This window comes from Pogona vitticeps, chromosome 4 (genome assembly GCF_051106095.1).
Source record: "Pogona vitticeps strain Pit_001003342236 chromosome 4, PviZW2.1, whole genome shotgun sequence".
Classification (NCBI taxonomy): Eukaryota; Metazoa; Chordata; class Lepidosauria; order Squamata; family Agamidae; genus Pogona; species Pogona vitticeps.
Genome location: NC_135786.1, coordinates 59,000,551 through 59,072,639, shown reverse-complemented (window position 1 = coordinate 59,072,639; position 72,089 = coordinate 59,000,551). Strand labels below are relative to the sequence as shown.

Sequence of the window (72,089 nt, the reverse complement as noted above, 5' to 3'; positions counted from 1 at the left end):
TCTGAAATATTAGATTATGCCTTTGCTGTGTTTGAAGCTGATACACCCACTTTTGGCTCTTTTAGACTTGGAAGCTGATGCCCAGTCAAGGAGATAATACAGAAAAAGCACTTAGTTCTGTTGCAACATGTTAGCTTTTGGCAGTGCTAAGGAGCTTCCCGGAGGCTGAATCCTTCTATCTTAATGCTGTGTGACATTTTAAGGTTACCATCATGGGCAGAGACCTGACTGCATTGGAGAATCACATCCTTCCTACATAGATTCAAACCAGCTTGCGACTGGGTGAATGCGATAGGAAGGAATCAAAAAATCTTATTCTCACCACGGTTTTGCAGCCACCAGATATTCCTGTAACTAGGCAAAAAGTGTGGTGCAAAATAGCAGTACAGCTCTGGTGTGAGATATGATGGCTGGTAGTGGATATATATGAGCCCAATCTGAGATACTGTATATCAACATCTTGGTTTCCTCCAATGATTTCTGGGGCAGACCTTTTCCACTGGTTTTTTTCCTGTTTTTTTTCCTTTCCTCTCAAGTGTCTACATTCTGTGTTGACCAAGCACACTTTTTCCTGAGCGTGCTATTGTTTGGGGTACTCTGTGTTAGGTTTTCCACTCAAACAGTACACTTCTGCAAACATCAGTGTTCCTCTGGGGGACTATATTGGCAAGGACATCTGGTGCAAAAAGGGAAACAGAGGGAATAACGCCAGGCAGAAAAACTGAAATCTGTTGAGAGAAACAAACAAACAAAAAAGCCCTCTTTGGCCTGGATCCAAACAGGATTCTCAGACTTTCCCACAAACATATTTTTGTATTCCAGTATGGAACATCAGAGATTATGTAACACTCTTTGATTATTTGCTTTCTTCCAGCAAACTCCTTGTGTTCTTCCACCGGAGAAAACATTTATATATTTAAATGAGTTCTGTAAATTACTGGTTGTTGTGGGTTTTTCGGGCTTCTTGGCCGTGTTCTGAAGGTGTTTTTTTCCTAACGTTTTGCCAGTCTCTGTGGCTGGCATCTTCAGAGGACAGCAAACTGTGCTCTGGTGCTCTGTAAATTACGTTTATAGAAGTGTTTTTTATATGTACATATACTGTATAACAAAACAGCAACAGTGGATGCCACAGTTTGTACAATCTGAGTTCTTTTCACCAACACCAAAGCAGGAGTTGCTGGAAGAATGAAAATGTCTTGTTGAAGCCAAATAAGAATGAAGGTCCAGATACATTTATTGATTGAGGTAGGACATCCATAGCATCAATGAGTCAGCTCTAAGCATATAGCCTATAAAGCCCTAAAATACAAATACAAATTCAAACAACTAAGATCACTACATGTGTCAGAAAATTTATTCACCATATATATAAAAAAATCTATTAATAGCAGGCAGATAGGACTTGCAGTTTGATCTCTCTTGCAAAGCTGAAGTGAGACGTTATTGAGAAACTGCTGCAGCAATGTGGAAATTAACCACAGAAAATTAATCACTACAACAGATGTCAAAAAGAGGAATTTAGCCAGAAAGTAACTCAAACCAAAGAATGTACTTTCTAAAATGTTTCACAATTTAGGTAAATTCCAAATTATGATTAATAATGTGTAAATAAAATGATATAATTGATACATGTTCTGACCATGGTATTAAAATCTGTGCTATTGCTTTTGCCCAGATTGGACTTCAGGGGTAAAATACTGTCCCATTGAATACATTTCTGCCTGATTTAGAGAACAGCCATGTCAGAGGATTATTATGATTTATTATTGTAAATATTTTTTTCTGGACACATGTATTCACCCTTTCAGAAATATCAAGCAGGAACAAAATGTAGTAGGTAATTCCTCATGCTTTCTTATGAAAAAGAACAATTTATAACAGTTGTTCCATTATCTCCTCACAAACCTTCTGTGGTTTTTGGCCAGCCTTCTTTGCTTTCCACTGGCTATTTAGGTTAATAACATTAACATTAGTTAATTTCCACTCCAAGAAACCATTAAAGAGGCAAGATAATGAGAGGGAATACAGGTAGCAAATATGAAAAGATAGTGTGAAAAAGTAACTTTTTGAAATATCTAGATCTTCTAGCCAGCATTGCCACTACTACCCTGGCTAGGGAATTCTCAGAGCTGTGGCAAGAAAAAAGCAACTTTTCCCATCTGTTTTTAGTATATTGTTTAATTCAAAGCCTTGAGCCTGAACACATGAATATTTCCATTTCCATCTTCCCTGTGTTATTATTATTACGGTATTAATTTGCAAATTCTTTGCCTCCTGAATATGAAGACATTTCTGACTTTTGGTAAATTCTTATCAAAACTAATATGATATAAAATCCTCACAGTCCCTAGTATTGTTCTAAAGAAATCCCCATCTCTTTTGTAATGGACCACTCACAAAATGGGTGGGAGGGGGAAGGGCTAAATAGCTAAGCCAGTTTTCACTTTCTTTATATGGTGCCAGTGTTCACCCTTTAATCTCCATAAATATTGTGGTAGATTAGCCCCATATATCCATTTTCTTTGCCAATTAAAATGGCAGAGAATGTCATCTGTGAGGTGTGGGGAGTCATATGTTGGCCTCAAGAGAATGAGAACAGCATGCATAAAGCCAATTGGCAGGGTTAATATTGTCAATTGTGATAGCTCAAGACATTTAAGTAGGAATAAGGATTCTTTAATGGAAGAAAGAGGACACAGGAGAGCTTAAGGATTCTTTTAATGGAAGACAGATAACACAGGACATCTGTGATTAGCCTTCCCAGTAACTTTGTTTAAAAGCAGATGAACTGTAACTAGAACCTAAAGAAATTAAACTAAGCCTATTGAACTTTGAGCATATCATCCATTCAGCAAGGTGTGTTGTTTTTGTTCGCAGAGGGACATAGAAGGAGCCCCCCCCCCGAAGAGGGGAACAGCATTGTCAGTTCACTGGGTTTCCCCTGGGCAATAGCATGCAGTCAGCCAATCCTTCATTTCCAGAAATGCTGTCCTTTATGTTGATAGTCCTTTTTTAAAAAAAGGTGTTATTTTCTAGACACACCACCACTAAAATAAAGCTGATGTTTGGTGACGCAATCCTAGAAGAATTTCCAGAAGAGGCTCTTAAAGAAAGAATATGTGTGTTTGGTAAGAGTCCTTTCATGTCATTTTATGAAAAAAGCATAGTCCTACAATAAAAACAACAAATAATGAATAAAGCACAATATAAAGCAAAAGGCCAGTATGTTAGCAGAAAAATCTGGTGAAGATAGCATAATACTGATCCAAGTTACTTTCTACTCTGGTTTTAGTTTCTAGAGGAACTGGGTAAATAAAAATGTTGATGACATTGATCCTAATTCAATGCTGAGGTTCTCCTCTGTTTTCTTGCTTCTTCCTTCCTTAACTGATCTTGGAAAGTGACAGGGACTGGAAAACTTCTAGAATTAAGGGCATCTTTTAATTTTGCCAAAGCGGGGGGGGGGGGAAGGGGAGTTATGATCTTCCATATCATACAGTCATCAGTCAGACTGTTTTTCTAAAAGTGATAATTTCTTATATTGTTGTTTTTTGTTTGCTTTTTAGGAGAGAACATTTCCTGCACCTATCAGCAGCAACATCTCCACCATACCGTCCTTAATTATTGAGAATGTCTAGAGAAGAATTATACAGGCCACAAAGTGATAAATGTTTGTAGGATCATTTGTTTTTTTATCTGACTGTGCTGTTTTACTGCTGTCTGTGCTGAGCGAAGCCATTCCTAACACTAAGCTGTGGAAGTAAGGACCAATACCACGACAAGATCATATGCTGTGGTGGGTGACGACGTTTCCTACTTTACAATGGATACTATTGGTTTTAAAAAAGGCAGTCAAATCCAAGCCCAATTTAGAGATAAAGGAATGATCAGGGGTCTCAAATTTACCCATCAGTTTCAGACCCTGGGCAGCAGACTGAGCAGCTGTACAGGGGACTGAGAGATACATACAATTATCTTTTGTTTGTCTTACAACTGCCTGAATATGTCAGCTAGTGTGTCTCCTAGCTTTTCCTATCTTTCTGGCATGGTTGTATTCATTCCCACTAGGTGAAATGCACTGTATTTCAATCCAAATTTTGCTAGTCCTTTCTAAATCAGCACTTTACGTAGACTAGTATATGTAAACTGTTTTTGATTTTGTGTCCTTTTGATGGAAGGGGAATGCGTTCTCTCTTTTTGGGAAAAGGTCAGGGGCTACCGTACTCTCTTCAGAAAACAGATTATGTTCACACGCTGTGGCAGTGTTTCCAAAAATGGGTCAACTGTGGCACAAAAAGCATGAGTTGATTGGTCTGGATCCTGGTTTGTGTCCATGCTGAAGAAAATCATCACTTCAGTCAATCCCAGACATACATTTAATTAACATCTTCAGCATGCCAAAGTCCAAAGTTCTGACTTCTGTCCTCTGAAGATGCCGGCCACAGAGACTGGTGAAACGTTAGGAAGAAAAACTTTAAAAACACAGCCAAACAGCCCAGAAAAAACACAACAACCATTGGATCCTGGTTGTGAAAGCCTTCGAGAACCCATTGGCTGAATTGGCACTAATAATGGGACAGGCAAAGGACTTCTCTATGGTGCCATTTGCTCTATGTAATGGTGTACCACACCTATTTCAATTAATATGTTTGATCATATTGTTCATAGAAGCAGAAGCTGGCCCAAATTGACTCTATAATGAACAATGATAACTCCATGATCACTGTGCTAAAAATGTTTGCATCCTTTCTTCATGATGCATTTGTACAGGACGTCCATGTTATTTTGTCTGTAAGCAAGAGAGGTGGTAAGTGAAATAGGAATTCTTTTCCTGAAGCCTACCCTTCAGTACGCCTTACATTTTCCTGTCAATTGGAACTTGGTGTGAGGAATATTGGAACTTGGAGTGTGAGTCATTCTGATTTTGTTTTCATAAAGATGTTGCTATGGATTTTGATATAGATGTTGTCAGTTTTTGAAATAAAGAGCTAAAATTAGAAAAATTACGCTGTGTGCCTATAAATGAATTCTGAGCAATTATCTTGGAATGTGGAGTTTCATTTTAACAGAAGATCAATTGATCGTTAATTAATGAAGGGTTCAGGCCCTCCAACCTTGGAGTGAGATAATTTTGATCTTATTCCATGATACTTGGTTAGAGAGATCTACCCTGTTTCCCCCAAAATAAGACCTAACCTGAAGATAAACCCTAGTATGATTTTTCAGGATGCTTGTAATATAAGACCTACCCCAAAAATAAGCCCATTAAGTGAACCCCTACCCTCCACCATTGTGCAGCAACCAGAAGATGACATGACTGTAAAATAAAACATCCCCTGAAAATAAGCCCTAACACGTTTTTGGGAGCAAAAATTAATATAAGATCCTGTCTTATTTTCAGGGAAACACAATACGTATTAATAACCAATTTTCTCCTTCTGCTGACAGGTAAAATATTATCTTTCTCCTCAGTCTTTTCTATTTTACGTCTACTACTGTCTTTGTTGAATTGATACAATATTTTCCACAGAGAAATCCTATATTCAAGATCTGCTGGCTGATAAGGTACAGTCGTGCCCCGCTTAACGATTGCCCCACATTACAATGAATCCGCTTTACAACAATGTTTTTGTCTAAATGGGGGAATTTCGCTTAGCGATTATTGGTTCCCTGCTTCGGGAACCAATTTTCACTTTACGACAATCAAAAACAGCTGATCGTCGGGTTTTCAAAATGGCCGCTGGGTGCTTAAAATGGCTCCCCATTGTGCTTAGGGACGGATTCCTCGCTATACAGGCACTGAAACTGGCCACTGTATGGAGGATCTTTGCTGGACGGTGAGTTTTTAGCCCACTGGAACGCACTGAATGGTTTTCAATGTGTTTCAATGGGCTTTTAAATTTCGCTTTATGATGTTTTCGCTTAACAGCGATTTTCCTGGAACGAATTATCATCGTTAAGTGAGACACCACTGTATAGTAAAAGCCTTACCATGTTGGTGGAATATAAGGTATTCTGATGCTAGGACTATAAGGAGAAATATTTTCTTGTACAAACTTCCTTAGTTTTTTAATTTATTTTAATAACTGAAGCCATTATGTAAGTTCAAGCTTACCTTCCTTCCTGCAGGCTTCCAACAAATGTTGTCAAGAACAGACTTTAAAAATACAAGATAGGAGGAGCACCACAGGATCATGCAAAACAGCTAAAACGTAAAAATCAAAATTCTCTCTATGTCCTCAATGACTTTGTCATACTCACTGCTGCCATCACTACCACTTTCCTGAGAGGGAAATGTGACTATACAGTGGTGCCTCACTTAATGGCGATAATCTGTTCCATGAAAATCGCCGTTAAGCGAAAACATCGTAAAGCGAAAATAAAAAGCCCATTGAAACGCATTGAAAACCTTTCAATGCGTTCCAATTGGCTTAAAACTCACCGTCCAGCGAAGATCCTCCATACGGCGGCCATTTTCACTGCCTGTATAGTGAGGAATCCATCCCTAAACACAGCGGGGAGCCATTTTATTTACCCGACAGCCATTTTGAAACCACCAATCAGCTGTTTAAAAAACATTGTTTTGTGAAGAATCAGTTCCCGAAGCAGGGAACTGATCATCGCAAAGCAAAATTCCCCCATTTAGACCATTGTTTTGCGATCGTAATTGCGATCGCAAAAAGATCGTCGTAATGTGGATTCGTCGTAATGCAGGGCAATCGTAAAACGAGGCACCACTGTACATGGGTTGGGTGGCTCCATGAGTGTAGCTTTTCTTACAGGGTCATCTGGTGGTACTTTCATTGAGAACGTCACAAATGAGGAATAGTGCAAGGCTGATATATTATGTCACCACTAACAGAATTCACTTCACAGTAGAAGGTATTTCAAGCAGGATGCATTTCATGAAACAGGCAACCATGGCTACCAATTTAGCTTTCCCATAATGTACGGCCTTGAGAGTTCTTTCAGTGCGTGCAGTTAAAAAAAAAAGCATCTGCTGCAAAAACATACCTGTTCATGTTGGTGGAGTCCATTCTTTTCTGTCAGTGCATAATTTTTATGTTTATGTTTATTTTTCACACAGTGCTGTAGATTTGGTTGTTTAGTCGTTAAGTTGTGTCTGACTCTTCATGACCCCATGGACCAGAGCACGCCAGGCCCTCCTATCCTCCATTGCCTCCCAAAGTTTGGTCAAATTCATGTTGGTAGCTTCGATGACACTGTCCAACCATCTCATCCTCTGTCGTCCCCCTTTTCCTCTTGCCTTCACACTTTCCCAACATCAGGGTCTTTTTCAGGGAGTCTTCTCTTCTCATGAGACAGCCAAAGTATTGGAGCCTCAGCTTCAGGATCTGCCCTTCCAGTGAGCACTCAGGGTTGATTTCCTTCAAAAGGAATATATTTGATTTCCTTGCAGTCCAGGGGACTCTCAAGAGTCTCCTCCAGCACCACAATTCAAAAGCATCAATTCTTTGGTGGTCAGCCTTCTTTATGGTCCAGCTCTCACTTCCATACATCGCTACTGGAAAAACCATAGCTTTGACTATGCGGACCTTTGTCGGCAAGGTGATATCTCTGCTTTTAAAGATGCTGTCTACGTTTGTCATTGCTTTTCTTCCAAGCAGCAGGTGACTTTTTATTTTGGGGCTGCTGTCACCATATGCAGTGATCATGGAGCCCAAGAAAGCAAAATCTGTCTGTGCCTCCATATCTTCCCCTTCTATTTGCCAGGAGGTGATGGGGCCAGTGGCCATGATCTTAGTTTTTTTAATGTTGAGCTTGAGATCATTTTTGTGCTCTCCTCTTTCACCCTCATTACAAGGTTCCTTAATTCCTCCTCACTTTCTGCCATCAGAGTGGTCTCATCTGCATATCTGAGTTTGTTGATATTTCTTCTGGCAATTTTAATTCCAGCTTGGGATTTATCCAATCCAGCCTTTCGTATGATGTATTCTGCATATAATTTAAATAAGCAGGGAGAGAATATACAGCCTTGTCGTATTCCTTTCCCAATTTTGAACCGATCAGTTGTTCCATATCCAGTTCTAACTGTTGCTCCCTGACCCATGTATCGATTTCTCAGGAGATAGATAAGGGGGTCAGGCATTGCCATTTCTTCAAGGACTTGCCATAGTTTGCTGTGGTCCACACATTCAAAGGCTTTTGCATAGTCAATGAAGCAGAGGTAGATGTTTTTCTGAAACTCTCTGACTTTCTCCATAAGCCAGCACATGTTAGAAATTTGGTCTCTAGTTCCTCTGCCCCTTCAAACTCCAGCTTGTATTTCTGTGAGTTCTCGGTTCACATACTGCTGAAGCCTGCCTTGTAGGATTTTGAGCATAACCTTGCTAGTGTGTGAAATGAGTGCAATTGTACGGTAGTTGGAGCATTCTTTGGCACTGCCCTTCTTTGGGATTGGAATGTAGTCTGATCTTTTCCAATCATCTAGCCACTGCTGAGTTTTCCAAATTTGCTGGCATATTAAGTGTAGCACCTTAACAGCATCATCTTTTAAGGTTTTAAATAGTTCAATTGGAATGATATCACCTCCACTGGCCTTGTTGTTAGCCATGCTTTCTAAGCCGTGCTGTAGATAGATCAAAGTAATTTCCGGGACACTGCATTTCAGGAAAACAGAGAAGGCAGTAAAACATAGCAGTAGTGGATTTTTTTTGCAGTGGCCGTGGTGGGCATTGTTACTAGCACTGCATCCCCTTCAGTCGTGGGCCCTGGCAGCTATTTGGGAATGTCAGGTGCTTATGCCAGGCCTGAATATCAGTTCTGTCCTATGATAGGGCTGCCTTGCCTGTTTGTGAAGTGTATTGCTTGAAGCTGGTTTGTTGGCCAATGAAATTATATAGTATCATGTATGAATTAAAATATTAGCAAGCTGCCAGATTCATTAAACAGCAAAGGCAAATCAGTTACTGTATCATGTTGATGATCTTAAACATGTCTGAAACAAACTATCCATATTGTTTATTCCATCAGCATAGAACACTTTTTATGATGTGGCCCTGATTAAAATCCAATTAAAACCCACATTTCAGATCTACAAATAATAATGTGATCTTCAGAATTAATTGACTAATGCTTTCAATCCCAAATATTATAAAACGCTTCAGCAGAATTATTAAGTAGAGGAAATGATTTATTAATCAGAAAGGGTTTTAGCTAACATACTAACCCCCTTCGACTAACTTAGAATTTATTGTGCTTTAATATATGAATATTGTCGAAGCAATTAGATTTTTGGTGCCCATTTTTAATTTTGTTACTTCTACTTCATTGAAGTTTACATTTTTCTTTTGTAGTTAAATCTTTTATAACCAGTCTTCTATGGTGATTGCTTGTAATGCTTATTTCAATTTTGATGAAGCTCTTTTATGTATAGGGTAACATATCTTTGCTTCTATAATCCAAGAATCCACAACCTTTTCAGCCTCAAGGCCCTTGTGCTATTCCATTTTGGAGAATACTCACACATATTCAAGCAAAACATCCATCAGCAATGTGGAACAAGTTGCACCTCCACATGCACACATCTCACTAATCCTGTTTCTTTGCTGGGAGACAGCAGACAGCTTTTTTCTATCTCCTCCCCCAGAGATCCTGATATAGATAACTGCTATGAGCCAACTGGGAAATAATTACCTGTATGAAATCAGAATAAAAAAGGAGAAAGGGTTGGAGGTGCTCTCAAAGGCTTTGAGGGTGCAGGTTGTGTGCTATAATTTGTTTTCCTGGATACAGCAAATGTTATTGTATATCCTCATCTATAGAGTATTTTATTTGCCTAGTACAGTAGTGGCTGGGTGCCAAAAAGACAGGTTCCCCTAACTAGTGTGACAAGAATGTTGTTCATAATGCATTCTCATCTAGGGCTGGGATGTGTTTTCAAGGGGTTTGTTTTAGTCCAGGTGTAATGGGTGCTTCCCATTTTCATTCTTAGCACATGAATGAACACAGATATCCATGGATCTGCTATAGACATAGAAGAATATTTGATGGAAAAATTAGTTTTTTGGGCAAAAGGCCTTAGACTTTCTGAGCCAGCCCAGCCCTGGAAATGTTTCTAGGGAAGAGAAAGGGTATCAAATGCAGGAAGCAAGCTCTTGGAGGAATGCAGTACAGAGAAACAGGGCTATCAATATCATGCTGCATTTCTGAAGCTAAGCAATCAGCATCAGGCCTTCCATGTGGACAGTGATTCTGAATCGCTGGAGTAGAGAATACAGAGGTAGCCATGGAGGGTTAGGTGGTTAGAAGGATTCCTATCACTCCCCAGAAAACAGACATGTGGTCATGATAGGCAGCTCCCTATTGAGAAGGAAGAGACAGCAATCAGTGGACCTGAACTAGATTTGTTGTTGATTAGATTTCTTCCTTGTACAGTACAAGGATCCACAATGCAAGAGAGAGATTTTGCCAAGGCTCATCAAGTCCTCCGACCACAAACACTTCCTTCTGATCCAGAACAAAATATACTGTTAGACACAGCCTTCAGTGTATTGTGAGTGATTAAAAGGTTTATTTCTTTAAAATATTTAAACCCACCTTTCTTCTTGAAAAGGACCCAAGGCAGCTTACTACATTGAAAGACAATATTTAAAGTTGAAAACAATGATTTTACAACGGTGGTTAACATAATTAAAATATAACATTTACAGCTAAGAACAATGAGTATAAAGAAGCATCTTACATCATTAAAAGGCAGTGTTAAAGCTAAGAACAAGAAGTATACAAATATATGTATTTTAAAAAACAACCAAATGCCACTCTGAGAAATGGAAAACACAAGTAGTACTAAAAATTCAGTCAAAGCAGTAAGGCATAACAATCTATCTAAAAACCATACACAGGTAGCTAGTTAGGCTTGCCTGAAGCTAAAGGTCTTTCCCTGCTTGCGGAAGGACAGCAAAGATGGGCCCTGCCTGGCCTCCTGTGGGAGGGAGTTACAAAGTCTGAGAGCAGCAATAGAGAAGGCCCTCTCCTGAGTCCCCATCAGACACACCTATGAAGGTGGTGGGACTTAGAGAAAGACCTCTCCTGATGATCTTAACACCCAAGACTGCTCATACTGGGAAATACAGCCTTTGAGACAGCTTGGACTCAGACTGTATAAGTTAAAACCAGCACTTGTGCCCAGAAACTGATTGGCAGTCAGGTGGACCTGCTGTAACAGGGTAATTCAGTACAGTGGTGCCTTGACTTATGAACTTAATCCATTCCGGAATGGTGTTCGTAAGTCAAAACAGCATTTCCCATAGGAATGCATTGAAACCCGATTAATTCATTCTGGCTGTTTTTTGTTCTTATGTCAAGGCACAGTTTGTAAGTCAAAGCATTAGTTCCCATAGGAACTAATGCAAAATTGGTTAATCCGTCCTCTACCACTAGGGGGAGAATTTTTTTAAAACCTAAGATGACTTAGGTTTAAAAAATGGCAGGAAAGGAGGGAGACAGAGAGCGAGAAGACAACGGGGGAGGGAGAGAGTTTGGACTCTAAAACACATGCTAAACCCACACATTTTACACCAATACATTTTAAACCAAGCCAGCACAGACCCTTGCAAAAACTTTTCTGATTTGCAAGGGAAGCATGTAGGAACCATTGCAAAAGCACAGAAAACAAATAGAGCAGATCAGAAATGCAAAGAGAACAAAGCAAGAAAGCAAGGGAAGCATGCAGGAACCATTGCAAAAGCACGGAAAACAAGTGGAGCAGAACAGAAATGCAGAGAACGAAGTAAAAAAGCAAGGGAAGCATGCAAGCCACATCAAAATGGGAACCCCCCAAAAGCAAACAAACCCCCAAGACCCATCAGAAATGGGGAAAACACTCCAAAAAGCAACCAACCCCCCCACTGTAAATGGGGGGGAAACAAACAAACAACCCCCCCAAGATCCATCACAGCACAGAAACATAACCTCCCCAGCCAAAAACCACGCTGCAAAAATACCCAGAACAGTTTTTTAAAAGTATAAAGCGGCATCGATCACACACTGTCTAACTGCCCGGGCGAAAGAGCTACAAAGAAGAAGCCTTATCGCCACCTACAGTTAGCTATTTGAATTTCCCTCCCTTTTCCCCTGCCTTTTTTTATTCATAAGTCAAAGCTCCGTTCACAAGTCAAAGCAAAATTATGTGAATGTTTGTAACTAAAAATGTTCGTAGGTCAAGGCATTCGTAAGTCAAGGCACCACTGTAATTCAGAGGACAGGGGAAAAACAAGACTGGGGACTAGGGCATCAATAATGTACAGGAAGCTGGGAAAAGTGTATAGGAATCTGTCTAAGAATGTGGGGAATCCAGTAACATAACAGTTGGAGTAAATGTGCAATAGTTCTGTACATCTCTATACCAATATATAGAACACAGGAAGCAAACAAGACGAATGTGCACTCTTATCAACGAACGCAACTGTGATTTAATAGGCATTACTGAAAGCTGGTGTGATGAGATTCTGATTAGAACACAATAACTGAGAAATAGAACATATTCGAAATAAATCAATGGGAGGGAAAAGGAGTTGCATAATATGTAACGATGTGTGCACCTGTCAATATGACCTTAATACACTGGAAAACTGGCCAAACCAAACAGAATGGGTTTCAATAGTGAAAAATGTAAAATCGTATATTCAGGTATGAAAAATCAGGCATGCACAAATACTGAAAGGGTGACACTTCTGCAGACAGTATTATGTGGAAAGGATCTAGCAGTTTCAATGACAGGCTAAACATGAGTTCACAGTATGATGTAGCAGCAAAAAATGCTAATAAAATAAAATTAATTCTGCATCAACAGAAGTACAGTGTCCAGATCATGGAATTGTACAACTCAGTACTGTGCCTGCTTCTGGACACCAAAGTCTAAAAGGGTTATTGACAAGCTGAATCTTGTCCAGAAGATGACAGCTAAAGTGACATTGAGTTTTTGGAAACAGAACCTACAAGGAACGGTTGAGGGAGCTGGGTATGTTTATCTTGGAAATGAGTAGAGATCTGCAAGAGATATGACAATCATCTTCAAATATTTGAAGGCTGTTACATAGAAGATGGAGCAAGCTTGGGCTTTTTGCTCCTCTAGGACATGGGACCTTTGCTTCGAATTACAAGGGAGATTTTGATCAAAAATTAGGATGGTCATCTTAACAGTAACAGCTATTTGACAGTGGAACATCTCTATTGGAATGTGGTGTAGCATCCTTTGTTGGAAAAAGTGGTTAGAGGGTCACCTGCCAAAGATTCTTTAGCTGTAGTCCCTGCATCAGCAGAGAATTGGCCTAGATGACTGTTGGGATGGCTTTCAGTAATGCAGTTTTGTAATTCTAATTGTTTGGGTACAATTCTGATTTTTTGTTACCATTGATAGAAGAAATAAGTCTCTGCATTGCTTAATGTGACTTATTTCCAAGGAAACATGTACACAATCTCTGTGCTTTATTTTTAATCATTTGATTTCCAAATTCTTCCAACCACATTTCCGAAAGCTAGAATTTCATGATAACAGAATTTGATTAAGATGTTCACTGAACAATGAGCTAAAGCTTACAAAGTTTTATTTAACTGGATGAAATATTTCTAAGGAACAAAGCTATGTTTCTCCCTTGCCTTTCATTGAGATGCTAATTGTATTTAAGATTCATGGGCTATTCTTATGTTCCATCTGAATGTCCTCGATAAGGTTATGAAGGATGCTGAAGGTACACTGAATCATTTGTTCTTCACATGGCTGCCTTACAGTTAGAAAAGGCTGATATTGTATGCAAGAAAAAAGATGCATATAACTGCTAAGTAGCAGAAGCAACAGGAAGCAGGATGTGGAATCCTGTTTCAAATCTCTTGAGTTTGGATCTGCCCTCTTCCAGAATTTCCTGTGCTTGCAAGGTCCTTTCCCATTCATCCAACCCCACAGCAAACACAAAAAATGTTGCACACATAATATTACAGTATTCATTATTTGGGTATGGATGAGATCATGCCTTTCTAAAAGTACAGTATTGAAGGAAAGATAATGGAACCATTCTCTTTATCAGCAGAAAATTTATCCAGTCTGGCTAGAGATTATCTGTTGCTTGATAAAAATTAGACCTTTTTTGTAGTTGCTGTTTTCTCCAGAATTACCTCCTAAAAAGTGAAAATGTGAAATGACTTGACCACCAAGTCTTTATCACATCATAGTTCCTTCGAAAAGAGTTAAGGTCAGCTTTTAATTTAAGTGCCATAATATCTGCTCTGAGAATACATGTGCATTGAAGCTGTGGCCACATCTAACAGGCATTCTGATAAAGTTTTTAAAGATTTGCATAGACATTTTTTCAAGGTCGAAATAATGTGTTTCAGTCTTAATTATATGAGGTGTTCATACATTTGAATGGACCTTTCAGCCAGGACAAAGCTGCGGATTAGTGATTAAATTGCTTTGAAAACATGATCTTTTATCTTATGATAAAATAATGACATGTAACAAGAGCTCTGCAGGCTTACTTCATATCCTTTGTTGCTATTGTAGTAGTCCTATAACATGATCCCCATTATACTGAAATGAGAATTAACATTGTTTAGCTAGCATAATCCCATGCTGTAATCATACTTTTAGAATATTAAAATGGATTTCCTTATACAGTATTCTGAGTTGTAACTTTCTACATACAGTATTTAAAGAGATGAACAGGATTTAGCTAGGCTGTTCCATCAATGTCAGTGGAGTCATCTGTATGTGTAATTTGAGATGGGGGGAAAAGGTGATCTTGTTCAATCACCAAATCTCATTGTTCAGTGGTAAAGTATTAGATTTACTGTTACATCCTCAGGTTGATCTCCCAAAACACTGCGATAAATAGCTTTTATATGGGGTCATTAGTATCAATATTTTCAAAAACTACATCTTTAACTTGCACCCAGTATGCCATCACCATACAGTTAGAATGGCATTTAGCTTATTCTGCTTTGCTGGTATGCTGAGTTAACACTGTCAGTCTGACTCCCACAACCATTGGTACCTGGAAAAAAAAAGTCTCCACATGGCTCAATGTGACTTACTTCCAAGTAAGTTCTTGCCCAAGTAAAATCCTGCCGCACAGGATTGTGACCTATAAGTTTCCATTACAGTAGATATAGAAAACAATCTTTGTCCCATTAAATATGGAGAGATCGATCTATCTATCTATCTATCTATCTATCTATCTATCTATCTATCTATCTATCTATCTATCTATCTATCTATCTATCTATCTATCTATCTATCTATCTATCTATCTATCTATCTATCTATCTATCTATCTATCTATCTATCTTTCTTTCTATCTATCTATCTATCTATCTATCTATCTATCTTTCTATCTATCTTTCTATCTATCTATCTATCTATCTATCTATCTATCTATCTATCTATCTATCTATCTATCTATCTATCTATCTTTCTTTCTATCTATCTATCTATCTATCTATCTTTCTATCTATCTATCTATCTATCTATCTATCTTTCTATCTATCTATCTATCTATCTATCTATCTATCTATCTATCTATCTATCTATCTATCTATCTATCTATCTATCTTTCTATCTATCTATCTATCTATCTATCTATCTATCTATCTATCTATCTATCTATCTATCTATCTATCTATCTATCTATCTATCTATCTATCTATCTATCTATCTATCTATCTATCTATCTATCATCAAAACTCATATTCAGTATAAGAAACTGTGGCCTAAAAATTAAAGAATTATGACTCTGACCCATTGACTAAGTACTACAAATTTAGCCAGGCCCTGTGCATTGGCCAGGGAACAGTTTGCACAAGCACATTCCTGCCTAATGGGCAGCATGACAAATGGTGCTGCTTGTGTCATGTCTCTCTGATTTGATAAGGAAAAGTCAGGGTGGGCAAGCTGTCTCTCAAAGGGCTGCACATCATTATGAGCTGAGGACAGGTTCACCTGTCTTCTTAGGTGGCAAGAAAGGTAGGTGGGAAGATAGCCCCCATCCATCAAAGGGTGCAGATAATGCTGCACCCTTTGATTTCATGCAGTAAGCAGCACTTATAGTTTTGATTATACAGCTTTTGCATTCTTCTCATTCCCAATATCTGTTTCTGTTTCAGAGAGCTAAGATATCAGATAAAGTTCCCATCTGAAGAAATATCCTTTGCTCTTTCTCTGCCTACCACCCATATAGTCACAGATTTGTAGCCGTGTTGTAGGGCATCTAGCCCATTCTTCAACTTGATATAAAAACCCAGAATACTGGTATAACCCATTTTGAATAGGTTGCTGCCCTGATTCTACTTGAAGACCTCCGGCAAAGCCGCTACCCTCTTGGTTTTAAAAATTATTGCATTTTTAACTCCTCTTGCACACAGCAACCTTCTCTGAATGTTCAGTTGAAATCTACAGTTTTATAATGTACACTCATTAGATAGATTCCTGCCTTCAAGGTTACAAAAAAAACAAACTCTCACATTTTTCTGTGCAACAGCCTGTTAAATTTAACCCAATTGTTGAAAGTTTTATATTATGTAATTCTGTTGTTTTTATAGTGCTATCCCATCTTGTAAGCCGCCTAGAGTGGTCTATCGACTAGATAGGCGGGATATAAAATAAATAAATAAATAAATAAATAAATAAATAAATAAATAAATAAATACTGAAAGAAGGCTGTGATGTTCTTGCTCACTCTTCTTATCTATAGGCTGAACTTTTACAGTTTCTTTAATTTTTCTTTCTCAGTTTTTCTTCTTGCTTTCCACAGTGATGATAATCTTTGCCCTTTTTTGTCTGTAACTTTCATGGAATGTGGAATCTAGAACACAGTACTTCAGTCTGACTGGTGCACAATAAAGCAAAATCCTTCCTGTGACACAGAACACAAACCATGGTTCGATTAATGTGTACCCTAAAATCATATTGACCTTTTTTGTAGTTACATCACACTGCTGATTCTTAACCAACTCATTTTTTCCTTGGTTGCTATTGGGATTCCTCACTTCCAGCATGCCTAGACAATCAAAATGTGCAGTGTGGCATCAGGAGGGGGGAGGAGGGAAGTGTGTTGTGATGAATGAGTTTTCACTATACAAAGATATGGAAAAATAAACTTCAAAAAAGCAAAAAGAGTGCTGCTTATATACCTCCCCATAAGCACTTAAAGCACTGTCTGGGTGGTTTACAACTGAATTATGCAGGCTACACATTGCCGCCCCCCAGCAAGCTGGGTACTCATAGTATAGTTTATTAACAAAACTGAAGACACTTGCATCTGATGCTGTTTCCTACATTGCATACTAAGAGTGTACTTTTGCAACTAAATACATTTATGAAGTGTGAATTCATAGCTGCACATAAGTGCACATGTGTCAGGATAGGACAGTCATTTGCAGCTCACTCCTGTTTAGGCATAGAGAATTGGATCACTGACCCATCTAGTTTGGTACTGTATTACTTATTTTTACTGGCTGCAGATCTCAGGGGCTTGTGAGAGTAGCCTTTCCTACTTTTGCTAGGAAACACCAGAAACCAAGCACAGGATCTTAAGCAGGCAAAGAAGATGCTCTACCACTGAGTAATGGAGCTTTCCTCTAATGTCATTGAACAAATGGTTTAGCCATTTCAGATGGAATAGTGTACAATATACTGAAATCCTCTGCACCCTTTGATTCCATGCAGTAAGCAGCATTGATAGTTTTGATTATACAGCTTTTGCATTCAGCTCCAGGTGGCCTGAAGCTTAGCTTTTAAGTGCCTCCCTCACTGATGCTTTAACTGCAGAGCTAGTTGTTATCATCAGGTGGCTGAGATCTTACAGTTTCCTATTAAGAGACCGAATGTACAGCTTAAATTGAGCAACAAGTAGCTAAAATCTTGTTCTGCCAATCATTACAAGCCATTTACAAGGAACAGAGGAACGATGATGAAATAAAATGACATGTTGCAAGTGGGGAGAGAGGGTGGGTTCCCCCCCCCAGTGGGAGTGTCTAAACAGCAGGGGTTGTCTGAGAGCAAACAATCCAGGAGGTGAGCCCCAAGAAGGTGACGTTGCAAATAGGTACCAGGCGTAGTTGCAAGCAGAACACCCTTTCCAAAGATGCAGAATCTGCTCCTGTACCACAAGTTGCATCTCGCCATCCTTGCAAAGATACCCGGAGGATCCTGACGTGGAGGATCCTGCTGAGCTACCGTTCTGTCCGCTGCAGCCTTGAGGGCGTCAAACAAGGCTTGGGCCACGAGTACTCCTCCCCCCCACCAAATATAAACAAGAACCAGGACTGAGAACAGAGAACGAATCCCTTCGGAGCTTCCCTAACGAACACGTCAGAACAAGCGTTTAAGGGAGCGACAGGCTTCGGGGAACAGTGAAGCCGGAGCGCGGGAAGCTTCGCCCAGCGCATAGCCCCCGCGCCTCTCTCCCTGCCCGTGGAAGCGAGCCTTTGACTCTGCCTAACTGGACTTCCTCCAAGGTGAAGCGTGCCGAGGGGCGCCCCCTCGGGCATGGCGCACAGCCGCCTTCCTTCGTGCGCGCGTCCGCTCTCCGAGGAACGTGTTGCTCGCTTGCTATGAACTGTCCAGCAGAAAACTCCGCGTTCCCCCGTCTTCTGTTGCTCCTGCCGAAGCAACAGGGGCGGCGACAGCCGAAGCAGCAGCAGCAGCAACAGTCGGGGAACCAAGCGGGAAGACCCCTCCTTCGTTCCAGAAGACTCCGCTCCCCTCCTCGCCCTCCTTCTTCTCGCTCTTGCGGCGGGAGGGCGACGGCGTGGGCGGCGACGGCGCTGAGCGAGTGACTGAGGGGGCCGGGAGGCGGCGTCCGGGCTGGGGGCGGATTTTTTGAGCCAGGCGGGCTCCTCAGAGCAGCGGGCGGCGGCGGCGGCGGCGGCTGCAGTGGCGGGTGGAGCCGGGCGGGTCACTCTGGCTCTCCGCCTGGACGCTCGCTTGGCCGGCTGGGGAGGAGACCGCTTCCCCTCCGCTCCCCAAGCACCTTTATGGACGAGCACCTGAGTCTTCTATGCTCGCCGGCCGCCCCGTCTTCAGGCAGGCACCCGAGGGGCGGCGGAGGTAGCAGCAGCAGGGCCGGCGTCAGGGCCGGCGTCGTGGGGAGCAGCCACCACAACTTGGGCTACAGTGAGCAGCCGTTCCCCGAGGGCGTGTTCTCAGGCCCCGAGGAAGGGCTGGAAGAGGAAGGAGAGGAGGAGGAGGCAAACGACGGGGTGCTGGAGGGTGGCATGACTGTGGTGGGTGGAGAGGACCCCCTGATCGACGAGACCCAGCACCCCCATGCTCTGCTGGGAGGAGAGCGCTATGATCATCCCATTGCCCACACCTTGCCTGCCCCCAGCCATCACACAGCGGGCAGTGGTGGCAACGGAGAGCACGAATGTTGTGAGCGGGTGGTGATCAACATTTCAGGCCTGCGTTTTGAGACCCAGCTCAAGACGTTGGCCCAGTTTCCTGAGACGCTACTGGGTGACCCCCGCAAAAGGATGCGCTACTTCGACCCACTACGCAATGAATATTTCTTTGACCGCAACCGGCCCAGCTTTGATGCCATCCTCTACTACTACCAGTCTGGAGGCCGCATCCGGCGTCCTGTCAATGTGCCCATTGACATCTTTTCAGAAGAGATTCGTTTTTATCAGTTGGGTGAAGAGGCCATGGAAAAATTTCGAGAAGATGAAGGTTTTATCCGTGAGGAACAGAGACCTCTGCCTGAGAAGGAGTTCCAGCGCCAGGTGTGGCTTCTCTTTGAGTATCCGGAAAGTTCTGGACCAGCTCGGGGTATTGCTATCGTTTCTGTCTTAGTTATTCTCATCTCCATTGTCATTTTTTGCCTGGAAACCTTGCCAGAGTTCAGAGATGACCGTGACTATGAAAGTACAGGAGGGACTTTTGGAACAGGTGTTGGACCTTTCATGACAGACATTTTCACCAATACTTCTTCTCCAGCAACGTCCATGGTATCCTCTTTCACTGATCCTTTTTTTGTGGTGGAAACTCTGTGCATCATCTGGTTCTCCTTTGAGCTGCTTGTCCGCTTCTTTGCTTGCCCCAGCAAGCCCACCTTCTCTAAGAACATTATGAACATCATTGACATAGTGGCCATTATACCTTATTTCATCACCTTGGGTACTGAGCTGGCCGAGAGGCAGGGGAATGGTCAGCAAGCAATGTCTCTTGCCATCCTCAGAGTCATCCGGCTAGTTAGAGTCTTCCGTATATTTAAGCTCTCTCGGCACTCCAAAGGCTTACAGATCTTGGGACAAACCCTCAAGGCCAGCATGAGAGAGCTGGGCTTACTCATTTTCTTCCTCTTCATTGGAGTTATCCTATTTTCTAGCGCGGTCTACTTTGCAGAAGCAGATGATCCTAACTCAAGTTTCAGCAGTATTCCTGATGCCTTTTGGTGGGCTGTTGTGACCATGACTACAGTGGGTTATGGGGACATGCACCCCATCACTATTGGGGGCAAAATAGTGGGGTCTCTCTGCGCCATAGCTGGAGTGTTGACCATTGCCTTGCCTGTTCCTGTGATAGTCTCCAACTTCAATTACTTTTACCACCGGGAAACAGAAGGTGAAGAACAAGCCCAATATATGCATGTTGGAAGCTGCCAGCATCTCTCCTCCACTGAAGAGCTAAGGAAGGCGCGTAGCAATTCCACTCTCAGCAAGTCCGAGTACATGGTGATAGAAGAGGGAGGCATTAGCAACAGTGCGTTCAAGCAGGCTGGCTTTAAAACAGGCAACTGCACAGCCACAAACAATCCCAATTGTGTGAATATTAAAAAGATCTTTACTGATGTTTAAAAGACACCTTTCCAGAGCATATATATAGAATATATATATATTAAAATATTACAGGAGGTGTGCATAATCAGTATTGTGAGGAACATGCACCATCGTCAGTCTTTGTGCTCTTGTTTCATACATGTACTTTTTCTGGTCCTTCCTTCTGAAGACGGGGATTTTTAGAAGGTAAAAAGAATCAAACAGATGTTGGGAAAGAAGACAGTTAAGAGGATTCAAAGACGTACGTGTGTGCTGCTCCCTCTCCAAACAGGTTTTTTGTTTGTTCTGCACTGTTTGTTTCAGGGCTTTGGGCTTCTGCTGGGAAACTGGTGTTTTGTCTGGTTTTGCAAAGACCAGCTCTATTGCTGATCCCCCTCCCTGCATATATGCACTTGTTGGATGGAGAGTTATGAACAGAATGATATTTCACACAGTAGGGAAAGCGTATAGAACAATCTGAATTACACAAAGCATCTCTGCCATAACACAGTGCCTACTGCTGAAACATCTGATGGATCCCATGAGGGGGAAAAATCTTGATTTTTTAAAAAATGCCAGGTTAAACACCCTGTGTGCAGTCAGAATCTTACAATAGGGCAAATGTCATTTTGATGTAACGAGAAAATGCCTCTTCTGTGATTCTGCATTTCTTTGGTCCACAGATATCAACAAATTGTTTCCTTGAATCTGAAATTATACGTGCATGTTATAGTGGAAAAATACCTGTTCTGCATTATAAGGGATAACAGTTGACAGACTGGAGCATATCATGGTCATTTGGTGTTCTGCATATCATAAACAGCTAGACTCCTAGGAATTCACTGATGGTCTTTTTGCAGTTAACTGTAGTCTCAGTTAGAAACCTTAGAAACAAAGGGGATATTTCCAGCCATTTTGAATTCAAGTAAGATAAGCAGTTGCGTCTCTCACAAGAAGATTAAAGTGCAAACACGCCTTGCAGCGGAAGTTACTAATTTGGACCTGAGTGATGCAGTTTCCATAGCAATTTGGTTTCCCAGGAAACTCCCAAAGGTTGTCATGGCATCCATTCCCTCCCTCCCTCCCTCCCTCAGTCCTTTGCTGTTTCCATAGTAACCATTCCAGATGGTTCCAACTTCTGTGGTTCCACAGAAAAGCCTTTGCTCTTATAAATCACATACACACATACACAGCCACAGAGACAGCATTAATCCCAGAGAGATTTAAGTGTAGAAACAAAGCATTATTCTATATGCATCGTTTTTTTGATACGGAACATTCCAAGTTCTGGGACTTGCAGGCTCAAGAAGAAAAGAGATAATATGGAATAGTGTTGATTCTTCTGCACATTATAACAGAATGAAAACAACAACAGCAACCCTGCTGTCATAGACAATAGCCATAACCACAAGCATCTAAACCCTGCTTGCAATTTGATACCTGAAACAGAAAATTCATCCTATCTATGATAGCTACACAACTGCATAGAACACTGGAAAGATGGCACCTTCCTCTGTCTTTCAGAACAAACCATACATTAATTCATGGCGCATGACCTAGTTTTATGCAAAATATTCCCCTCTTTCAAAGCACAACAAGGCATTGAAGAACATGGCTATAAACATTTGTTACAACTGGATTCAAATCTGGAGAAATAAATACTGATGAGGAACCGTAAACTGTGGGATTGAGAAGTACGTAAAAACCTCTGGGGGAATGTGTGGTTATCTTCTCTCATCGCCACATCTGGGTCCATGGAATATCAGACAGATACAGGTGAGCTCATCACTGCTGTAAGAAGAGTCGTTCTTACAAAGAAACATGTTGCTATAACATATCAGTAAAACTGGATACAGATTTAAAACAAGAACCTTATGGGGGTTCTTTTCTAACACAACTTCAACGAATTTTGAATTTTAATTTGATTTTAAACTACTTCTAGTTGCTCTCCTCAGTTCACTTATTGTAAAGTAGTTATGTTGCCCTCTGTTTTGGAATGACAAGAAAAGCCCTGATTTGAGTGTAAGAGGCCTCCAGAGTTAATAAGCGGATATATCCCTTTATTGAAATTCAGTATGATTTGAAATGTTAGCCACAAGTGCTTTACTGAAATGTGTTTCAGTAATATACTATGCAACTTGATGCCTGCTCTTAATATCAACGCAGAGCTGCATGTTTGTGAATCATGCCAGTAGTGAGGTCTTGGTTCACCAAGGCACTTCCTTGCCTCCTTAAATCTTGTGAAACAAAATGTGCGACAGTTATGTACAGATTTGGGACACTCTGCATTTTAAAAAGTGCTTTAGACAAAAATACATTGGTGCTGAAGAAGGGAACATTTTACTGGCTCAGATTATGTTTCTCATTGTACAGTTCAGAACTTTGTAGTAGCCTATGTGTTCATGGCCCTTGAATACAATTGCAAACTAACAAATGGTGATCTCTCTGGATCTCATTCCAAAGTCACATCTACTTTTCATTGCTAATCAGCAATCAGTAATTGCACGGAGAGAAATAACTTGGCTCAGTCTTGAGCTATTTGTAGCACACTCTGTGGAGCTGCAGTTTAACCTTGTAATTTTTACCATCTGGGGACTGGGCTAATTAGTGTCTGTGAGGTGCAGGGCTGTGCCAGCAGAATGGGTCACAGTATTTTCCCTGTATGTGAATTTTACCTTGCTATAAATTTGGCTTGAAAGAGGCAAAAAGAAAGAAAAATAATAGTCATAATAATTAAGATGTTGTTTTCTGCTTTTTCACTTATTTGTAGAAAGAGTTAAATCTCAATTTGCATCTCTTTTGGCTTATTATCACAAAGCTTAATTATGCCTAGTGAGCTCTATTTTTTCTTTTTTTATTATTTGATTTTTTCCCCATTTGTGCAGCAGACCCTCTCATCAGTCTTCTAATTACTGATGTTCATGTGTGAATGCTATTGTTTATTTAGCCAAAGTAGAACAGTCCACACAGATGAGGGAGGTATAAGCAAGCTTGGGAACCCCATTATTTGCAGAAATTCCCCGCCCTCCCACCCAATTTCCTAAGGAAAGGAACAGTCTGATACAGGCAATGTGTGATTAGCAGTCCTAGAATTCTGTTAAGGTGAAACCAATGTAATGGTGAATAGGGTAGAAAATGGCATGACATTTCAGCTAGAATACTGCTGGAAACACGTCCACATTCATTACAACTTGTACTGGTCACAAAATTGCTTTTGAAATTCCTGGTTCCAGAAAAGATTTGCTGTGTGACAAGAGGACGTTAAATTAGGCAGAGCTGATTGCACTCTTCTTTGGATCTAGGCCATTATGAGTAAGAACTGTCTGCTATAAGAATTTGTGAGGCACATTATTTTGCTATGCCTTACAAGTTTTTGTTTTACCTGTTATGTTGAAATGAGAATCCAAAAAGACGATTTTTTCCCATTTCATTATTACCAGCTAAGATGTTATGAATCTACACCTTGCACAGGAGAGACCTGCTGCAAAGAGTCCAGGGATAATGTAAAGATACATAAGTGTTTTTCTCTTAAAGGACAGGAGATAAGGTGACGCTTAGGTACATGGTATTTGAGTTTGCTGTTTTAAGCTACGACAGTAAGGAAGAAATCATAATTATAAGAGTTGAGAATGGGACTTTCCAAGCCATTGTTCATCCTGTGAATCAAAGTCTGTAAATGACTCAAGAGTATCACTTTCAGTGATGTGCCTGTCCTTACGCAAAAAGGGAGGCCATTATTTTTAAAACTGTGCTACTTCCTCAATGTGGCTGTTTCGGTCTCGCTAGCAGCATATCTGCAGATGGCTTGCCAACTCATTGCTGTGAAAGTTCTCCTGTTCTCTTTAATGATGATTTCTGCCTCTTTCTGTTTGCATATTTTACATATATGTATACATTCTTAGAAATTATAAAATAATTAAAACAGCCACAGTAGTTTAAACGCTGAATAGTGAGGAATGAAAAATTAGCTAGTCCATAATACTTTCTGATAGGTAATATAAACAGCAACTTAAAGGCCTTCCTAAAGGAGAATGTCTTGATTAATTTTCCAGAATATATCTGCATTCAGGTCATGACTGAAAATCCCATCAGCCCCAGCCACATGGCAAGTGACAAGGCTTGCTGGATGTTGTAGTTCACAACATCAGTGCCATATTGAGGAAGACTGGACTACTACATGGAGAGACCCAGACAACTGCTGTCCTCATTCTGTCCCCTCCACCCTATAGCAGTAGTTCCCAACCTTGGGTCCCCAGATATTCTTGGACTACAGCTCCCAGAAATTTTGGCCAGCACAGCAAAACTCTAGGATGGGCACTCTCATTCCATCCCCATTTCAAGAGAAGATGTGGGACTTTTAAACTGTGTTTGAATTGTAAGCCCTTGGAGGAGGTACTTAAGTCCAAAAAGTGGCATATAGGTAGTTTTAGCACTGTGACCACTTTGCGTCACCACCAACTGGCCAAGAATTTGAATTATCAAAGAATAAATAAAGAGCTGATGAGCAGCACAAATGCAAGATTCAGTTCCACACATGGAGATGGAGCATCGAAGATAAAGTAACCTAGTGAGGTAAGCAAGGGAGAGGGTGGGGAGCATAACTAACAGGGTGGGGAGCATGACCCATCATTTGATACCTCCACTTCTCCCACCATGCCTCCCCACAAGATAGACTACAAGATAGACTAATGGGCGTATAAAGTAGAATCATAAATGACCACAGAGCATTTCCTATCGGTCTCTGGAAAACTATTGTCTTAACAAACAACAACAACAACAAAACAAGACTTTACTTCAGAGTTGATAGCAGTGTTTTTTTTTTCCATAGGGGACAAAAGAGGTGCATGCTTTGTGTAGAGAAAACAGAGCTGATCCAGCACAGCAGTAAACCCAGGCATATAATTCTACCTATTGCCACTGCTCACCAAACCACATGGTGTATTTCCTTTTGCCAGATCAAAGCCATGCCACATGGAGCAGAACAAACAAAGCTTCAGCCAAGCATTCTACCAAGTAGAGGGGATGGGTGAGTATTATTGTTCCAAACATACATGCCAGAAGGCCTGCCAGTTTGGAGTGGGGAGCTAAGCTGAAGCATGCCGAACGGAAGAGTGTCTCTTGATAGCATTCCTCCTCTCAGGACTGACTGGTTTCTGCTGTTCCCCCTTATTCCACACCATCCCATGCTTCTCTTGTCTCCCCACAGGCAACCAGGCAGTGGTTCAGTTGCCACCGAGGTAAGGGTGGTTCCCCCAGTACCAGGCAGAGCACAAGCAAGGCCTACAGCAAGCAGGAACACTGACCAAAGGGAAACCCAACTGTGCCTCTATGGAGTTGCAGTCTTCATGCTCCCAGGATTGCTGTTTCTTTCCACAGTGTCTGATAGACAGTAATGTAGCAGGTCTAACTCTAACCCATGTGGTGATGCAGTAATGAGGAAACCTGCATCTCTTGCTCTTACATATCTCCGGTAGCTTTCAGAGGCTCAAGGACCCTAAAAAGCATACAAAGGCAGCACCTCCCATTCCTTCTGTTGCCGTTGGAATTCATTCTGCTACTGATACCATTCAATAAAAACTCTGACATTGTGAAGCTGTGTTTCAGATTTGTCTGTCTCATAATATTGGATGGTGGGTAGGGAAACATTCCCTTCCTCCTCCTGTTTTTCTCCTGAGCTCTGCCCATGGTAGGGGGGCACACACACATTAGGAATGGGAACGGTGAGTTCTCCAGTAGAGTGCCCCACCGGCTTAGAAGACCTGCATATTGCCTTGCCCTTGAAACAGATCCTTGTAGATGCTGCAGCCTGTCAAGGACCAGGTTGTGGAGCAGAGTGGAGTTGCTGAGTATATAATAGGCCAGGACCCTGGGAGACTACAGTTGTCCTGTCATGAGGTTTTCCCTGTGCTGCTGTGGGTGGTAAATTAAAGTTTTGCTCTGTGAAGGGGTGGCCATGAGTTCTGACTATTTCAAATTATAGTTCTTAGCAAATTCTTGGTTGTCCTCTGTGTAGGTGACAGGGGACTTGAAATCCCATTTCAGGTTTCTCTTTGCTTTGTCCTTTCTCGTGTCCATCAGATGCTTCATGGTACAGTACTCTAGGTTGCTCTGGTGGTTGTGTGTGTGCGTATGTCCCGAGCATGCCCATATACCTTTTATCTTCTCCTGAAAAATGCTGTCTTTCCCCACAAACAGCATGTGTGATTATTATTTTTTTGCTTAGAGGCCATGGTCCACAGTGAGAGTAAAATCTCCTCAGATAAATCCAGCTTCTCAGCAGTGGCCTGTTAGCTGTAGTGCCATGATGGCTTATTTAGGAGAGTCATTCTAGTCTCATACTGTATTTGTGCCTGATATTTGTAAATAATGTGTAAAACAAAGGAAGGGCACATTGGGCCTTTTGACTGAATGCAGCTCTCCAGTTTCTCTGGATGTCTACTTTCCTTCCCACATGATATAATACTGTTTGGTGGTTTCCTGGCCTACATATGTTTTTTCTCTATTTTAAAAGGTTGAAATGGCCTTCCTAAGGCTTAGTTGAAGACAGGAGGGCCTGGTGTGCTCTGATCCATGGGGTCACGAAGAGTCGGGCACAACTAAATGACTCAACAACAACAACAAAGGCTTAGTTACTGGCAGTAAGAGCATTGTTAAAATATATTGGCTACATTGTTAAAATATATTGGTATTGTATTTGTGAAGGCTTTCACAGCCAGGATATAATGGTTGTTGTGGGGTTTTCAGGCTCTTTGGCTGTGTTCTGAAGGTTGTTCTTCCTAACGTTTTGCCAGACTCTGTGGCTGGCATCTTCAGAGGACAGCACTCTGTGCTCTGGTGCAGTTTGTTTGGGAGTTGAGAATTTATGGCTGTGAGATCAGCTTTTGTCCTTTTCAGGAGATGGGTGATTATGGTGATCAGTGCGTTTTTGTTGTGGGTGTATTGTTGTGATAAGGAGGACAAATTATCTGTCACTGTGATTGATGGGGGTCGTTAGCTGGTCTTTTGTGTGTAGTGATCACAGGTCCTTGTGGCTGGGTAGAGTTTTGAAATAGAATTTCATGTCCAGCTTGTTTCAGGGCATGTTCAGCTACTGCTGATTTTTCTGGTTGTTTTAGTCTGCAGTGTCTCTCATGTTCTTTGATTCTGGTGTGGATGCTTCACTTTTGTGATTCCAAAGATCCCGAAAAACCCTCAACAACCATTATATTGGTATTGTTTGGTTCCATTCTTTTGTTTTGGGCCTTTCAAATGCAGCCCTTAGGAATTTCTTTGAAATTGAACTAAGCTCTTCAGATGAAAAATGGGTCCTCACCCTTGGTGTAAAGGCTATGCTGCTGTACAGATATTGGTCTAAGTAGCATAAGATTATTTGGCCAGCACTTCTTACTGGGATGTACTCATTCATTTTACTTGTGACTTCTGCTGCCTCTAGTTTACAAACTTCCAGACTGTTCAGAAGGGACTCAGATGAGGTCCTTTTCAGATTACTGCAGCATTTAGGCAGGTTTATTAAGGCAGGGGCAGTCCTGCTTGGTGTGTTCTGTGCATGGGTAATTGTAGCCAGCCAGTGGCACAATTCATACATGTTGATGAAGTTTTTAAAGGCTGTCACAGGTACGTCTACGAGTTGCTTCATGGCATTGTGTTCTGCAGTTTTTCTTGTACTGTTGACCATGCTGATGGCTGAGCATAGAACTGTGACTCCATTATCATTTTATCTTGTGATCTGAATTATGACTCAGTTACAGTTCTATGTTATGATTTTAACAACCTGATACAGCAGCCAGCAATGTGGGACTATGGGATGTGTCAGGATTGGAATGGAAAAAGAATTGTTTGCTCTGCATTTTTAAATAGAAATGCAAATACTTGCTAGAAGACAAGGAGCTGCATTTCCCCCTTTATCAACAGAGGAAACCAACAAGAGTTTTTTGGACTGTTAAGAGTGAATTTTGCACAAATTGTGCAATTTCACAACAGCTGAAAACTTGTTACTCTGTTGCATGGATTTTAAGAGTTAGAAGCATTCAATGAAATGTTTGAGTCTTTCTGAATAGTCAGATAGTTTTCGGTGCTTGCTGCATATTTTGCTTCTCAAAGAGAAACTACACTGGTTTTGCACTCTGAACAGTAAGACAGATTTCAGAGACACAGAATGTGGCCTCATCTTCTCCCTGTTATTGTTGTTCCTACAAGGGTACAAACTCTTTTGTACAGAGAAACATGCCATAATGTGAGCTCCCAGATGTCGTCTGAAGTGGTACAGCTCAAGCAGAGGTTCTAAATCACATCTCTCCAATCCTGGTTTTAAATCACATCTCTCCAATCCTGGCTTGCCTGCACTAGTTGCTGCTTTGCTTCTATGCCAAATTCAAGGTACTAATGTTGACATACAAAGGCCTGAATGGTTTGGGACTTTCTTTCCTATCAGATCATCTCTCCCTGATATCAATCACCCATACCAGTTACACTTCTCAGATTTTGATGTTGTGGATGGTCACCTGGAGGGAGGCCAGGAAATCCATGTCAAGGTACCAGGCCTTCTCAGTGGTGACCACCTCTTTGTGGAACACTTTGCCTGTGGAGGTGCCCCAGGCTGCTTCCCTTCTAATTTTCAGAAAGCACATTAAAACATTGCTTTTCAAGGAGGCATTTCAGGATGTCTTCCCTTTATAATTGTTTATTACTGAGTTTTACTTTTATGCATTGGTTATATTTCGTGGCTTATAATTGTGTCTGTTGCAACCACCTTAGGTTTTCAGGAATGTTGTCCTCCTTTTTATATTTTGTGAGTTATGTCAGGGATTATTGAGTCTTTTTATATTTGCATTTGTTGTTGGAAACTGCCCAGACTAATGGCATGCCACTAGATGGTGCAGTATAGAAAGTTAACAAACAAACAAATAAATAGGTCTGTTTCACCACAAGCACATCCACCTTGTACAGTTTGTAAATACCTGTGATTTTAATTCAGTTCATACATTTCTGTATTTGATGTAGACACATGTGGCAGAAGTACATTAGACTTAATGTTCCCTGTGTGCATTCTTCATATATTACATGATAACTATGTGTTGAGCCAAAGTTGAGGGTCCAAGTCTACATTTCAGATAACCTAACAGTAGGAGAGTGAATTTCTGAATGGTAGATTGTCACAGCAGGAACTTTTCACACCTCCTGCAGCTTGCAAATTTGCTTGCTTTGCTTTGTGGTTGGTCTTTTGCACCTAAACACTTTGTTTTCAGATATGATTGGTGACTCACAAATGTCTGCCTAATTATGTCTCTGGAACAACAACTGATTCATCCTTCTGATGATTGGATTTGACTGTCTGAAACTGACTCCGACTGTCTAAAATGATGGCAGCTTCTTGAACTATTTGTTAGATTTAATTTTCCCATTGTGGAGGCATGAAATAGGCAGCAAAGGGTTAAAAAAAGCTAAAATGAATGATTCCGGTAATATTTTTGGAGGATGCTCATCTGTTACAAGATGCTTCCAGGTGATGCTATTATGGTCCACTGAACAATATTGTTCAAAAGGGAAGATTAAAAATAGGAAGTAAGTGGCAAGGAAATTTGCATCTAGTTAGGTTTAATTGAGCAGAAACCAACAACTACAGGTTATCTGGCATCTTGCACTCCCTAAAATATATGTTAATAACCCCAACCAACTTCCACTTGGTTTATGCTAAGAATAGGCATAAACCCAGTTCACTGGTGGTTGCTCATATGCTTTTAAGTACCTTTCACATCAGTGGTGAAACCTACTCAAATAGGATGACCGCTAGATATTTGAATTTGAAATCTGACCTTTCAGATAATGTTGGGCAATGTGTGGCCCTTGAGAGATTTCTTGACGACAGCCTGGACAGTCAGTGCTGAAAGATGATGGGAGTTACCCAGTTTCCCCGAAAATAAGACCTAATTTGAAAATAAGCCCTAGTATGATTTTTCAGGATGCTCATAATATAACCCCTACCCGCAAAATAAGCCCCAGTTAAGTGAAACTCCACTCTCTACCATTGTGCAGGAACCAGATGACATGACTGTATTTGAATAAAAGTAGATTGTTGTCCATGAAAAAAATAAAACATCCCCTGGAAATAAGCCCTAATGGTTATTTTGGAGCAAAAATTAATCTTATTTTCGGGGAAACACGGTATAACACAAGAACACCTGGATGACCACAAGCTGCTCACCCTTGCTATGAGAGCTGTGGCCCACAATAACTGAAAATTGAAAAGACATACTGAATATCTCTGTTTACAGCAGGAGCAGACAACATGTGGCCTGGATCACCCCAGCATTATGAGTTTGTTGAAAATATTTTTATTTGGCTCATAAAAGTAAAGTGCCTGTCAATGTAGTTTTGTTGTGTTATGAACCCCTTTCTAGCTTCTTTCTCCCCAAGGATTTTTAGTTTAAAAATCTGTTTGGCCAATAGAGGGTGCAAGAAGGCTTTTTCAATACCCTCCCCTCAGTTTTGCTCAGAAACTGTGTGTGTGCGTGTGTGTGTGTGTTGGAGTCACTCTCCACAGTCAACAAATACGTATGTGGTGACTCTTGGAGTTTACCCACCTGTGACTTATAGCATCAAAGCTGCACAGTTCATAGGCATTCCCTCCTCCACTAATTCTTATATACAGTGGTGTCTTGCAAGGCGAAAGTCATTCATTCCGCGAGTAGTGCTGTCTTGTGAAATTTTCATCTTGCGAGGTTCCCATAGAATGCATTTGCATTCCTATGGGAACTTTGGAAGAAGAAAATAATTCATTCGTCATGTGAGGCATCGGTCTTGTGAAAAGCATTTGTCTTGCGAAGCACGGCCATAGAAGAAGCCATCTTGCGAGGCACCACAGCGATCGAAAAAACCATTCGTCTTGCAGCTTTTTCATCCCGCGAGGCAGTTTGTCTTGCGAGGCACCACTGTACATATAATAATAATACTGTATGTGTCATCAAGTCAAATCTGACTTATGGTGAGTCTTCTCAGGGTTTACTTTTCTAGGTAGAGAGCACTCAGAAGCGGGTTACCATTCCCTTCTTCTGGGGGTACCTTGGACTGTACAACTTGCCCAAGGCCACACAGGCTGATTCTACTTGTTGGAGGCACACTGTGGAATCGAACTCCCAATCTGTGTCTCTGCAGCCCAATACCTAAACCATTGAGCTTTCCAAATAGCAATATATCTGGAGTTAAGACAAATGTTTAGAGGAATGTGTATCTCCTACTCTTAGATCATTTTCTCACCAAGAATGCAGTCCCCTTTGCTATGCATATCTCAGCAGTAAGATGTTCAAAAGAAGCTGGTTAAGTATTTACAATACTCTTATCACGTTCTGCTTTTAATGTCGTTTTACAATCAAATGTCTTTCCTTGTTTGAGAAAGCACTGATCCTACATATGAGATCACTGTCTTGGTCAAGTTCTCCTCTGATCTCTAGTCAAGTTTTCTCTTCACTAAAAGCTTTACGCATTTAGTCAGGGCTGGGATATAGCACTACAGCGAGGTGTGACACTGAAAGAGGCAAAACTGGAAAAGATATGTGAACATCCAGGAAGGAGGATAACCAGTAAGGTCACACTGAAGGCCATGGTGGAATAACCTGGGAGATGTAGCAAGGAACTTTACTTAGTCCATTCTGGCTGGAGAAATTCTGAGAGTTGTATTCCAAAGAAGTAGCATTTCTGAACTCTGGGCTGTACCAAGCCATTTAAACTAAATTGCTAACAATCTAGGAGACTGAAACTTGAAGAGACACTTGTTGAGCAGGCCGAGACAAAGAGGCAGTTTCTAAAGCAGCAAAATCAGGGAGCTGGACAGGGGACAGATTATATTTGTCTTCAGTGTGGAAGGGATTGTCACTCTCAAATTGGCTTTCTCAGCTGCACTAGACACTGTTCCAGGTCCTCTATTCATAGCATGTTACCATACTTTCTCAAAACTGAAGAATGCCTAATCTAAAATCTAAAGAGACTGCACAGTGACTTGTGGCTCCTCTGAAAATTTTTTAATGCAGCTGTGACATTTATTCAGCTTTCTGTGAGCAAGCATCACCAACATTTTATGGATCCTTCTGTGTTATGTATTTACACAAATTCTTGGATGTTTGGTTCACAGCAAGCCTTGCAGGAACACACTGCCAGACATTCATGCATGAAAATCCCCTCCAGTCGTCATCATTTCATCTTATTTTTATGAACTGAGACATGTTGAAGCAAATGTAACTTGTCTTCTAACAGACTGGACTGTGGAAAGCTTTTAGTGTTTAGTTTGCTGACTGGTTTAATATGGCTCCATTTCTCATCCGCTGTTGCCTAGGGATGGGCAAAGAGACCATTTATTCAAGGCCTAAATTGCAGGTTTTCTTTGGAATTAGGTTCAAAAAGCTCTTTCATGTTCTACTAAGTTCCTTTCATACATGTGACAAGCACAGGGAGTTGGCTTTATTGTGGCAAAGAGCAGAGACAGAACATCATGGGAGGAAAGTTTAGAAGGAAGAGAAGAGTTTTCAGCATATTCATGTCTAGTTTTGTCTCCCTCAAGGGTGAATTTTCATTCCTAGTCCTGCAATAGAGAGGACAAGACTTATAAAGTAAAATATAAGGAAAGCTGTAGAAAATTGAATTTGGTGCATTTTTATTTTGTTTTTTATTTTTAAAATTTTATTTTTTAAAAATATTTTGTACACTAGTATTATTGTTGCAGCTTAGTGCATTGGCGCACTGGGTCACAGAGACAAGAGTCAGGAATTCAGACCCCATTGAAGTATGCTTGCGGCTGATAAGGATATGTGCCTTGCCATCTGTGTGGCCTTGAGTAAGTTGCACAGTACCAGATCCCCACCAGAAGGAGGGAGTGGTAGACCACTTCTGAGAACTTTGCTCCTAGTGAAACCCAGAGTTTGTGGGTATGTCACCACAGCGCATAATTATTAGCATGTATTACTTCCCTAAGAATTTGAAGAGATCAAATATTTATTCATTTGTGCATGTTGTTTAATGACTGACTATTCTATCTGCCCATTTGTATTGTATAGCTATGTAAGCATTTCTTACAGTCTTATTTACTTTCCCCCATTTACTAATTTCCCCCACCCTTCCCCCTTTATATTAGCAACAACCCTCAAGTAGTTTCACAACTAGACTATGAGGGGACACAACTCCTCTTAATTCTGTTCTGGTGGTGTATTCTGAAATGTGATGCTGCAAGTGTTTTTCCCCACTTTGGATCTCTCTCTCTCTCATACACACACACACGCACACACACACAGACACACACAGACACACACACACACACACACACACACACTTTTCTGTTCCCCCTTTCCTTCTTCTGTCATTGCCCTTTTTCAATTTTACTATCTTTCTTTTCCTTCCCCCTGGTATTAATTCAGTTTTTCCTTTTTCTCACTCTGCTCCCTTAACTTCCATCAGCATCTTCTTCCCCCACCACCCAACTGTTGGAAGATTTAGATGGCCCTGCAATACATGAAGTTGCATGAGAGCCCTTTGGAGAAATAAATATCTTAGGCCTGCCTATGGCTTCCTCTTTAGGGATGCTTGATGCGTTGTCTCCTTCTATTTGTTCTTTCTCTGCTTCCCAACTTCTTTCTTGCTAATGTTCTTGTCTGTCTGCACTGTTCTGCCTTTCCCTCTTTTCCCTCTCTCCCCTCCCCTTACTGGGAATAGGACTCTCTTCCTATCTCTGAAATGTTGGAAGAATTCAGGAGTCCTACAAAGAGAAGTGATATTCAGTGTTGTGTAGTGGATAGAGTGATGGACTAGGTCTCAGGTGGGCTGGGTTTGAATCCCCACTCAATGATGGAAATTCACTATGGGTGTGGACTGGAAAAACTACTCCTTAAATATCCCACTTGATGACACGTAACTAATTGAGGGAAGCACCCTGGAGCCTGACTGTTCAGAAGCCCTATGGAAGAGTGAATATCCTGTCCCACCCCCAGTTTTATTTCTTAGACAGCAGCCAACAAATTTTAATTAACTAAAATTAATTAATACATTTAAAATATTTTAAACAAAATAATCTCAAGGTGCATACCTGTTGGGTGTGGGTTTCATATCATCTGAAGATTTAGATGCTTAAGGTTTAAAATGTTTCAGCTATGACAGAGGCAGACATATGGACACACCCATTTCTGTGTGTCTTATGTGATCTTCCTAAAATAGGTAGGCAAGTCAGAGTAATAGGGAGTGTCAGTAATGAAGAACAGGGCCACACTAATTTTACAGATGAGATACCATTGTGATAATTTCCTTCTGGCCCCTAACACTGGGTAACAGAATGCTCACTGTTTTTAAAAATTGATGCTCTTAGCTCTAATCAAGAAATAAGTGTTTTTAAGTATCATTTCAAGTTTTCCATTTGACAAATTTGGGGTTGATACTTCAAAATCAGAAATTTGCTCTCTCTTAACGTTTACTGTTAGCTAGTGAAGTGCACAGTTGAAGATTTTGGGTAATATAAGTTAAAACTCTGTTTTTTTCTAATGTAAGTCAACATACTCTTTATCTTTATTTCTTTATCAACCAGATCAATTTTGTCAGCAAACTGCTGACAGCTGCAGTTGACTGCACATCTACTTGAGATCAGTGGGACTAATTTCTGAGGACACAAGCCAAGGATTGGGTTGTCCTTGAATTCTTACAACAGGCTTCCCTGTTGTGGGATGCTCTGGGCTATATAACTGCCATGTATTTGGATACTGTTTAATCTGATGTTTTGTTTTCTGTCAATTAATCCAATCTCATATCCTAGTTCAAGGCATAAAGATGAAGTCAAGACAATTTGCTGAAAAACAGATAAGAGACTTTGTTGAGTCAATGTGTTTGATATAAGAAAAATGAATTACAGTATCTTGATTCTGGCAAGCAGATACATAGACTTGCATAGACTTGTGACCCATTTAGTTTTGCTTCTGACATAAAATAGTTAGCATAAATAGAGCCATTTAATGCTAATGAATCACATTTAAATATTCTATTACCTGGCTCAGTTCATGCGTTTTAATTCATAGTCTATGAATTCATGGAACCTATTGCTTTCAGTAATAGTGGCGAATATTTGTTTCAGAGAAGTGTAGGACCTGGCGGGCTTTATGCTCTGCTAGAAATACATGTTTGATTGTTTTGGGACTGTGGACAGATGGGTAATTCATCTATATTAGCCCTCTGCTGTCATCTCCAAATAAAAATAGAAACATCTGGCTTTTGCAATTAACCTCTCCATATGTTTACGAATATGCAGTGATACAGTTTTACATGTTATCCAGGTCACTAATCTGATTTCTCAACATATATTATAATAACATAATTTTTTTGGGTGGGGGCCCCTCATTTGGAAAGATGAAGGAAAGCAGACTCCAGCAGTGTCAGGCATTGGAACATCCTGTCACCATGACTTTGCCAGTTGCAGCCAATATGCTCCAGCCTTCTAAAAATAAAATAAAAAATATAGGCTAACTATATTCCGTCTGGACAGATCCTTAGCTACTGTAGGCTTCAGCAGTTCCAGGGACTATGGTGTATGGAAGGTGAGAATTTAACATTACATCTACACATCCCCCCCCCCCGTTTTTCATGTGTTAAAGCTCAGAGTATCTGAATGGTTTTGAAGGAAACAAAAACACATTTTTCTGGATTCTCTGGGTCATGTGCACATGCTCATCACCTTACTTGATTTCCAGGACTGTCATTCTGGAACATCTAAAAGCATTAGGTTTCTTGTGAAAACAGCCTGGATCAATCAATAAAAAAGAAATAATATGTAATTCTCACTTAAGTGTGGTATGCCAATATACACTGAAAGTTGTCTTATACTAACTCAGACTATTAGTCTGGCTAATACAACTTGAAAAAGTAACTTTTTGTACTATAATTCCTAAAATTCCCTAGCTGGCATGGTCTCTGGCCCTCTACTGGAGGATTCAGGAAGCAGTAGTAAAAAAAAGGAACTTTTTCAAGCTCTTTCATCTGGTTCAGTATTTTGCACTGAGATTTAAACAACATGTGATGATATTCATGCTTTTCAAAAGCATACATAGGTTCAAACTGTCTATTACAGATAAAAGGTCATTAAAAACAAGTGTGTGGATGTTTCCGAAACCTAATTTTGGCAGACTTTCAGGTCTGAGCAATCATACTTGTAGATGAAAGGCTGTAATTACCTCCCACTGAGAATCCAGTATCTTAGAGAATTCCTCTTCTAATGATGTACTCTCTATAATACATAGTTTGACCCTTGGATTCACAAGGGACTGGAGAAAAACAGCCATGGGCTCCTGATTGGGAATATGCTCTGGATCTGGATTGTGGTTGCTTTAAAAAATTGGTTTCAGTTGAAGGTGGTTGCTAAACGTACCTGGAGATGCCAAGGACTGAACTTAAAATCTTTTGGGTGCAGAAAATGTATTCTGACATTAGGAAATGGCTGTTCCCTGTAGGCAGATGTGAATGAACTCTAGCTTAGAGGCTTGATTTTGTTTGTTCACTGGAAGCTTTCCACTAACCTGAGTCACATACAAAATAGAGGGGAGGGATATAATGCACTTCAAGTAGTTCAAGAACAAAAACATAATTTCTTAAAGTACTAGAACTAGGTAACTTAAAAAGCCACTGAGGCAGCATGATGAATTTAATGCTTCTATAAAAGGACATAGATAAGAAATAGAAGAAAAGGCAGGTTACAAAGGATAAACACTGACAAGCAGGCTAGATATGTTAGGATGGTAGCAAGCACATTCAAGATCAAATAAGCAGAGGCCTGTTACTCAGTAAAGATGGCAAAGTATTAACAGATAACAAAGCAGAATAGGACAAAATAGCTAATAGGCCCTGTTCAATTCCTGTTTTATATCTTTGTACCCAAGGTGATCTGTGTGCAAAATCACAGAAGCAATGCATGAGTGACTCTAACTGGAAAGGAAGTTAAGGGTGTAATTCAAAATTGAGAAGAAATTGTAGATATTGGAAATGATTCTGTTCTTGAGAGCTAGAGAAACATTCTCATTTTCCATCATAACCTCCATCAATCATGTTTGAGGACTATTGCTATAAGGCTGGAGACAAACAAGTGTCCCAGTCTTTGGAAAGGGAAGAAGATCCAGGAAACCATTGCCTTTTCAGTGTAACTTTGATATCAAGGAAAACACCAGGACAGATGCTAAAGGTCCACCATTTAGGGTTCAGTAGTCTTCAGCCACTGATTGACAGATTAGGATATTTTAAGGGTAAGGGTTGCACTTCTTTTTTTGCTGTATTTTCAAATAGATTTTAAGTCATGTTAAGTCAACCCTTGTTTTAACATGAAGATTTATTTAACAGTATTTTAATACTGCAATTTATTGGTCAAAATATGGTTGTGTTGTTGCACTGGTGGAAAGGAAATGACATAATTTACAGCGGCAAATTATAACTGATTAGCAAGTCCCTGCTTTGATGCCTCGTTGCATTCCAATCAAGAGATTTGGCACATGGCCAGGAACTGAACTGGCGACTTGTCAATTAGTGGCATTTTGCTTCTGTGAATTTGTATTCCCCCCTCCCCCCATTCTGTTATCATAATTGCATGACCAGATTTCAGTCATTACGTTTTTTTAACTGTATGTTCTTTGGGGAGAAAATTATGTTGTACGCTACCTTGGATCCTACAATGAAGAAAAGTGTAATATAAATTAAATTAAATATAAATAAATAAATAAATAAATAAATAAATAGTTTATAATCACCCTGATAATAATACAGTGAATAGTAGGTACATGTAAGCATCCTTCAGTCTTGAGAGACTATGGTAACGTGCTCTGAATAGAGGTCTTGGAACAGCGTCTAGTGTGACTGAGAAGGCCAATTCGAGAATGACAATCCCTTCCACACTGAGGACAAATACAATCTGTCCACTGTCCAGCTCCCTGATTTTGCCTCTTTGCCTCGGCCTGTCTCTTCAAAATGGAAGAGGCCATGATGCACCGCCTGCCTCCCGGCTGAATGCTGAGGTGCCAGTGTTTCCCATCTGTTGAGGTCTATTCCCAAGGCCTTCAGATCCCACTTGCAGATATCCTTGTGGTCTCCCCCTGGGGCGCTTTCCCTGCACTAATTCTCCATATAGGAGCCCAAGCCAACGTAGACGTAGCTGTTTCAGTAATGTATATGTGCTAGAAATTCAAGCTCGTTCTAGGACTACTCTATTTGTTATGCCAGGAAACAATGCATATGGAATGTGTTCAACTTCCTCTCCTGCTGTGCACAAAGGGTCCAGGACTCACTGCAGCACCTTCAGTTCTTGTGTAGAGTTGGTAAGAGAGGGAGGTGAGTCCACGCCCTGGCCCATGACTTGTGTTTTATTCAGGCTGATTGTTAGTCCAAAATCTTGGCAGGCCTTGCTACAACGATTCATAAGATGTTGGAGCTCTTCAGCAGAATGGCCAACAACAACTGTATCATCAGCAAGGAGGAAGTCCCACATGCATTTCAGGTGGATAGCAGGAGTTAGCATGGATTTATCAGGAATAAATCCTGATTTATTCTGCTTTTTCCTTTGGGTTGCTTGTTTGGAAGATTATACGAAATCTGTAAATATCTTGATTTCACTAAAACATTTGTCAATAATAATTACATTTTGGTTGAAAAATAACTTATATGCAAGTTAGATGATAATGACACCATGGGGATTCAAAACTGAATGGAAATCATTTTCAGGCAGGTCTTGTCAATAGTCCTCATCCAACTGAAAAAATTGAGTGGGGTGCTACAACATTTTTATTAATGGAGAAAATCCTGTTCCATAGTTTTGTGCCTGTTCCAACCCGGATCAAGTGCCAAAAATATTTAACTTCTACTAATTAAAAGCTCCCAATCCTCATCTTTTTAAGTTCCAAGCCTCCCTTTTGCTCTGGGAAAGTTTGGGAGCCTTAGTACGGGGTGGGTGAGTGAAATCAGTAAAAGTTAAAACGCGCTGCCAGATTGCTACCACAGGAATCTGGTAGCCACTGCAAATCTGGTGACAAAATTTGACTTCTTTTGGAAAAGTGGGGGATCCAAAAAGTGGATACAACCTTCCAGGTTTAAGGAATGAGTGTACAGTATATGATGCCCTGCTCTAGGGGGAGTGCAAACATTAAAAAAAATCACTGGAAAAGTCACTGGAAACCAGATGTGCCATGAAGCATCTGACAGTTCCATTGCTGAGGGGCAGAGACACAATCTCCCAGAACCACTATCTGGAAACAGCCCTGAAGACAGAAGGGAAACCATTGTAATCTAGGCCCCAGCCCCAACTCCAACCTCACAAAGTCATTCTGGTGTCAAGAGCTATGGAGAGAACTCCAACAGAAGCACATTCCTCTCCTGCTGAAAGTCATTCATGGCCGCTACAGTCATTTAGTGCTTGAAGTGAGGCTTTCATCCAAAAGACAATTTCATCTTGAAAAGATAAGCTAATGGCTTTAATTCAGTAGGTCTCAGAGCATGAGAGGAGCCTCCCTGGCACTGTAGCTGGGGGCTGATTCAGGTTTTATTTTCTCTTATAGTGAGGACAGAGAGACCATTGAGAGAGAGTTTCTGGAGTTAGGGGAGATATTCTCCCCCAAAACACCATAATGAAAGTCGTATGAAAAAGGGATGACTACTCATAGTGTGTGCAGACCATTGTCTATAACACATCGGTTGCAAGTTTCTGTAGAAGTTTAAAGGCTTGTAAAACCTGTCCCACTTCATACAGAATAAAAGACAACAAAGCTTCCACTTCATCAAGGCCAAACTCCTGTTGGTGATTTGTTGTTGTTGTTGTTGTTGTTGTTGTTGTTTAGTCATTAAATCGTGTCTGACTCTTCGTGACCCCATGGACCAGAGTACACCGGGCCCTCCTGTCTTCCACTGCCTCCCAGAGTTGGGTCAAATTCATGTTGGTCACTTCGATGACACTGTCCAACCATCTTGTCCTCTGTCATCCCCTTCTCCTCTTGCCTTCGCACTTTCCCAACATCAGGGGTTGCTTTGTGAGTTACAGGCCGTTTGCTATGATGACTTACACAATAACGTATATAAATCACCAACATGATTCTGGCTCATTTTCAGTTATTATTAGCTAGGTATATAGTGAGATGACTAGACATGAGTGTAGAATAACATATGGAGTGTGAGCATGTATTCAAGTGTGCACTTAACAGCCACTTGAGAAACACAGATACTATTGTATCCAGATAGCAATTATTTTAGTTTTAGTTCTTGTCATTTCCTAAGGTCCCACTTAGGGAATTATAAAATATGCTGATCTCATATGCAACCTTTTTCTCTTCCTCTCCTTACATTTTTTTCTTCTTCTTGGCCTGAAGACAAGAATAAACTTCACCAAAACACATGTACTTTCATGTATATGTCTTGAGAGTTGTCCATATAAAATTTCCCTGTGACCAGACTGTTCTTCCCCCCTCCCACCACAAAACAGGAGCGTGGTAAATTAGTGATGATATGTAAGTATAAATTGCATCTTGGTTTCTAGGGGGAGTAAGATGTTACACCGAGCATGTGCACAACTTTTTTACTTCACCATCACAGGAGGTTTGTGATTCTGCTGTAGATTTGAAGGGATGCAACAACCTGAGAGGGTTAATTTCATTAGATGATTCAAAATTATTACCAAACGCTTGAGTGCTGGTCTCCAGTATTAGTCTAAATGGTTACACAACAAACCATGTTTGCTGCTACTCCTTTTGGTTGTTTTTTATGCTGACCAGATGATACAAAGTTGAATAGGATCAGAACTGTGTCTTTTGTCCTGCCTTCTCTCTCTCCCTCTCTCTCTGTGTGTGTGTGTGTGTGTGTGTGTGTTTTAATCTCCTTGGGAAGCTTGTATCATTTTGAAATGGGCTTTATTTGGGGAGATAGGGCTTAGCACTACAGTACACTGCTTCTGATGCAGAGTTCATTTCCATGCCAGAGGTTCCCTCTTCCCAAGCCTTTAATGACCTGTTTATTAGCTTTAAATATTGCAGAGAGAATCCAGAGGCAAAGGAAAGATCCCCCCCCCCCGAAGCCTAAAGCAATTTTCAAGGAATTGATTTTTGCAATGCAGCATAGACACCAATATTGGTAAACTCCTATCCTCTTTAGAATGAATCATGCCTACCTAGGCTCATTTGCTGTGGTACGTTTGCCTATCCGGACACGTTGTGAACTGGCTTTGTGATGACATGGAGAATCCAGTCGGTTACATGGCAAAGTTAGCCCTGTCACTGAATGGCATCAGTTTTAACCTTATTTCTCTGAATATCTACCAAGTAGAACTTTGAATTTAGATGTTCCTATTTTCCCTTTTCGTTTTAGGCTACGAAGATGCAAATGATCCAGGACACAATCATTGTGCAAGAGGGATTCCATTTTGCCTTTAAAAATGTGGCACCGTTCAGTGGTTGTATATACAGTAAAGGCTGTAATTTATTCTGCACAACACATAACAGAAGATGTCTCAGTAAGTGTTACAGAACTCCACCAGCCTCTTAAATATTTATTTAAAAACAAACTTACAATCACAGAAATGCGGAAACGGTAACTAATGATACTATAGCACCATGCTTTGAGTTGAAGGATGGCCTGCCGTCTTATGTCTTAGTATTCTAGCTTGCAGTAGCGCAACAGTTTTTCTGTCTTTCTGTGCTTTTTCACAAGTGCATTATATTGATCAGGGCATCTTTTATGTTGTAATATAAAATGAAACACAATGTTATATGAATGATCAAAGTTTGGTGAAGGGAGACAAAATTGTTTGGATATTATTCCTGCCTTTACAAAACCTCTCATGAAAGATTCAGTAACAAGAAATTAAATATAAACATGCTGCTAATAAACATTCTAAATGTATTGTCTGTAACATGTCCATCTGTTTTGCTTTGTACAGTTTTATTTTGGGCTGTGGTGAGAAATGAATAATTGTTCTGTTTTCTGTTGTCTTTCCCCCTCTATATGTGTATTATTTATAAAATATTACCTTTGTTACAAGAACCTTTTCTGATTATGTTAGCCTTTGTATACAAGAAGAAGTTATACTTATTTATATGAATCCTCAAATGGCCTGAAAGAGTAAGCTTCAAAATGTGTGCCTTGTCCTGAAACATCTATTTAAATAAGAAAATCATGTTATTAATCCAAGCAAATGGTTATGTATAAGCATATATGTAATAGTTAGCTCTAGTTAAATCTAGCCATTTCTTAGAAGTATGTATTTCCTTTTAAAGCCGGCACTCTCAGAGCAATCTAGTATGTGTTTATTCAGACTGAGCTCAGTGGGACTTGTTCCCAGTAGGTGTGCATGGGACTGCAACCTATACTGCATCAATTATCCTAATATTCTTGTATTATGCTATAATAAAGAAGAATCCGGGTACAGTGGTGCCTCGCAAGACAAATGCCTCGTGAGACTAAAAACCCACAAGACGAATGGTTTTTGTGATCGCTGTGGTGCCTCGCAAGATGCCTTCTTTTATGTCCATGCTTCGCAAGATGAATGTGTTTTTTTTTGGAAGACTGATGCCTCGCAAGACGAATGAATTATTTTCATCTTGCGAGGTTCCCATAGGAATGCATTGCAATATATTCCTATGGGAACCTCGCAAGACGAAAATTTCACAAGACAGCACTACTCACGGAATGAATTACTTTTGTCTTGCGAGGCACCACTGTATATGGCGTAACAACTGTAGGTTTATCACTAAGCTGGGAAGGATCAAGTTGATTTGGTGCAACCACACAGTGTAGGTTTTAAGAGCCACTTGGAGTGCCATATGTGCTCCCATTGGTTTTTCCATTATTGTTATCAATGAATGCATTGTGGTTGCAGTTGGCTGTACTCGAGTGCAGGACTCTTTGATATGGGCATGTATTGGTACAATGAGGCTGCAGGAAGCATGTTTGTGCAGGCGTACATTCACACACTTACATACACACAGAGTTGCTTGTGAAGGGTTGGTGTTAACTTTTTGAAGTTAACAGATTGCAGCCATAAACAGCACACAGTCTTTTACCGGGAGGTTTTGGGACTTTAGGGTCCTTCTAGAGTGATGGCTGCTGGTGGTCATTGTGGTTGGTGGAGCAGAAGGCATAGCAACCCGTGGGCAGAGCTGGGGCAAATGTGAATATTCACATACCCTCTCCCACAAGGATTTACACATCGGAAGATCCTTACTTTCATTGTTCTGAAAAAAAAATAGCATGGGAATTTTAATATGTCATGGTTGCTGGGGCAGAAGTCAAAATCTGGTTTGATTTTGCATCATGTGCAGCAGCTCATTGTATATGTTGTTGCCTTTTAATGCCATATGTGTAACGGCATACTCAGTGGCCCTTTGCACATGTATAAGCTTGGTTGCTTTTAATGGGACCATCTCCAGTGTTTATAATTTCAAGCCAGGGATCACTGGAGCAGTGGCAAAGCACTCTGGCAGCAAAGCAGCTATATTTCATGGTTGGTAATAGGGTTCTGGCCACTGTTCATTTCCTTTGTTCTGTCTCCTTTCCCCCCTTGTGGAACTTTCCAAGAGCCGATCAAGATTATGTTGGCATCTTTTTGCCACAGCCTTACTAATCTAGTGCTAGTAGTGTCATGTTCCATTCTCCCCTAAGATAGTAGAAGGTTCAGGGTCTTATTCCAGTAGGAAGAAGACCATTTGGGGAGGAAAAAAGCAGGGGGACATCTATTCATGCTGCTGGACAATGGGAAAGCACATTTTAAACTGGGAGAAAGACAATGAAAATGTGAAACTAAAATTGTCGGCATGTAATCAACATGGACCAGTGTGGGAGGCCGAGAAGAAAGTTTACTGCTAAGTAATAGGAGAAGAGCCAGTCTGTGAAGACTTGGGTGAGCTACATGATCCCAGAATGCCACTAGAAGCATAATGAGGAAAGGGGGGACGACTGCTAAACCATTTTTGAGTATTTTATGCCTAGAAAACCTGAGAAGGGTCACCATGTGTCAGAACCGACTTGATGACATACATGATGGAATCGTTAAGTAACAGGTATTATCTAATGTGGGGGTGAAGAGCCTCAGGCCATGGGGGCAAAGCTGGTGGTTCAGCTCTGGCTCTCCTTCTCCATTGTTTGGTGCTTTTACTTTTGTATGAGTTTCTACTCTATTTGTAAAGGTTCAGATTCCTCTCTTAAATCTTAGGGTGCAATTAAATGGACTTATGTTCTGCTGGTTGGTCTGCTGAGAGGTGGACTGGTTTTCTCATTTTGTTGATGCAGTTGTCAGAGTGAACCAGTTTGTCCCCAAGCATTGCTATGCATATCTTTTTGGGTCTCCGTCAGGGGTTACTACTATTTGTGTGTGTGTATGTGTGTGGGTAGGATTGCTCCATTTTGGTTTGTTTCTAGCACCTGCGATCACTGGAAGCAAATGAAAGTGGAGTTTGCAGCTTTAAATTTCCCTTCTGCTCTCAATTGTCCAATATTTTTAAGTGGCTTAAGAAGATTGTTGAGAAATTAAACACATCACAACAAATGGCATAGTGGCATAGTTCTTAACCTTGGGTTACTCAGGAGTTTTGGACTGCAACTCCCAGAAGCCTTCACCACCAGCTGTCCTGACTGGGGTTTCTGGGAGTTGCAGTTGAAAAGCATCCGGGTAACAAAGGTTAAGAACCACTGGCATAGTGGACCTCAACCTGACCTTAAACTTTAAAAAGTTCTTAGTAACCTGCAGTAAGACCTTTAAGCTCAAATGCACTAGTTTTTGTCTTTGGCATGCGCACGTGCGCGCACACACATGCACGCGCACGCACGCACGCGCACGCACACGCACACACACCGTGGTTCCAGAGAACACGTCTGAAAGTGAATTTGGCTTTTCAGGGTAAAAGAATCCCCCTACTTTTTTGATCTAAGGTTCTCATGATGTTAGCCCACAACACCATACTCCATTCATGCATATGAGCATTCTATGGCACTGTTAGTAGCATTAGTAAAATTACTGGAATTTGTTGTTGTTTAGTCATTAAGTCGTGTCTGACTCTTCATAACCCATGGACCAGAGTACGCCAGGCCTTCCTGTCTTCCACCGCCTCCGGTATTTGGTCAAATTCATGTTGGTAGCTTTGATGACACCATCCAACCATCTTGTCCTCTGTTGTCCCCTTCTCTTGCCTTCACACTTTCCCAACATCAGGGTCTTTTCCTGGGAGTCTTCTCTTCTCATGAGATGGCCAAAGTATTGGAGCCTCAGCTTCAGGATCTGCCCTTCCAGTGGACTCAGTGTTGATTTCCTTCAAAAGGAATAGGTTTGATTTCCTTCCAGTCCAGGGGACTCTGAAGAGTCTCCTCCAGCACCACAGTTCAAAAGCATCAGTTCTTCAGCGGTCAGCCTTCTTTATGGTCCAGCTCTCACTTCCATACGTCGCTACTGGAAAAAAACATAGCTTTGACTATGCGGATCTTTGTTGGCAAGGTGATGTCTCTGCTTTTTAAGATGCTGTCTAGGTTTGTCATCACTTTCCTCCCAAGAAGCAGGTGTCCTTTAATTTCAGGGCTGCTGTCACCAACTGCAGTGATCATGTAGCCCAAGAAAGTAAAATATCTCTGTGCCTCCATATTTTCCCCTTCTATTTGCCAGGAGGTGATGGGACCAGTGGCCATGATCTTAGTTTTTTTTTTTTTACATTGAGCTTCAGACCATTTTTTGCGCTCTCCTCTTTCACCCACATTAAGAGGTTCTTTAATTCCTCCTCACTTTCTGCTGTCAGAGTGGTATCATCTGCATATCTGAGTTTGTTGATATTTCTTCTGGCTTGGGATTGCTCCAGTCCAGCCTTTCGCATGATGTATTCTGCATATAAATTAAATAAGCAGGGAGAGAATATACAGGCTTGTCGAACTCCTTTCCCAATGTTGAACCAATCCAGTTCTAAGTGTTGCTTCCTGTCCCACATATAGATTTCTAAGGAGATAGATAAGGTAGTCAGGCACTCCCATTTCTTCAAGGACTTGCCATAGCTTGCTATGGTCCACACATTCAAAGGCTTTTGCATAGTCAATGAAGCAGAAGTAGATGTTTTTCTGAAACTCTCTGGCTTTCTCCATAATCCAGCACATGTTAGCAATTTGGTCTCTAGTTCCTCTGCTTCTTCAAAATCTAGCTTGTAATTCTGGGAGTTTTTGGTCTACATACTGCTGAAGCCTACCTTGTAGGATTTTGAGCATAACCTTGCTAGCGTGTAAAATGAGTGCAATTGTACGGTAGTTGGAGCATTCTTTGGCACTGCCCTTCTTTGGGATTGGGATGTAGACTGATCTTTTCCAATCCTCTGGCCACTGCTGAGTTTTCCAAACTTGCTGGCATAGTGAGTGTAGCACCTTCACAGCACCATCTTTTAAATAGTTCAACTGGAATGCCATCACCTCCACTGGCCTTAATGTGAGCCATGCTTTCTAAGGCCCTCTTGACTTCACTCTACAGGATGTCTGGCTCAAGGTCAGCAACCACACTATCTGGGTTGTCCGGCGTATCCAGATCTTTCTGGTATAATGCCTCTGCATATTCTTTCCACCTCTTCTTGATATCTTCTTCTGTGAGGTCCCTACCATTTTTGTCCTTTATCATGTCCATTACTGGAATACCATTAGTTTTTTTTTTAAAAAAAGTTTGCACAAGCAAATGTTCTACCCCTTTAAAGACATATAGTCAGTTCCCAGAAAGAGAAGCAGTTGCCAACAAGTAGCTTATACCCAGTACCTAGAAGACGAAATGGGTTCCGAATGAATCAAAATTATCAGAATTACACTTTTTGTGTTAGGAAATGTATTCTTTCATAGGCACATCTAAACAATCTTCAGTCTCTTCTGGTGAGTCAAAAATTCAGCATCACAGATCTTGTAGTTTTATTTATTTATTTATTTATTTATTTATTTATTTATTTATTTATTTATTTATTTATTTATTTATTTATTTATTTATTTATTTGATTTATATCCCGCCTATCTAGTCGGTTAGGACCACTCTAGGCGGCTTACAACCAAGAAATATCACAATGTAGATGAAAACAATATTACATAAAACCAAAGCACAATTTGTTTAACTACAAATAACAGTCTAACTCTCTAAAACACAGTCGCTTTCAAAAGTGCCTGAATCAATGTCAGAGATAAGACCAAATTAATTCCATCACCTGGAGGAAAACAAACAGACCAAATCTCTGTAATAGGGCCCCTCTTAAAGGTGTGAACTAGGGTGGCTAATAGGTTTTCATGCACCTATCTTGGCAAGGGTTCTGCATGCAGAGGTGGAGTGGCTGCTTCCTTCCTTTCGTCTTCTTAGCAGTTCAATACTGCTGTCTGAATGCAAGAAAAATGAGGTATCTTTGGAATCAATGTGTGAGTTGAGAACTCTTTTTTTCTGAATCCCTGCAGTAAATGGGCACCACAAATGTGTTTTCCCTATGCAAAATCACACGGAACAAGAAAATGAAATGGCACCATGGTCTTGGATTTTTTTTTTGTAAGAATCTACTAATGGAAATTCTAAAGTTAGATATTTACGAAATGAATTTCCTTGCCAAAGCTCAGCATCAGCTAAAGCATCTGAAACTGGTATTTTGATTCTCGGAAGTGGTATTTAACTTCTGAAATTGTTACCATTTCTGAAACCAATCTGTATTTTACATTCATTATAAGAAGCAACAGTCATTTATGTAGTCACTGCAGAAATTCCACTGGGTAAAATGGATTGTTCCATCCATGTTCTAAATATAAAAGAATCTACACTGCTAGTAAATATGAGTGCACTAAATAATGAAAATATATTTTCCCTGTGTAGATGCTTGGATTTTCTTCATATCTAATAAAAATATAAGCAATATATTGCAAAAGAAGCTCATAATAACTGTGAAGTAAAACATTTTTTTCCTGCTGCAGCTTCTGATTAATAAGGAATCTTGCTGATAAATCTTAGATAATGGATTCTGGCAGTTTACTTGCTTCTATGTAATGCTTTCTGAATTCCCACTCATGTAACAGATTCTGTTTTTAGAAGAAGTGCTAAAGTGTGACAGCTTCTTTGCCTTTTTATGTGTTCACATTGATTAATACTTGTCCCCACATATAGAAGAGGCCTCTGTGTAGCCTTGGACAAGCTGTACAGTCCTAGAATTGACCCCAGAAGAAGAGGATGGCAAACCACTTTTGAGGACTCTGTATGTAGAAAACCCTGGACAGGGTCCCTATAAGTCAGGATTGACCTGATAGCATGTAATTATTATACAGGAGGCATGATAGTAAAAGACTTCCAACACAAATTTCTGCAGACTGATCTCTTTAACCCTCATAAGATGGCCTTAGGATATGAAGAAGCTAATGTGTGTTGGTCATTTTAGTAGTAATCCACATTGCTTCATAGCATCTTGGCAACAAGACTAGTGGCTTGTCCACTAAATGTAGTGAGGCTACAAGTTTAAACAAACAAATAAACCAACTAACTAACATCTGTCTCTTCTGTATACAATTCTATTTACATGTTTCCAGTTTTTGTGCTCTTGCTAAATGCCAAGCTCTGTTTTTCTGAGTGACCTCTTTAATAGTGACATGTTGGCAGGTATACCTAGAGCTTGGAGTTGTTACTTTTTTGGGCTACAACTCCCAGAACTCCTAACTCTGTGATTTGTAGTCCCGAAAGGTAACATTTCCAAGCTTTAGCTATGACATGGTCCTGTACATGCTAGGAATAGTTGAACCTCTTGAATTTGGCCAATGTAGGTGTGTAAGAATGTAACTTGATTTCATTTTTGCTAAGATCTTACCAAAATTTTTCTGACTTATTTATAAACGAGATATAAAGAATGAGAGACTTTAAAAAGTGGAACACATGGGAAAGCAAAAAAAAAAAAAAAAAACAAAAAAAACAAAACAAGTTAGGCCATCCGTGGCAAGCCCTTTAACCCAGCTTCTCCCAGTCTTAAACTGGCACACAAGGCTACACTGTTTCTTATGATGAACACACCTGGGAGAACAGTAGAGCCATCATGGATATGTTCCCTTTACACAGCTGTCACATTTGTCCAGTGCAATCCTCTTATGCCTTTCAGACTCAAGTTTCCTTTGTTTGTCAAGACTGCAATACATACTCAAAGCAAAGGTGCCCTTGAAATACTGCTCGGATGCACCAGTGTCTTTATTGGCAATAGATACAGATGAGATTGGATTCAGAGTCTTCTGACGTTCCACCATGCATTACTTTAAAAGCTTTACATCGGTTTTAGCCATGCCAGATCAGCTGTTTTTGCTGAGCTACCGTGTGGATTGCATTTGCCAATTAATTCCAGAATCAGCAGTAAATGTTATATTTGAGCGGTGTCAATAACACCACATTGAGCGGTGAACATTTTGTTTTTTTGTCGGCAAAAAAACTTTGTGGGGAACTGCTGATTTTGATGAGAAACCTATTTTGACCCTGTTGGAAACATTTAAGTACTGTACCAACAAAACAACACCCTCTCTCTATTGTATGCCAGGAAGCGGGAAATAATCAGCTTTTCTGGGTTTTTAAGTAAGGGTGAAGCCTGCTTAGAGCTAAGGCTTCATATGCTGAAGTCTCATCTTTCTCCATTAATTTCACAGCACTGCTTGGCAGGACACAAGACAGAAGGAAGAACACATTGGCTAGGGATGTGAGCGCAGGTGTGCTAAGATGGATCCCTATTTTTAAAACAAATGTTGGGCACAATACGCCCCAAGTCAACATATCTTTGCAAAGCGATATATTTTCTAACAGGCCTGTGTGCAAACCCTTTTAGTAGACCTCTGTGGATTTAGGCCAGTTCAGTTTCATTGAAGTAACTTCAGTTTGATGTCTCTCAATTGGCTCCTTTCTGCCTAGAAATGAATGAAGTTGAAGCACTTTGAGATAATTTATTTAAGGAAGATAGTGGACATGCTAAGTAAAATAGTATCCCATTCTTGATCATCTGTTCCCCTGCCTGGTAGTGAGGGCTAGCTTCTCAGTACCTCTGATCCTTGAGCACCTACAGAGCTTGAAAACTTTCCATGCTGGCTGAGGGATGCTGGGAATTGTAGTCCCCAAGAAAGTGATGGTTCCCAACTGTGCAGCTGCCAAAGCCACAGGTGGGCTTTTTGTCTGGTTGACTCCTTTCACACCTATATATTTCTGATTTTGATAGTCCTAGCTGTGTGGCTAAGGGCCTCACTAGTTGTGATGCTGTTTGTATCTCTAGAAGCACTGCACCCATATGGGTGCTTGTTCTAATACGAGTTTACTTCAACTTACATTTGACAAAATTAATGACCTTTTATTTTGCAGGTAGTCATTAGAGAGATAGTATCACTTTTTCTACATGTCTGATGTCTCAGGCACATAGCTCTGAATGTTTTGCAATACTAGAGGGATAATGAAGCAGCAAAGATCATAGAATCATAGAATAATTGAGTTGGAAGGGACCGCTCAATGCGGGAATCCAAATCAAGATCGTCTGAAAGAGGACAAGCCTTCAGAGATTGCTAAGGGGTTGCAGAGATGACAATCTTTCTTGGGGAGACGGTGCTACACTTCTGGGGAGTATTCCAGGGATATAGCAATTTCCCCAGGAACAGCAATAGAAAGTAGTCAGCTTAGGACATCGATAATGGGTTCCTTTTCCTAATAAAAACTATCTCCTAGATTGGGTGCCCATTAGGGAAAGGCATAAAAGGACCATATAGATGATATCTGGATTTACTTCAACAAAATGGCATTGATGGAAAGGTTAACCATCTTTTCCCATTACTGGATTTCTTATCCATTTTTTTCACTCTCTTTGGTTGTTGTTGTTGTTGTTGTTGTTGTTACTGTTGTTACTACTACTACTACTACTACTACTATAGAGCAACTACATGCATGATTCTGCTAATGAATTTCGTGCATTTATCACTTCATGAGTAGTTGCACTACAATCCTGTATACCTTACTTGGAGGTAAGTCCCGTTGAATTCAGTGGGCCTTGCTTCTGAGTAGCTATGCATACTATTCTTCTGTAAACCAGCTAACATCTTGAGGCTGTGTAGATTGAATCTGGAAATATGTTTAATTGGTATTCATGGTACACATTTTAAGTTATATGTTCATGACTGGAATTTTAGTACCATAAAAGGCAATTTTAAAAGTTCAAGTACTCAGAGTTAATCCCATTGAATTAATGGCACTAAATCTGCTTATATCTAAATACTTTGTCTTGATGAATTTGTGAACAGTGGCCTAAAAGGCACCGTCTGTTGAGAAAAACAACAACAGCAACAATAACAGCAAGACAGCCATGCTGGTCCATGAGAAAAAGCAATGAGGAAATCCACTGTGGGGATTCAATAAAAAATGCCACAAAAGTGTGCGGACTTTTGAGTTCTCTAGAATTCTTCATCAAACTAGATAAATATTAAATACACACATGCACATGCACAGAGGGGAGAAACAATGAATTTTAAAAATTAGGCCAGATGTTGTGGCCATGAGACCTCTCAGTCCCAGACTGGAGACTAAATACATCACTCGTAGGTGGAAAGGTATCAGGTTACATCCAGCTGTGTGCTCTGCAGACCATTATCTCCTCTCTGCTCTTGAAACAAAGGCTGACTGCAATTTAAGGGTGTGATTTTTTTCCCCTTGGGCATAGAACAGAACTACAGTGAAACATTACAGTCTGCAAAGTTGGAAGTTAAATTTCAGATAGTGCACTGGGGGTGCTAAAAGATGGGGAATTTAGAATTATCCAGGTCTCATATATCTTTGGTGTTAATCTACTTTTTCTTGTACTTGAATGATCCTTCCATTCACATGGAAGATGTTTTTTGTTTAACCTAGTTTCCTGTTTCTTGTTTAATTTATTAAGTGGCATTGTACTATAGCAATACACCTCCCAAGCATGGATACTCGATTATATCTGAAATACTGCTGCAACACTTAGGAGAATATGTTTTGAAAAATTATGAGAAGAGGAAAATAGAGCAGAGGGTTTCTCTACCATCAGAACCCACTGCATATGTCACAAGGTTGTTACTGAAGAGAATGCCACCCACAGCTCTATTTGGGAGTGCATTAAGCAGTCATACAGACTGTAGAATGGGATAATACGGAGCAATCCCAATTGCACCAAATAACATGCAGCCCTAGCGCTGTGGCAGAAAGGAAAGAACTTACAAAAGGGGCAAGATGGATTGCTCTTGCTTAAAACACATGTGGTTGCCAGAAAATAAGGTGAACTACACTGCACCAAAAAGAAAGTCAAATAGAGATAAAATATACTCCATATAAAAAGCCAAATTATTAATATTATCTAGTGGTTAAAGAGGATGAAACCCTCTAAACAAAGCAGGTGGTAGAAAGTGTGCATCTGGTGGTAGATTCTGTCCTTACGGGCTGAACATGTTATTAGTTAGGAAGTTCTTTAAGACTGGGGCAATTGTCTTAGGCAGCTCCTGGCATTGTGCAAGAGAATGTCCTGTTGGACAGTGACTTAAGAAGGCGGCAGGAAAGCATGTACATTATGTATAACTATGTATGCACCAGAATAGTTCAGTTTCATTTATTTATCTAATTTGAGTAACCCAAGTTACATAAATGTTATGCCTTTCACCCAGTGAGCTCAAGGCAATATACCTGTTCTTCTCCAACCCAGTTCATCCTCACAACATCCCTGTCTGAAACAGTGACTGATCTGAGAATACTGTATGGGTTTTCTGGCTCAGTGGGAAATCAGGATCTCTCAAGTCTCAGTCCAGAGCTACTATCCTCTGGAATTTATCATGAATCAACATTTGAATCAACAAAAGGCATGGAACTGCAATTGCGGCATTTTGTGGTGAGTTTGTTATGTGCCTGGTTACACAATCAGTTGCAAAATCTGTACACAGTTGGGCATGTGATAGATGTTCTGAGGATGTGACAGAAGCTGCTTGCAAAAGTGCCATTCTGTATGCAATAAATCCAGTTGGATACTTGCTGAGCACTAAACCACTAATTCCCACCATCAAAATAGTTCAGGTCTGAGATTTCTAAGCATGATGAACCACCTTTGTGTCACTAACCTGGCTATTAAAAATCTACGTGCATATTTATAATATTAGGGTTTTAAATATTAGCACAGACAATAATTGTCTTACCAATACCTCTGGCTTCGTAACGTTAATGTATTCATCCCCTCACAGCTCCTCAGATCTCTTACAGTGTTCTTCTTGTCCTTGAATTTCCAAGTTTCTCTGAAGAAATCACTGATGCCCTCTATAAACCAAATACCATCAGTACTTGGAGGATATTAATATTCAGAGAGAGAAGGGCTACCTGTGATAACACAACTGGACAAAAGGTTTGTTCAGTGAATTAGGACAAAGGCTGAAAATAGACAGAACTTCTTTTCCATTGTCAATGGGTGTACTGGTTGGGTAGCAATGGCACTTTTTGGAAACAGAAAAATCTGAGCGTGTGAGTTGTATGCTGGGTCAGAGGTCTCTACAGACAAGAAGCGACATGAACATGAAGTACTTTCTTGTACACGAAGTAAGAAGACAGGGCAACTAGTTTCTCAAAGCAAAACTGGATATGTAATCAGGATCCATCAGGGCCCAGCTGTTCCAGGGAGACCACACAGGACTGTGTTGATTTCTTTATTGGGACTTTGGTTCCTTGCAGCAGGGACAGGTGACTCCAATTTTCTGGGGGCTGGAATCTGCTCCAGTTCTACATTTCAGATGGGAGCTGTGAATCTGATCAAGTCAGAACTTCACATGAGCTGTCCAACATGCTGAATCTATTTTGAAGCATAGGGTTCAGCACCTTAAATAGGTCTTACATTCAGAATAAAGTCCAAAATGGATTCCTTAACTCCTCCCCACTGCAATTGGGAGTCATTAGTCTCTACTGGCTTCTTGTGTTGTCTTGGTGATGGCTTTGGGGAGGTTCAAAACTTTTAGGAGTAGATTTTTAGATAACAGGTCTGCAGGAAGAAGTGCATGGAGGTGCAGAAGGCCTGTTAATACACAAGATTCCCAGTGTGGAGACAATCAGAGAACATAGGAAGTTTTATTGTATTGAGTCAGTCAACTGGTTTATGTAAACTCAATATTGTGTATCCTGTAGATTGGTAGCAGCTATCTGGAGTTTCAACGTGGGTTTTTTTCAGCCCTACATGAAAAACCAGCGAGTGAAGGTGGGATCATTGGCCTGCCCTTCCTCCAAAGCTTTGCACTGACCTTGACATCTTGCCTGTGATACCCTTTCCCTGTTGCTGCAGATGGCAAATGGGAGCACTTAACTCAAGTTTCTATGCCGCCAAAACTTTCTGGTCTCAGGTCAACATTCAGCAAAAACAGGCAGATGAAAACTACCCTTTTATTTAAAGCAACACATTGGCATAGGCAACTTATGACTGAGACCTACACCAGAAATGGTGGGGTGGAGCATCCACCCCTATACCAGTCCATGAACTGCCCCTGCACACAGAAACATAATATTATGGTGAAGTGCAGCAAATTATACAGACTTCCACATGCCCCCAAACATGTTTCATTTATTTATAAAATGTATACCCTGCTTGTCATCATGCTTGTCATCATGCAGTGATCCTGGGACTTGCTGTGCTATACTGTATAGCAGTAGTCCCCAAGCTTGGGCCTCCAGATGTTCTTGGACTACAACTCCCAGAAGCCTATACCACCACCTCTTCTGGCCAGGATTTCTGGGAGTTGAAGTCCAAGAACATCTGGAGACCCAAGGTTGAGGACCACTGCTGTATAGCACTGTAAAAGCAGTTAAGTCAGTAAAATAGGCAGGCAGCCAGAAGCAAAACACAATATGCCTTCTACTATTTAGCTTTCCTTTATCTGATCAAAGGCCTATCGGAAAATTATTTCTTTAACCTGCTGCCAAAAAACTCTAATGTTGATGCTGGTGTAACTTCCAGGGAATGGAATTCCATAACTAGGGACTACTACTGAAAGGCCCTATTAGAGCAGTCTGGATGGTATTAGGCAGTGATATAACCAGAACAGATTTCATTTCACACAGCTAGAGTAATACGAAAAGAGGTGCTCTTTTAGATAGCTAAATGTTAGGCAGTGTTTATATCAAGAATATGAACTGAACTTCATGAGAAATAGACAGCTGGTGCAGCTGTTAAAAGCCAGTGTTCTGTGGTCTCCCACAGTCAAGCTGGTGAACACAGATGTCAACTGTATTTTGCAGAAGCTGTTGTCTCTGGACTGTCTTCAAGGGCAGCCAATATAGAGTGAATTATAATGGGTGAATTATGAAGCTAGTGAGGGATAAATTACTGTAGGTAAGTTGTCTTTATCCAGGAGTACCTACAGCTTGTGAACCAACCAGAGTTGAAAAAGGCACTCTGTATCCACATGGGCCACATGACAGAATAGTCAATACTGCCCTCTAAAACAGGGAACCTTTTTACCTTTTACCCCCCCCCCGAAATTATATATGCCAACATTACCCCCTTGATTTGAAAGTAAGGAAATCATACATTATTTGAATTCAAAATCTTATTGAATCTACAAAGGCTGTGTACTGAACTAGCAGGATATATCATAAGTATCAATAGCTGCCAGGCTATGTACCAAACTAGCATGATGCACCAAATTTAACAAAGATGTGCACTATTTTTGCTGGAACACATTGCACTCCAGCCATGGGGTGGTATAGGGAGTAGTAAGGTGTCCAACATGCCTAGCAAGTTGCATTAAATTTTTGCTAGTTCGCAGAGGATTTAATCATCATCAATGGCTTTTCCTACCACTTTAATCATTCTGTGTGTGGTTTGCAAAAAGGAACAAACCAGGCTAAAGATCATGTCACCCACCTTGGTGCCATAGCCCAACATCAAAGACCAGTGCACTATTTTTTTATCATCACCAATGGAAAACTCAGCAGTGGTCAGAGGACTGGAAAAGATCAGTCTACATCCCAATCCCAAAGAAGGGCACTGCCAAAGAATGCTCCAACTACTGTACAATTGCACTCATTTCACACGCTAGCAAGGTTATGCTCAAAATCCTACAAGGTAGGCTTTGATCATTACCATCAGGATTTTCATTTTTACCCCATTTGGACCAGGGGTTGTGGACCCCTGCTTTACACCCTTCTGGGTCCCTGTCAAGGACTACAGTGAGCCTTGTGGTACAGTGGTTAAACTGCAGTACTGCAGCCAAAACTCTGTTAACGACCTGGGTTCAATCCCAGGTAGTCGACTCAAGGTTCACTCAGCTTTCCATTCTTCCAGGGTTGGTAAATTGAGTAGCCAGCTTGTGGGCGGTGGGGGCAATGTGTAGCTTACATAATTCAATTGAAAACCACCCAAAGAGTGCTTTAATTGCTATCGGCTGGTATATAAGCAGCATGCTTTGCTTTACTGGGTTTTTTTTGGTGCAGGTAGAGTCACTCTATTTTGATTTGTTTCCAACATGTAATTGCTGGGATCAAACCAAAGCAGACCTTGTGGCTTTAAATTTCCCTTCTGTTTTCAATTTCCCAATATTATAAAGTGGCTTGAAAAGCTTAGCTACTTCATGATATTGGGAAATTAAACACTTGCCCCTCTGTGGCAGGACAGAGGAAGGAGGCAAAATATATATTTTAAAATAGCACTGTTGTGCTATGCCACTTAGATTTTATTTTTTAAAAATTTAAAAACTTTCTCCCAGAAGGCAGAAGAGAATGGATAGTCAAGGAGGGGGATTCCCCCCTCCCATTTTTGTTGTTTTCTTAAGGAAGGAAGGCCAAATAGGGTCACTTGATGTTTGTATACCATTTGGATGTAAGGTTTGCACCAAGTGGCATACCGGACCTCTACATTAAGCAGCCCTATGTAGCCCAATCTAGTGCATTCCAATTTAGCCATCTAGACAAGCCCTTAGTTTTCTTTTCTTTTCTAATCAATATAGTCACTACTACTACAAACCTTAATCTGTTCTTAAGACAAGGATTGACTTTCCCTGAGTCAAGTGTTTTTGTAAGCTTTGAAGCTCCAAAGGCTATGGCACTGCTCACGGCAAATATCAGCAATGGTGTACAGTAATGTTAAATTTCCAAATTAAGGGTTTTGTCATGGTTGTCTCTAAGGAGAAATGAGAAAGGCAGCTATTGTGATAGCCATCTCAACAAATGATTTCTAGCCATTTTGAAGTGCATCTTAATTGCCTATTGAAGACCAAGCTATTTCCAAATACTTTGCACCTAATAATGAACACTTACAACAATGACTGTTCTTGGGAATATTCATCCTTCCAGTTTATACCAGTTTTGTCGAGATTATAGCTACACTCAGGGGGAACAGGGAAGTCTGAGGTAGTACTTGCTAAAGGGCAAAAGGTCAGGTGCAAGCCTTAGCTCTGCTGAACTATTGAATATATCTTTATTTAGTACTGTAAGTTAACACATCCATTAGCCCATCTGTCTGTTCCATCTACCATATGTAGCTATCCTGTATTATTGGCTCCCAACAGAATATAACAATGGAACAAGAAGCACAGTAACAGTATCCACTATTGAATGGTCACTGGGAGGGCCTTTAAAGGTTTGAATAGACTGCTTTTAACTGGACGTCCTTTAACACTTCCTCATCCCCATACAGACATACACCAGTTACTCAAACAATTTGTGTTTTGATTTCTAATGAACTACACGGATTTGACTGCAGTATGGAGTCATTAGTGAGGGTGCTTTTCTGTGTTACTTACAAGATTTAATCCTAAAAAGGCGAGTGTTTATGCAAAGGATGATGCAGTCTATTGCTGGTCTGATTTTAATTCTTTATTTTTATTCTTTGGGCAAAAAAAAAGTTAAGTACTCCAGTCCTGGTGAAACTGAATCAGAGAAAGTTGCCTCCATGGAAGGCACCAAACGTTTAAGTATGGTTTCTGCAACTAAAGCAGTAATTCTGTGGAAGCACACAGGCCTGAATGTGCCTTCATGCAAAAGTATTCAGTCCTAGCCTTCTCCATAACATGACAGGTTTCTATTTATAAAGTGAGGTTGTTTGAAGGTGGCAGTGACGGTGGGTTGTTTGGTATGCAAGTGTATTCAGTCAAGTGAGTGCCCCATCTCACTCTAGATACATTCCAGAAACAGGTTCACCAACTCATTTGCTATTTATGACATCTAGGCCTTTAAAAAAGCTGCAAATCATTTCCCCCTGCATATCTAGAAACATACTCCCTGTCAAAATGGCTATTTTTGGACTTTGAAATCCTGGTTCATCGTTGCAGAAAGCAAATGAGAAAATAACATCTTTGGGATAAAGAGCTTCTTTAAGCCATTTTTTCTTGGCAAGGCAGGATATATTGTTTTAAAAAAAACATTCCTAACTAGTGCCTACTGTTAATCAGCCCCCAGAGTACTGCACTTCTATAGTAATGTGATTTATGATTTATAGTGGCACAAAATAAGATCAAAATTGTGCAACCAGCTAATTCATTCTCAGATGTCTATTGCTATTTGATGTAATTGACTTATTTGGAGTAAATTGGCTGTTTTATTCTCTGATGTAATTTGGTATTTCCAATATAACTATTTTGTTTTGATGTAATTTATTCTCAAAAATCTATTCAAGAATAAATGCCCAAACATTGATTTATATTGGGTTTCCAGTGCTAATGTGAACAGAAGACAAGTTGCACAAGCAGTTTTTCTTCTCCTGCAGGACCACTATATCGTTTGTCTGAAAATCTGTTCCAAAGAGTTGTCCTGCTCTCCTATAGTAGTGCCATATAGGGCAGGATTCAGAGGGGTGAAATAAGTCCATTTAATTCCAGCTAGTTGCGCTTCGCACCGCATTCCTATACAACATAAGGCCTGTTGGTCAGATAGGCTTTCTGATGCTGTGGAGAGTGTTTCTTGAGGAGAAACATTTATGAGGTTGCTGGAGAGAGGAAGGCTGAGGACTGTTAGCTGTCTGCTGTTTGTTCAACTGCTAGCTACAAGTCCGTGTTTCTCTGTACAGTTTGCTTGAGGAGTTTAATTATGGAGACTCAAAATGCACCACGCCCCTTCAAAATGCACTAACATTTGCTAAATGAAAGGTTTGGCAAATGAGAAACTTCTCATGCTCACAACATGCATAATGGCAAACATATAACGTGTCATGTCACTACCTGAGCCAGATACTCTGGATCCTGTTGCTGCAATCTCTTTATGTACATAAAGATGGCCTCATTTCAGTTAACCTATTTCAAGAGGTGAAGAAAATAATGACTGTGCATGTGATCTTGGATCACATCTAGAGTGCAAAGGGAAATGTTTAAATGTATCATCACAACATGGAACTCATCCAAAAATATGATTATTCGTTCCAAGGAATTACGTGAGTACTGGATAACAACAGTCAAGTGACTTTACAGTAAGCTACTAATATGAGGACGTATTTTCAGCAACAGCATATGCCATAATTAGTAGATATGCATATAGAGCAAGGAAGTAACACAATCTGATTTTAACGTTGTTAGCTGGCAATACTATATCCTATTGTGGAAATGTTGCTCTCTGTGAGTTGTATATTATTGATGAGTAAAGTGATTAAAATAATTAAGGGCTTGGATAGGTGGGTGAGATCAAATTACCCATGGATGGAAAAGTTACATTCTCAAGAACAAACCTTTGCTATATTGCTATGATTATTTCATGGTGTAACAAATTCTTCTGGTACCACAAGTCAATGAAATATATCATTTTAAACAAATACCATGCCTATATATTTAGGAAGCAAACATATATTTCTGTGGAGCAGTGGGGGGCACTGGTCGTGTACACTTTCCTCATTGTAGGCGGTAGTTCCCCAGTGCCATGGCAGGACACTCTGGTCCACCACTCTGCTACTGATGGTGTTCTCTGTCCAGTAGCACTGGAAATGGTGCATTTTATGGATACCTCAGGAGAACTTTGGGTTCTCCAGATCCCAATATGACTCCCAAAAGGCTGAAATACCAGTATAGGAGCTGTGAAGCTGACATAGTTATTTGATCTCCTACTAGTTTCAAGAGAAGGAAGTTTTTTAAAGGTGGTATGGTGCATGTTTGCATATGTGCATGTGCATGTGCGACCTTTCTGGCATGAGTGAGCATGGTTTACTGACAATTTCTCTACTGTGAAACTTCTGTGGAAATATATATATATACATAGCAGATTCACGGTAGAGAAATATATATACTGTATAGTTTCTGTTTTGACTTTTGGACTTCAGCCTTTGAATCTCCCATCAGGTATGGTCATGTAGGATGGAGAATTTCCAGAGACCGAAAAAGTTACATTTTAAAATCGATGCACACATCCACCCACATACTATCTTCCCCTTTTGGGATTGTTTTGCATGGTGGGTACCATTTCTTTCAATTGGAGAAAATGCCAGACTTTCTTACTTAAATCAAGAGAATCCAAAAGTGATTAATTAAGGTTGGGTTATGTCCAGAAACATCTATTAAACTGATCCATGGCAAATGTTTAACAGGAGTTTTCTGTTGTATTGGTTATTTTAATGAGTGCTTTATAGGCTATTTGTTGATTAAATAAAAGTTGGTAACATTTTTCCATTTCATTTTGCGCATTGAAATATATGGTAATAATCTTACAAACAAAATCATGGAAACAGGCTCCTCAGTCAATAAGAATGAACCTTTGGCCCAGAATCCTGTTTCCTGCAATGGTGTCACATCACATTCTTTTTTATTTTCCTCTTTTCTCTTTTAAACATTTTATTAGTTTTTCAATCTATCTACATTCAATTCATGCTTGTTAAATATCGTTTTACATGGGCTGCTTATAATTATTTGTTTTTTGCAACTTGGTGTCTTCTTAGTTGTCCCTTCAAAATCTATACATTTTTTAAAGATTTAAACCATATTTTATTATACAACATTGGCTACTATCATATTGCTATCATAGTATACAATATTCTCAAAATCCTCTAATAACATACCTAATAAAAGTAATTCCGGTTCCAAATTTATATTATTTTGAGGTGATTTAATGGATGAACTGTGTTTTATATCAGTAATAACTGAATAGGTTCCTAACACATAATAGATGTTATCTAAAGCAATTTATACATATTTTCTTTGTATAATTGTTTAGCTATTTCTATCTCCACATTTTCTATCATGTCTATATCAATATCATATCTAATGTATGTTCATTAAGTACTATTTGTTTTACCTCTTCCTTCTATCTAGCTTCAATTTACCTTAAGAACCACCATGTTATGTCTTTACCCTGTTTAGTGATCTCTTGTTTCAGTTTAATTCCCTTTTCTAATATATAGGACATGCCCCCTTACAATTCCAGAAGTTAGATATATACATGCTTTCAACGTTGAAGGCCACCTTATTTTTTTTTTCTTTTTCATCTTTCTTGGTAACTCCTTCTCTTGTCTTTTCCCAATTCTTGTTTCTATCTCTCTAAAAGTTCTGCCATGCCTTGTGCCACCTGAGAACAGTTTATATACAGTATTTGATCTATCTCCAATAGATCTTCCAGGCAGATCTGCTGATTCTCTCCCCTTATCTTCCCTTAGCACACCTTAAACTCTCCTCAGCTCCAGGGTTAGAATTAAATCTCCTAGATTTTCTCTTCTAATTTCCTCCAGCCCCTCTTTTGATTGGCATACATCATCCACCACCCTCTCATTTCCTTGTTCATTATTCCCTGTCTCCTGTTGACTATAGTTCTTCTTTAAGTGGTTCAGGAATAATTTCACCTCTTTGTTGTGGGATCTCACTATTTCTAAAATAGCTTGAAGGGTAGATTTTGTTTCATCCCAAAATTGTCCTTGTTGTGGCATTATGTCCCAGATGTCAAATAATTGTATTCCAAGTGAAAGTTGTCCAGATGCTTAAAGTAATCAGTCTAGTTCCAACAATACTTGCGTCCATAGGTCCACTTTAATGGATTGATCATCTTTAGGGTTAAGCTTGAATTCAGTCTCAGATGTAGAGAGTTTTCCCTGCCTAAAAGCTTAAGGTCCAGTCAAGTTCAGAACTCAGGATACCATTTAGATGTTCCACTTTGGCCGGATTGGGCTTTCTAGGGTTAATTAATCCGTAGTTCAGTTCTGTCCTCAAAAAGAAAGGGAATTCCAAACAGCCATAAAGTGTTCAAGGTAATTGATTCTAGGCTTTTCATCAGCACCTTATATAGCTGTTTCAAGTAACATACAAACGTTTAGTTTCCCAGAGTTGTTGCCAATGATATTTTCAAAAGAAAAATTCTTAAGTTTATAACAACAAATTAATACCAAGCTTCCTTTTTTGAAGTATAATTAAATGTCTAATTAATGTCCAATTTATTTTCCTTGTGTCTCCCTGCATCTCCTCCTCTCTCCAGATTCACTACTGCTCAATCAGTGGTCAGGGATAGAAGACGCTATTTCTGCCATAGAGATTGTCTCGTCCAGGGATAGTAAAGCAATATAATAAAAACATGTTTCTCACCCAGTGATAACACAATGTTAATTAGGCTGATTTATCGCTTCTCCATTGCCAGCTGCTGATGACTTGCAAGCAAGCTAGTTCAGCTGCTTGTTTCTGCCCAGTGGTTGATTGGGGAGTTTCCCAGATCAAACATGGGTAACTGCCATTCCCCCTGTGATCAACAGGTTTCTTCCCCCATTTTACCACCTCTTCGGGGTGGTTTTAACTCCCTGGGGGGTCCAAAACAGGTCAGAATTCAGCCCAGGGGATGGAGCTCCGTCCTCCGGCTGCTGTCTCGTCACAGCTTCAAGCCGGAAGTCCATCACATGCTTTTCTTGCCAAACATGATCAAGGATATGGGGAGATGCAGTGTGTCTCAAGAGCAAAATTGTATAAAGTATTTCTTATTTCTTCTGAGGAAGATCAGTTCACTATGTCTGGTAATCAGCTGACCTCTGTCTTGCATAACCTGAACTTTTTAAAGCTGTGATTGAATAGTGGTTTGGAGAATGACTGAGGCAGTCCTATGAATTGGCTCAATACAATACAGTACACTTCTGCCCCCAGCAACCCTGGGGTTAGAGGTGTTATATACCTTGTAGTTCAAAATCCGTGTATAACTCTTATGCCTCCCCAAATGTAACTACAAAGCGCACGCAAGCGCACGCGCGCGCACACACACACACACACACACACACACACACACACACACACACACACACACACACACACACACACACTTGAAATTCTTTTCAGTAGCACTGATAATCCTTTCCTTACAATATCATGCATAATGAGCCTAAAAAGTCCTTATGACACCCTGATCTAGAGGCTGAACTAGAGATGTTGTGCTTGGGGGCAAGTAGACCACTTTTATGCCTTCAGTGTTGAACTCTGGGTGGCCAGGGCAGTTTGTTTGTTTGTTTGTTTGTTTGTTTGTTTGTTTGCTGTTCAGACATGTGCAATTCAAAAGAGAAGTTTAGTTAAAATTCTGGTTCGACACATCAAAGGTGAGTCAAAATGCACCATACATCATATGAAAGAGATGTCCTGCCTGAAGTGGACTAAACAAGCCTGAGAGTATGAAAATGAAAAACTGGCAATCTAGGGTGCGAAGTATTTTTTATAGTTCTTCAAAATACAGTTCATGCATGCAAAGTTTTTGGCATTGTGTTATTATGAAGTAGATGGCCATGTATTTTAATCTGTTTATCACTTCTGTGATGTACATTGCACACAACACTGCAAAATTTCACTCATGGTTTAATTTGAATGCTAATGGTGTATTTTTAGGGGAAATGATCTTCTATTGAACAATTGCCTTCTGAAGATCTGCAATGAATGAAGGAGACTCACAAAGCACGCTTGACTTCATCAAAAAAAAATCTAGCCGCAACTTCTTGAAACATCAACATTTTGATCACAGTGTAAAATTAAACCATTTACTGCTGTGTATTCTTGAGTCAACCTCCATTTTTGACACTGTGGATTAAAGCTGTATTGGATGACATGAAAACAAGCTGTAACCTACAACTGTATTCAATGAAACATACTGTTTTCCTATAAATTCCATTGTGACATGGTCCTTGTGTTATCATAACTACAAATGAATTTTGGAGTTCTGCATTTTTTTTACCCAACATTGACTTTATTTTTTTAATATTTTGCATTAGAATTTTGAATTGTCCAATAATTTCATACATAAAGTTCAATAAAATCATCTTAATGTTTATTCTGTTCATTCATATTGTACATAGGTTTATGAAATTTATTGTGTCAGGAACTAGAGATAGAGAGAAAAACCAAAATGGGAAAAACATTAGGGGTTGTGTGACATTTCCACCAAGCAGAATTGGCATCTAGTGCCAATAGAGATAATGATTATATTCCAGATTCATAAAGCTGCAGAGGAGAAAGGAATTGCTTCTGGGGATCTACACAAAGACCTATATAGGCATGTGGCCAGCATCCATTTGATCAGAGAAGCATCTTTGGGCTCTAGTTCTAGAAATGCTACCACACTAGTTGGCTAACCTGAACAAGGACAAACAAATGGGCCCATAACTTTCTGTTGTTGCAGTTGCCCATAGCCAAGCTGTCCCAAAGGCAGAGAGTGTGTGTGTATAATATTCAAGTAATAGTAATTCAGGAGGAAGGGACTAATTTGAGTTGTTTGACAAGTGTGTTGCATGAGAACTCCTGCCCCTATTCCATGTGTAGATGTAGAAGCTGTTATGTGTATGTACTGTTGGCTTTGCTTTGTAAGATTTCATGGAGTAATGGAATAGCTACTAGGTCTCTGTGGAGTCTGACTTATAACTCTGCAAAAATGGAGTTCGCAATTATTAGAGATGGCGATATACTTGAGGAGATGCTGCCATGAGAATTTATGGAGCAAAGGGTACATATGGCTATTTGAAGAACTTTTTTTAAAAAAAGTCCACTCTGAACCCCAAAGAGTGCCTGCGTTTTTTGCTGAATTAAGACTGTTTAAGATCACAATTCCCATAATTCATGACTATTGGCCATGCAGACTAGGATTCAGTGAATCGTGGTCTAAAATATCTGGAAGGCATCCTAGAGGTTCAAGGTCTAGTGATAGTCAGTTTTAGGAGCTAGGAGGTATTTTCAACAAGGATTATCCATCTTATATTTCTGGATGATACCAAAGCCCTATTTGGATGTTAAGTAGGCATAACCATGTCAAGATGTGAGGATCTGGACCACCTCTTCTAACAATGCTTTCCTCATATTTTTTTTTTAAATCTGGTAATTAAAGTCTTTTCCCTTCCCTGTACAGTAGTTTCAAATAGCTTCCTCACAATAAAGGCAATTCCAAGGGTGCCTAGGAATCTTTGGACGGGATGAAGAAGGGGAAGAATCTGAAATGTTTTATTTCTGAAAAGTCATGACAGGTGAGGTTGTGATCAGCCTTAAATACTGTAAATTAGGGAACTGGATTTCATCCAATTCTGTCTTGGCTTCAGACACATCACTTTTGCCTGAGGAAAACCATGGTGGAGGGAATGGGACTAATATGCTCCACTCCTTGTGTGTCGAATGCACATTCTCTGTTTTTTGTTTCAAGAGGTCCACAGAAGCCCCCATGGCCCACAGTGCCCCCAGATAAAGGGCAGAGAGATCAGGCCTGCTTGCCTTGTATTCTTTAGGAAACAATCTGATCTGCTCCATCCTTGGTTCAGTGATATTATCTGTGCATTTCTGGATCACTGTTTGGAAAAAAAACCAGAAACATGCCTGCAAATAAGGAGGGAATGGCAAAGACACAGCACCCTAGATGTGAGATCTCTTCAGTTAAAGCCCACTTAGGAATAATTCTTTTACAATTACAGATATTTAGTCTTAACAGAGTTATAATATTTCAATATAATATAATAAAGTTTAGTAAACTAAGCTGAGGGAGGGAAGAAACAAAAATAAGAATACTCCAGAATGCAAAAATACTATCTAAACAGCAATGCAAGTCTTTGTCTTCAATTAACAGCTCTGCTAAATGGCTGGTGGAGTAGTTGCAGGGAGATACTGTATACCTGTAGGTAGGTAGGTAGGTAGGTAGGTAGGTAGGTAGGTAGGTAGGTAGGTAGGTAGGTAGGTACGTGCAGTATATCTATACCTACACACATATACACACATACTGTACAATGACCTGAATCTGAGACCTCCCTAGCACCTCTGGAAGTCAATGGCTTCATTCAAGGGTTCAACTGTTATCTAACTTCTCTGAGACTGAGCTGCTGTACTTCAATTTTCCTGTTTCTCAATTCAAATACTGTATCTGATAATATTTTCAGCCCTACAAATGTTGAATAAGATACAAAGGATCTGTCATGGAGGTGGTCCACCATATTTTGTTGTGCCCTGTACTTGTCCTGCAATCACACAAATACCCTTACTGGTCTCATTTTTGCATACTTGTCCAAAGTGCATTTGCCTGTCATTGAGGAGTCCACTTGTTCCACCAGTTCTGTATCCTTGCCATGCAGCTAGCTGAATTAGGAAGAAAATGCCATGAAATTTCAAAAAGAATTGCATGGAGGGAAGCCTTTAGTTGACAGCCTGCTACAGCCAAAAATATTTAGCACGGCACTGACAATCTTAACTTCTATGTAAAAATCTTGTGCCATAAGGTAAGTTGTAAATATACATCTTATTATACGAGGGGGTGCTGATAAGTATTCAGCCTTTCCCAGAAAAAATTGAGCTAGGAAGCTATAAATTGCAGGGTGTATTGGCCAATTTGTCTATATTTAACGGTGCAAAAATGAACTACCTATGATTTTAACTTATCTTTCATGTTCAGGTCCGAAGTGAACATGGCAGCACCTCCAGAAAAGTTCAGTGTGGAAGAGTATAGAACCATAATCAAGTTCCTGTTTCTCCAAGGGAAAGGTGCAAAGCAGATCCATGATGAAATGTCACAAACTATGGGTGACAGTGACCCTTCATATGCAACAGTTCAACGTTGGGTTGTCAATTTTTAAACTGACCATTTTGGTGTTGAAAGTGAGAAACCTAGTGGAAGGCCTGTTTCTGTCTTTGTGCCTGCATATGTGAAAGCCATCCATGAGATGATCATGGAGGACCGCTGAATATCAGCCAAAAGTATTGCTATATATCTGGGAATATCACGTGAGAGAGCTGGTGCCATTATCCACAATGACTTGGAAATGAGAAAGCTGGCAGCAAAATGGATCCCCAAACTTTTGACAACTGAACAAAAGAGGAAATGTGTGGAGTCATCGGTGACTGTTTTGAAACATTTTGCAAGAAATTAGTCAGATTTCCTGGACAAACTGGTAACTGGTGATGAGACATGGATCTACTCTTATAATCCTGAGACAAAGAAGCAGTCCAAGGAATGGAGGCACAGTGGTTCCCCCAGGCCAAAGAAGTTTCGAGTGCAAAGGTTGGTGCAGAAGCAAATGGCAACAGTTTTTTAGGATAAGAAGGGAGTTCTGCTGGTGGACTACCTCCAACAGGGTTCAAGTCATCAATGCAAAATATTACTGTGCTTTATTGACGAAAGTGAGGCAAAACATCAAGGGAAAATGTTGAGGAAAGTTCTCCAAAGATGTCATCCTGTTGCATGACAATGCCTCATTACACACTACAGGTGAAACAATGGCAACACTGACATCCTTTCACTTTCAAGTGATGTCCCATCCACCCTATTCCCCCGACCTGATTCCTTCTGATTATTTATCTGTTCCCCAAACTCAAAAAAAAAGCTAAAGGGACAACAATTTGGGAGTATTCTGAAGGCAACTAATGCTGCAAATGAATGGTTACACCAGCTGTCAGAGGAATTTTATTTTCCGGGACTTCAGAAGCTGCAGGACAGATGTCGCAAGTGCATTGACTTCCTGGGGGAATATGTAGAATAGTGTGGCAGTTACAGCTTCCTAGCTCAATTTTTTCTCAGAAAGGCTCAGAATATATCAGCACCCCTCATACCCTGCTTTAAATGTGAAGTTCCCTTGCTTTGTTAGAGCTTCTTGAGTTTGGGAGCAAACCTCATATCACTTGCTTTTTAACATGGCTTTTTATCTACCTAAAAAGCATCCTCAGAGGCAGATGCTAAGAGCAGAATGGTGGCCAGGAGGACTTGTTTGCTCCTTGCTCTTCTTATATGGTTGGCTAGATTTGCACCCCTGGTTTACATCCTTATATGTAGGTACAAAGATATAGGACTCTCATGTATTTTCTCTACTGGATGTTATCAGCTGTGTAGGAGCAATTTAAGCAGAAAGGAATCGCTTAATTTGCATCCCCTTCTGCTGCTCTTTTCTTTCTTTCTTTCTTTCTTTCTTTCTTTCTTTCTTTCTTTCTTTCTTTCTTTCTTTCTTTCTTTCTTTCTTTCTTTCTTTCTTTCTTTCTTTCTTTCTTTCTTTCTTTCTTTCTTTCTTTCTTTCTTTCTTTCTTTCTTTCTTTCTTTCTTTCTTTCTTTCTTTCTTTCTTTCTTTCTTTCTTTCTTTCTTTCTTTCTTTCTTTCTTTCTTTGATTTATACTCTGCCCATCTGGCCTAAAAGGCCACTCTAGGTGGCTTCCAGTGAATATAAACAATAAAATAATACAAAGAGTTACATAAATCGTATTATAACATACACAATACAAAAATAGAGCAAAAATAAATAAAGGGAGAACAAGAGAGAATCAGATGCTGGCTGGAGGGAAGGCTTGAATATATAGCCATGTTTTTAGTTGACTTTTAAAAGTGCACAAAGTGGGGACCGCGCGAATCTCAGGAGGGAGATTATTCCAGAAACGAGGAGCCACCGCCGAGAAGGCCCGGTTTCATGTCTTTTCCTTCCAGGCCTCTCTCGGCGTCAGGCTACTCAGCCTCACCTCCGGGCTCGCACGGGTGATCTGCGTAGATCTTGGTGGGAGCAGGCGTTCCGCCAAATATCGAGGTCCTAAACCGTTCTTCTCTGTTGAAGCCTTTTAGGTTGCTTTTGAATTCTTTTGACAGTCATTATGGAAAAGAAACTCACAATTGACTGTAAGATGTAATTCAGCCCTTTAGTTGGTTGAAGGAATGTCTCCAACATGGGGAGGGGCAGACTTTCTTATGTGCCAAATCTGGATCTTTGTGGACTGGACTAGACCAGCAAGCCACAGGTTGCTCTACACATTACATCTAAAGACACTGTTGTGCCAAAGTTACATAGATCATAGTCCTGGTGGTTTCAATTGAGTATTTAAACATCTGGTCTAAACTGCAGAATTGCTAATGAAGGAAACAGCTAAAAACTGACCTAGCATGTTATATGTAGTTCTGCTGTGTGTAATAACAACTTCTTGCCTTTTCATGATGTGGAAGATCAGCTGCCGGTGGGAGCCACCTCACTCTGCTTCACGGTTTGACTGACCTTGCAAATAGCCACTGTCCTGAAGAGTTCACAGAGTCAGTTCCCTAGACCTTGACTGTGCTTTCCAACACTGCATGTGAGCATTTTGAGCTGCAAGACAAATGCGGTCTACCAACTAGGAGGCTAACCTTATTTTTGCCAGATTGTCAAACTGAGTTCATTTGAAGGACTTTATTCAAGGGCAGAAGGGGACCATTAGGTAGATGTGATAACGAAGAGTAAAGCACAACTCAAGGGATTTGGATAGAGCCAATGAGACATCTATTTGTTTCAGTGCACAAGCTTGTGAGACCATCTATTTAACTCAGCTGTAACAGATATCCCTGGAATGTAAACACGATTGATTACTCTTATGTGATAAAAATGCAGTCTCAGTGTTTGGGAGTTCAAATACACAAGCAGAATGGTATAAAAAACTCATACTTCAAATTCTGGTGCTGATGACCATATCTGCAAGATATGATGATGAGAATCTCATTGTTATTTTTCTTCCTATACAAAGTATAAATTTGTGCTTTCCCCCATAGGACTATCTTTCACTTCTACTTTGAACTTGCTGCCTATGGGTGTAACACAAACCTCTGCAGGAGGCTAGAGATTATGTATAATTCATTTCCAAAGACACCCAGGGGCAATTCAGAGGATGCTCCCAGATGGAATTTTTGTCTCCAAGTTTCAGGTGCACCAATACTGCCTGCCTGACACTGACAAGACACAGAGAAATTGTTCTTCATCACCATCACCATTGCCATCACTGCCATTATCTTTTTATAATATCCTCAAGGATTCAGAACACTTGATATCACTGGAAAGTTGCAAGCCTTACATGAGGTACGTGGACATTTTAATTCTTATCCTTATTCATCTCCTTCGGGTGCTTGGATAACATAATGGACATTCTGATTTTGGAGGTGAAAGCGCTGAACAATGATATTGTGATGCCTCTGGTCCATTCAATATATGGATATCCCTGTAGTATAGATGGTAGACAGAGGCTGAGAGACTGGCTTACCTTGCCTCAATCCCTCAGCTGGCTGCCCCATTCACCAGCTGGCATGCACTGCTTGTCTCCTGCTCTTTGCACAACTGTCCAGTTGCAGCAGAAGCATGGACTTCCCTTCTCAACTTTCTCTGGCAGCTCCCCACTCAAAGGAAGTGCTGCAGGATTCCCTGCCCCACCTCCTTATCTGAGAGGGGAGCTTCTGGGGGAGATGGAGAAGTCTGTGCTGGTGCTGTGACTAGATTGTTCTATGAAGAGCAGGAGATGAGCAGCGTGCGCCGGCTGGTGAGTGGAGAAGCCAGGTTGAGATGGGGGAAGGGAACATGCAGCATCTGTGATGCTGCGCCAACAACTTGCAACAAGTGGTTCAGACTTCTAATATTGTTAATACAGAGTAGAGAAAAGTAGGAATTATGTAGTGCCTAACACATAACAGATTTATTTCATTACCCAGTTTTCTGGGACAGACCCCATGTAAACAGATGTATCTGGCCATAATATGTTAATGTTTAATCATCCTCATCTTCTTAGAACTACAGAGCTGGAAGAGACACTATGGATCATTGAGTCCAGCCCATGTCAAGAAGGCACAGTGGGGAATTGAACTATATCTAAATCATTGAGCTATCCAGCAGTTTAAAGCAGGGCGAAGTGTAGCCCTCCAGATTTATTGGATTTGAACATCCATCAACACCAGCCAGTACAGTCAATGATGATAAATGTTGAGAATTAAGAGTCTAATAACTTCTGGAAGGCCACAGATTGCCCATCCTTGTCTTCAGGCACTACAAAATTTCCTTTCCTGTTATTACACTGTGGCTACCTCTCCTCCACATGAGTCACAATGTTGTTGTCAGAATCAGCATGGTAAAACTGTGGATTCTACATACGGCTCCACCATAGCAAAAGCACTAACTAGATTGAAAAATGTGTAAAAAGCCAGATGTTATGTAAAAGTAACATCAGATTCTTTAAATGTA

General features: G+C 40.3%; 1 protein-coding gene across 5 annotated transcripts; it reads left to right on the top strand.

Annotated features, from left to right (window-relative positions):
• The first annotated feature begins 18,857 nt into the window (after positions 1-18,857).
• LOC110087981 (potassium voltage-gated channel subfamily A member 3) lies at positions 18,858-64,951 on the top strand. Of its 5 annotated transcripts, XM_072997494.2 has the most exons (5): positions 18,858-22,548; positions 24,213-24,330; positions 25,601-25,798; positions 42,115-42,259; positions 64,513-64,951. In XM_072997494.2, the coding sequence occupies exon 1, from the start codon at positions 18,991-18,993 to the stop codon at positions 20,809-20,811; it is 1,821 nt and encodes a 606-aa protein (XP_072853595.2). In that variant the 5' UTR covers positions 18,858-18,990; the 3' UTR covers positions 20,812-22,548; positions 24,213-24,330; positions 25,601-25,798; positions 42,115-42,259; positions 64,513-64,951. The 5 variants fall into 5 exon arrangements, with proteins under 5 accessions (XP_072853595.2, XP_072853596.2, XP_072853594.2 ...); XM_072997495.2 differs by lacking the exon at positions 24,213-24,330 and having other exon boundaries at positions 25,728-25,798; XM_072997493.2 differs by lacking the exon at positions 24,213-24,330.
• The last annotated feature ends 7,138 nt before the right edge of the window (positions 64,952-72,089 follow it).

What these genes read in the sequence shown, in the direction of transcription:
- LOC110087981 (XM_072997498.2), top strand. Translation starts at nt 18,991, where the DNA reads ATGGACGAGCACCTGAGTCTTCTATGCTCGCCGGCCGCCCCGTCTTCA.